The 72,089-nt window shown below is 39.1% G+C and overlaps 1 protein-coding gene and 1 long non-coding RNA gene across 3 annotated transcripts; both read left to right on the top strand.

Moving 5' to 3' along the window:
* Positions 1-28,356: 28,356 nt before the first annotated feature.
* Positions 28,357-32,515, top strand: atp5me.S. The gene is made up of 4 exons (XR_005964957.1): positions 28,357-28,511; positions 30,978-31,032; positions 31,849-31,947; positions 32,378-32,515. It is a non-coding gene; the product is annotated as an ATP synthase membrane subunit e S homeolog (long non-coding RNA).
* Positions 32,516-41,802: 9,287 nt separating this feature from the next.
* pigg.S (phosphatidylinositol glycan anchor biosynthesis class G S homeolog) lies at positions 41,803-65,253 on the top strand. 2 transcript variants are annotated; one of them, XM_018243593.2, is made up of 13 exons: positions 41,803-42,119; positions 44,906-45,111; positions 45,273-45,482; positions 47,020-47,208; positions 47,836-47,974; positions 48,621-48,833; positions 49,772-49,989; positions 52,891-53,172; positions 53,534-53,982; positions 58,148-58,339; positions 60,258-60,567; positions 61,934-62,097; positions 64,309-65,253. In XM_018243593.2, exons 1-13 carry the CDS (start codon positions 41,966-41,968, stop codon positions 64,532-64,534), a joined length of 2,952 nt encoding a protein of 983 aa, XP_018099082.1. In that variant the 5' UTR covers positions 41,803-41,965; the 3' UTR covers positions 64,535-65,253. The 2 variants fall into 2 exon arrangements, with proteins under 2 accessions (XP_018099082.1, XP_018099081.1); XM_018243592.2 differs by having other exon boundaries at positions 41,805-42,119; positions 47,836-47,977.
* Positions 65,254-72,089: the final 6,836 nt, after the last annotated feature.

The raw sequence follows: 72,089 nt of genomic DNA, 5'->3' as shown, positions 1-72,089 counted from the left end.
GCATAAAATGTGACGGCGCAATAGAAATAAGAAGAGGAAGCCAGAACAGATGGGATAATAATCACGATGGCACGTCTAAAGAACTTAAGGTAGGACTTTTTTTTAATGAATTCGGTACCTTGTAAGGTAAAACCCTTTAACAATGACAAGTCAGAAGCTAAGCTCTTCGCTACTGTCCCGTCTGATAGCCTCGCTCGACTGTAATGTGGGGAAGAAGGCATACCTCATTACGGAAGACAGACAGTAGTGCCTGTTCGCTCGGAGCATGAAGGATGAGGGGTATCACTGCTCTATTGAGGGGTAAAGCCAGGCTTTATCAATCAGGGTGTCCCTCCCAACATGCAAAGAGTTAAACACCTTAGCATTCTGTGCTTCTTCACTATTATGCAACTGAGTAGTTTATAAAAAAATTAATTTCATCATCCACATTGATTCCAATCACTCTTTTATACAACCCACATGCTACAACAGACCCTACTATGTATGAATGTGATAGGATTCTTAGATTGTAAGCTCTCCCCATTGGGCAGGGACTGATGTGAATGATGTAAACTCTCTGGAAACCACTGCGTAAAGTTTGTGTGTGGCTGAGCCATATGATTAACATATAACTGACCTTACTGTGAATGAACGTGATAGAAAGTTTAGATTGTAAGCTCCCGTGGGGCAGGGACAGATGTGAATGATGAATAATCTGTGTAATGCACTGCATAAAATGTGACGGCGCCATAGAAATAAGAAGAGGAAGCCAGAACAGATGGGAAAATAATCACGATGGCATGTCTAAAGAACTTAAGGTAGGACTTTTTTTAATGATTTCGTACCTTGTAAGGTAAAAACACTTTAACAATGACAAGCCAGAAGCTAAGCTCTTCGCTACTGTCCCGTCTGATAGCCTCGCTCGACTGTAATGTGGGGAAGAAGGCATACCTCATTACGGAAGACAGACAGTAGTGCCTGTTCGCTCGGAGCATGAAGGATGAGGGGTATCACTGCTCTATTGAGGGGTAAAGCCAGGCTTTATCAATCAGGGTGTCCCTCCCAACATGCAAAGAGTTAAACACCTTAGCATTCTGTGCTTCTTCACTATTATGCAACTGAGTAGTTTATAAAAAAATTAATTTCATCATCCACATTGATTCCAATCACTCTTTTATACAACCCATATGCTACAACAGACCCTACTATTTATGAATGTGATAGGATTCTTAGATTGTAAGCTCTCCCCATTGGGCAGGGACTGATGTGAATGATGTAAACTCTCTGGAAACCCCTGCGTAAAGTGTGTGTGTGGCTGAGCCATATGATTAACATATAACTGACCTTACTGTGAATGAACGTGATAGAAAGTTTAGACTGTAAGCTCCCGTGGGGCAGGGACAGATGTGAATGATGAATAATCTGTGTAATGCACTGCATAAAATGTGACGGCGCAATAGAAATAAGAAGAGGAAGCCAGAACAGATGGGAAAATAATCACTATGGCACGTCTAAAGAACTTAAGGTAGGACTTTTTTTTAATGATTTCGTACCTTGTAAGGTAAAAACCCTTTAACAATGACAAGCCAGAAGCTAAGCTCATCGCTACTGTCCCGTCTGATAGCCTCGCTCGACTGTAATGTGGGGAAGAAGGCATACCTCATTACGGAAGACAGACAGTAGTGCCTGTTCGCTCGGAGCATGAAGGATGAGGGGTATCACTGCTCTATTGAGGGGTAAAGCCAGGCTTTATCAATCAGGGTGTCCCTCCCAACATGCAAAGAGTTAAAACACCTTAGCATTCTGTGCTTCTTCACTATTATGCAACGCAGTAGCGCATAAAAAACATTAACTTCATCATCCACATTGATTCCAATCACTCTTTTATACAACCCACACGCTACAACAGACCCTACTATGTATGAATGTGATAGGATTCTTAGATTGTAAGCTCTCCCCATGGGGCAGGGACTGATGTGAATGATATAAACTCTCTGGAAACCACTGCGTACTGTGAATGAACGTGATAGGAAGTTTAGATTGTCAGCTCCCGTGGAGCAGGGACAGATGTGAATGGCGTATAATCTGTGTAATGCACTGCATAAAATGTGACGGCGCAATAGAAATAAGAAGAGGAAGCCAGAACAGATGGGATAATAATCACGATGGCACGTCTAAAGAACTTAAGGTAGGACTTTTTTTAATGAATTCGGTACCTTGTAAGGTAAAACCCTTTAACAATGACAAGTCAGAAGCTAAGCTCTTCGCTACTGTCCCGTCTGATAGCCTCGCTCGACTGTAATGTGGGGAAGAAGGCATACCTCATTACGGAAGACAGACAGTAGTGCCTGTTCGCTCGGAGCATGAAGGATGAGGGGTATCACTGCTCTATTGAGGGGTAAAGCCAGGCTTTATCAATCAGGGTGTCCCTCCCAACATGCAAAGAGTTAAACACCTTAGCATTCTGTGCTTCTTCACTATTATGCAACTGAGTAGTTTATAAAAAAATTAATTTCATCATCCACATTGATTCCAATCACTCTTTTATACAACCCACATGCTACAACAGACCCTACTATGTATGAATGTGATAGGATTCTTAGATTGTAAGCTCTCCCCATTGGGCAGGGACTGATGTGAATGATGTAAACTCTCTGGAAACCACTGCGTAAAGTTTGTGTGTGGCTGAGCCATATGATTAACATATAACTGACCTTACTGTGAATGAACGTGATAGAAAGTTTAGATTGTAAGCTCCCGTGGAGCAGGGACAGATGTGAATGATGAATAATCTGTGTAATGCACTGCATAAAATGTGACGGCGCAATAGAAATAAGAAGAGGAAGCTAGAACAGATGGGAAAATAATCACGATGGCACGTCTAAAGAACTTAAGGTAGGACTTTTTTTTAATGATTTCGTACCTTGTAAGGTAAAAACCCTTTAACAATGACAAGCCAGAAGCTAAGCTCTTCGCTACTGTCCCGTCTGATAGCCTCGCTCGACTGTAATGTGGGGAAGAAGGCATACCTCATTACGGAAGACAGACAGTAGTGCCTGTTCGCTCGGAGCATGAAGGATGAGGGTATCACTGCTCTATTGAGGGGTAAAGCCAGGCTTTATCAATCAGGGTGTCCCTCCCAACATGCAAAGAGTTAAAACACCTTAGCATTCTGTGCTTCTTCACTATTATGCAACGCAGTAGCGCATAAAAAACATTAACTTCATCATCCACATTGATTCCAATCACTCTTTTATACAACCCACACGCTACAACAGACCCTACTATGTATGAATGTGATAGGATTCTTAGATTGTAAGCTCTCCCCATGGGGCAGGGACTGATGTGAATGATATAAACTCTCTGGAAACCACTGCGTACTGTGAATGAACGTGATAGGAAGTTTAGATTGTCAGCTCCCGTGGAGCAGGGACAGATGTGAATGGCGTATAATCTGTGTAATGCACTGCATAAAATGTGACGGCGCAATAGAAATAAGAAGAGGAAGCCAGAACAGATGGGAAAATAATCACGATGGCACGTCTAAAGAACTTAAGGTAGGACTTTTTTTTAATGATTTCGTACCTTGTAAGGTAAAAACCCTTTAACAATGACAAGCCAGAAGCTAAGCTCTTCGCTACTGTCCCGTCTGATAGCCTCGCTCGACTGTAATGTGGGGAAGAAGGCATACCTCATTACGGAAGACAGACAGTAGTGCCTGTTCGCTCGGAGCATGAAGGATGAGGGGTATCACTGCTCTATTGAGGGGTAAAGCCAGGCTTTATCAATCAGGGTGTCCCTCACAACATGCAAAGAGTTAAACACCTTCGCATTCTGTGCTTCTTCACTATTATGCAACTGAGTAGTTTATAAAAAAATTAATTTCATCATCCACATTGATTCCAATCACTCTTTTATACAACCCATATGCTACAACAGACCCTACTATTTATGAATGTGATAGGATTCTTAGATTGTAAGCTCTCCCCATTGGGCAGGGACTGATGTGAATGATGTAAACTCTCTGGAAACCCCTGCGTAAAGTGTGTGTGTGGCTGAGCCATATGATTAACATATAACTGACCTTACTGTGAATGAACGTGATAGAAAGTTTAGACTGTAAGCTCCCGTGGGGCAGGGACAGATGTGAATGATGAATAATCTGTGTAATGCACTGCATAAAATGTGACGGCGCAATAGAAATAAGAAGAGGAAGCCAGAACAGATGGGAAAATAATCACTATGGCACGTCTAAAGAACTTAAGGTAGGACTTTTTTTTAATGATTTCGTACCTTGTAAGGTAAAAACCCTTTAACAATGACAAGCCAGAAGCTAAGCTCATCGCTACTGTCCCGTCTGATAGCCTCGCTCGACTGTAATGTGGGGAAGAAGGCATACCTCATTACGGAAGACAGACAGTAGTGCCTGTTCGCTCGGAGCATGAAGGATGAGGGGTATCACTGCTCTATTGAGGGGTAAAGCCAGGCTTTATCAATCAGGGTGTCCCTCCCAACATGCAAAGAGTTAAAACACCTTAGCATTCTGTGCTTCTTCACTATTATGCAACGCAGTAGCGCATAAAAAACATTAACTTCATCATCCACATTGATTCCAATCACTCTTTTATACAACCCACACGCTACAACAGACCCTACTATGTATGAATGTGATAGGATTCTTAGATTGTAAGCTCTCCCCATGGGGCAGGGACTGATGTGAATGATATAAACTCTCTGGAAACCACTGCGTACTGTGAATGAACGTGATAGGAAGTTTAGATTGTCAGCTCCCGTGGAGCAGGGACAGATGTGAATGGCGTATAATCTGTGTAATGCACTGCATAAAATGTGACGGCGCAATAGAAATAAGAAGAGGAAGCCAGAACAGATGGGATAATAATCACGATGGCACGTCTAAAGAACTTAAGGTAGGACTTTTTTTAATGAATTCGGTACCTTGTAAGGTAAAACCCTTTAACAATGACAAGTCAGAAGCTAAGCTCTTCGCTACTGTCCCGTCTGATAGCCTCGCTCGACTGTAATGTGGGGAAGAAGGCATACCTCATTACGGAAGACAGACAGTAGTGCCTGTTCGCTCGGAGCATGAAGGATGAGGGGTATCACTGCTCTATTGAGGGGTAAAGCCAGGCTTTATCAATCAGGGTGTCCCTCCCAACATGCAAAGAGTTAAACACCTTAGCATTCTGTGCTTCTTCACTATTATGCAACTGAGTAGTTTATAAAAAAATTAATTTCATCATCCACATTGATTCCAATCACTCTTTTATACAACCCACATGCTACAACAGACCCTACTATGTATGAATGTGATAGGATTCTTAGATTGTAAACTCTCCCCATTGGGCAGGGACTGATGTGAATGATGTAAACTCTCTGGAAACCACTGCGTAAAGTTTGTGTGTGGCTGAGCCATATGATTAACATATAACTGACCTTACTGTGAATGAATGTGATAGGAAGTTTAGATTGTAAGCTCCCGTGGGGCAGGAACAGATGTGAATGATGAATAATCTGTGTAATGCACTGCATAAAATGTGATGGCGCCATAGAAATAAGAAGAGGAAGCCAGAACAGATGGGAAAATAATCACGATGGCACGTCTAAAGAACTTAAGGTAGGACTTTTTTTAATGATTTCGTACCTTGTAAGGTAAAAACCCTTTAACAATGACAAGCCAGAAGCTAAGCTCTTCGCTACTGTCCCGTCTGATAGCCTCGCTCGACTGTAATGTGGGGAAGAAGGCATACCTCATTATGGAAGACAGACAGTAGTGCCTGTTGGCTCGGAGCATGAAGGATGAGGGGTATCACTGCTCTATTGAGGGGTAAAGCCAGGCTTTATCAATCAGGGTGTCCCTCCCAACATGCAAAGAGTTAAACACCTTAGCATTCTGTGCTTCTTCACTATTATGCAACTGAGTAGTTTATAAAAAAAATGAACTTCATCATCCACATTGATTCCAATCACTCTTTTATACAACCCACATGCTACAACAGACCCTACTATGTATGAATGTGATAGGATTCTTAGATTGTAAACTCTCCCCATGGGGCAGGGACTGATGTGAATAATGAAAACTCTCTGGAAACCCCTGCGTAAAGTGTGTGTGTGTGAGCCATATGATTAACATATAACTGACCTTACTGTGAATGAACGTGATAGGAAGTTTAGATTGTAAGCTCCCGTGGGGCAGGGACAGATGTGAATGATGAATAATCTGTGTAATGCACTGCATAAAATGTCACGGCGCCATAAAAATTAGAAGAGGAAGCCATAACAGATGGGAAAATAATCACAACGGCACGTCTAAAGAACTTAAGGTAGGACTTTTTTTTAATGATTTCGTACCTTGTAAGGTAAAAACCCTTTAACAATGACAAGCCAAAAGCTAAGCTCTTCGCTACTGTCCCGTCTGATAGCCTCGCTCGACTGTAATGTGGGGAAGAAGGCATACCTCATTACGGAAGACAGACAGTAGTGCCTGTTCGCTCGGAGCATGAAGGATGAGGGGTATCACTGCTCTATTGAGGGGTAAAGCCAGGCTTTATCAATCAGGGTGTCCCTCCCAACATGCAAAGAGTTAAACACCTTAGCATTCTGTGCTTCTTCACTATAATGCAACTGAGTAGTTTATAAAAAAATGAACTTCATCATCCACATTGATTCCAATCACTCTTTTATACAACCCACACGCTACAACAGACCCTACTATGTATGAATGTGATAGGATTCTTAGATTGTAAGCTCTCCCCATGGGGCAGGGACTGATGTGAATGATATAAACTCTCTGGAAACCACTGCGTACTGTGAATGAACGTGATAGGAAGTTTAGATTGTCAGCTCCCGTGGGGCAGGGACAGATGTGAATGGCGTATAATCTATGTAATGCACTGCATAAAATGTGACGGCGCAATAGAAATAAGAAGAGGAAGCCAGAACAGATGGGATAATAATCACGATGGCACGTCTAAAGAACTTAAGGTAGGACTTTTTTTAATGATTTCGTACCTTGTAAGGTAAAACCCTTTAACAATGACAAGTCAGAAGCTAAGCTCTTCGCTACTGTCCCGTCTGATAGCCTCGCTCGACTGTAATGTGGGGAAGAAGGCATACCTCATTACGGAAGACAGACAGTAGTGCCTGTTCGCTCGGAGCATGAAGGATGAGGGGTATCACTGCTCTATTGAGGGGTAAAGCCAGGCTTTATCAATCAGGGTGTCCCTCCCAACATGCAAAGAGTTAAACACCTTAGTATTCTGTGCTTCTTCACTATAATGCAACTGAGTAGTTTATAAAAAAATTTAACTTCATCATCCACATTGATTCCAATCACTCTTTTATACAACCCACACGCTACAACAGACCCTACTATGAATGAATGTGATAGGATTCTTAGATTGTAAGTTCTCCCCATGGGGCAGGGACTGATGTGAATGACGTAAACTCTCTAGAAACCACTGCGTAAAGTGTGTGTGTGAGCCATATGATTAACATATAACTGACCTTACTGTGAATGAATGTGATAGGAAGTTTAGATTGTAAGCTCCCGTGGGGCAGGAACAGATGTGAATGATGAATAATCTGTGTAATGCACTGCATAAAATGTGATGGCGCCATAGAAATAAGAAGAGGAAGCCAGAACAGATGGGAAAATAATCACAATGGCACGTCTAAAGAACTTAAGGTAGGACTTTTTTTAATGATTTCGTACCTTGTAAGGTAAAAACCCTTTAACAATGACAAGCCAGAAGCTAAGCTCTTCGCTACTGTCCCGTCTGATAGCCTCGCTCGACTGTAATGTGGGGAAGAAGGCATACCTCATTACGGAAGACAGACAGTAGTGCCTGTTCGCTCGGAGCATGAAGGATGAGAGGGATCACTGCTCTATTGAGGGGTAAAGCCAGGTTTTATCAAACAGGGTGTCCCTCCCAACATGCAATGAGTTAAACACCTTAGCATTCTGTGCTTCTTCACTATTATGCAACGCAGTAGTTCAAAAAAAAATTAACTCTATCATCCACATTGATTCCAATCACTCCTTTATTCACCCCACATGCTACAACTGACCCTACTATGGGGCAAATTCACTAACCTGCGGAGTTGCGATAGCGCAGGCTTCGCCACACTTCGCCAGGGCGCTGCTAATTCACTAAAATCCGAAGTTGCGCTCAGGGAGGCGAAAGGTAGCGAAGTTGTGCTAGCGTTAATTCGTCAAGGAAAGCGCAGTTACGCTAGCTAGCTAGCTAATTTGCATACGGCACCAAGTTAAAGTACAATGGACGTACATGTAGCAGCAAATACATTACACTACACAAGCCTGCGAAAAGTTTCATAAAATAAAATAGAGGTGTTATATTGCCCTACACATGTGGCCACTGTGTAGTTTAGGTGCCATATGTTAGGAAATGTAGGGGGGAAGGAGGGTACACCAAAAGGTACAATCTTTTTCATCTTATGACCCTATCTACTCTATTGCACTTCGCCTGGTCTGAGGTGGCGAAGGCAAGTCTGGCGTAAGAGGTAATGTTCAGTTACATGCGCAAGTTAGTGAATTACCGTAGTTACGTCCCTTCGTCATAGTGCAACTTCGCCTGGCGTAAGGGTGCGAAGTAGCGCTAGAGTAGGTCCACTTCGCTAGCGAATTCACGCCAGCACCCGTTAGTAAATTGGCGAAGTAACGAAATGACGTCACGCTGGTGAATTTGCGTTAGCGTTAGGCGCTTCGCACCTTAGTGAATATGCCCCTATGTATGAATGTGATTTGATCCTAAGATTGTAAGCTCCCCCCGTGGGGCAGGGACTGGTGTGAATGATGCGTCTGCGTAAAGTGTGTGTGTGAGCCATATGATTAACATATAACTGACCTTAATGTGAATGAATGTGATAGGAAATTTAGATTGTAAGCTCCCGTGGGGCAGGGACAGATGTGAATGACGTATAATCTGTGTAATGCACTGCGTCAAATGTGACAGTACTTTAAAAATAAGAAGAGGAAGCCAGAATACATGGGAAAATAATCACAATGACACATCTGAAGAACGGAAGGTAGGACTTTTTTTATGATTATATACCTTGTAAGGTAAAAATCCTTTCACACTCACAAGCCAGAAGCTAAACTCTTCCCTAATGTCCCATTTGATAGCGCTAGCTTGACTGTAATGTGGGGGAAATGGCTTACCCCTTCATGGAGGACAGACAATAGTGCCATTTAACCCTTTAAATGCTTAGAAGCTTATATGTACAAGAAAGCTGCACTATTGAAAGGGTGATACATTTTATGTAATGATTAGATTTATAGCAAAAATTGGTGTTCTGTTTTGTGCAAAATGTGTATATATATATATATATATATATATATATATATATATATATATATATATATATATATATATATTATATTCTGATGGTTTATGGGTGGGCAATAATAGAATTTTATGCTGTGTTTAGTTTGGGATTTTTACGCTGCACTTGGAGGTGTAGGCAATTGAGGTGTTAGGTGAAGGACAGGGCGCCTACAAATGTGTGGTGTGTGATGACTTCATGAGATAATTTCATCTTGCCTGCCGATGATTTCATCTCTCTCATGCCACAAATATTTTTTTTATCAACACCTCATAAGCTCCCCTTTCAGAGCAATTGCTACAGCTGTATTTCTGGGCAACATTTTCAAGATATTCTAGTATATCAGGTCTCCCTAGAATATTGGTTAGTAAGGACTTTTTTTGTACAGCGATCCTGGCACATTCAGGGTTTGGTAGTAGTGGTAAGAAAATTATGAATAACTAATAGATGGAGACTGTTTGCTTTTCAAATATTTAGTCTAGGTTGTGGATCAGCTTCCTCTATAGCCACTGTACGCTTTACATTACTCCTTTCTTACACCACTTTTGGGGGCAAATCCACTAAGATGCGAAGTTGCGACAGGCGCAACTTCGCCGCACTTCGCCAGGCGTAGTTTCGCCAGGGCTCCGCAAATTCACTAAAATCCGAAGTTGCGCACAGGGGTAGCGTAAGGTTGCAAAGTTGCGCTAGCGTTGATTCGCTATATAAAGCGAAGTTACGCTAGCGAAGGCTAATTTGCATACGGCGCGAAATTCAAATTTCAATGGAGGAACACGTATCTGCACTACAAATGCCTAGAAAACCTTCAAATCAGCAAATAAAAATTTTATTTTGCCCTACACATGTGCCCACTGTCTAGGTAAGTTGCCATGAGTCAGGAAATGTAGGGGAGAGGAAGGGGAGCCCCAAAAAATTTTTGATCTTTTTCAGCCTATCACCCATCATGTAGAAAACACGCCAGCGTTTTTTGGGACTTAGAAAAAAAATTTACTTTTTTTTAAACAATCCCTATCTACTCTATTGCGCTTCGCCAGGTCTGAGGTGGCGAAGGAAGTCTAGCGTAAAAAAAAGGTAGCGTTCAGTACACTGCGCAAGTTAGTGAATTTGCGTAGTTTCGTCGCTAGCGAAAACCGCCTGGCGTAAGGTTGCGAAGTAACACTAGCGAAACTACGCCAGCGTTCGTTAGTGAATTTGCGCAGTAGCAAAAATGACAAACGCTAGCGAATTAACGCTAGCGTTCGGCGCTTCGCGGCTTAGTGAATTTGCCCCTTGGAGAGAAACAGGATACTTAGTCTTAAAACTCAAAAGCTCAGCTTTCGGTGCAGTTACTGAGCCTCTCTCTATTTCTGGGCAATATATATTTTGTTAATAGTATAGGCATTTAGCTTTCTGTAGAACAAAGGCTGGCACAGCAATGGTTTTTGTGTGATCTAGACACAAATTCAATATTTATGCAGGTGGTATAGCCTACTGAGGTAGGTTAATTTGGGTTGACAGTATGTATATTTGGTGGCAAATATGTTTCCATAAATGTGCAGCATGGAGGTGAGGCTAGCGACCATCCGTGTTGGGGGTATAGGCACAGCCTAACCAAGCGGGGAGCCAATCCAAAATGCCACAGACGAATAGACCTTAGTATTATGTACTTGATTCCACTTCATTACTTCTCACCCTCAATTACACCTTCTAATACTACTACTTTTAGGATACAACACCTTAGCATTCAGTAATTCTTCTCTTCACTAGTATGAAATTCAATGGGTCATTCACTCCATCATACATATTGATTCCAATCACTTCTTTATACAACAATGATGTAAAATCTCTGGACAGTACTGTGTAAAATAAAGTAAAGCTTCACCAAACGGGGGGGGGGGGGGCAAAATGTCACTGGAGAAAAGTTCTTAGCATTATTTGCTTGATCTCACCTTGCAATACATCTTCTTTTAGACTGCAACACCTTACCATTCAGTGATTTTTCTCTTCACTAGAATGCAATATACTAATTTATTCACACCATTCACTCCATCATTCACATTTATTCTATTCACTCCTATTTACAAACCATAAACTACACCTGACCCTACCATGTATTAATGTGATAGGATCCTTAGATTGTAAGCTCCTGTGAGGCAGGGACGTGATGTGAATGATGAAAAACCTCTGGAAAGCACTGCATGAAGTGTGTGAGATATATAAATAACATATAACTGACCCTACTGTGAGTGAACATGAAAGGAAGCTTAGATTGTAAGCTCCCGTGGTGCAAAGACAGAAGTGAAATGTGACAGTGCTATAGAAATAAAAAAAGGAAGCCAGAAGTTACACTTTCTGCAGCTGTTCTGCAGCATTCAGCAGCACCAGGTGGACTTAATGTAAGAAAGAAAACATGGAAAAATTGATGGTACGTCTGAATAAAGATTATATTAATGATTATATACTCTGTAATGTAAAAGCCCTTTCACACTCACAAGCCAGAACCTAAGCTCTTCGCTACTGTACCATTTGCTAGTGCTACTCGGTTGTAATGTGGAAAAGAAGGCATACCTCATTACGGAAGACAGTAGTGCTGCAGAGGAGATATTCTCCGCTGCTTATCCTCTTGTTTCAATGTACTTTAAGCGGCAAGTGCTCATCTGTGCACATTAAAGAAAGGTAGAAAAAAATGGAAACACCAACAGACAATGTGCAATAATAAGTCTCTCCCACATGTCACGTCATGCAAAAACAGCTGAATTATAAACAGACAGTTGACCCAACTATTGAAAATTATGTATAGAAAGCAAAAGATAGGTTAGAGACTGACTGACCTTCTTCACAAAATGACTATTTCATAGATGGAAGACAGCATTTCTTTCATAGAAGATAACTCTTCCTCCACAAAAAATAAAGTGTTGTATCTGGGAGAAAAAAATTAAAGAGTTAGCAAGAAATGCTAAGTATTTGGAAAACAGATCCAGAAGCGAAAAGGATGATTTTAGTACTTACCGTTAAATCATTTTCTCTCATCCTACATTGAGGGACACAGGCACCATGGTGATAAAGATCCTGCAGCTTGGAGACTGGACACTAAGAGTTAAAGGTGACTCCTCCTCCTGCTCTGGGGTTCATCCCCTGCCTCTTCCTACCCTCTCAAGTTTCTCACCGAAGAAAGAGTAGTTCACCCAGATCACCCAAAACAGAGGAGTCTCCCCACCCCTTTAAACCAGAACATTTTTGAGAAAACCAGAAAAGAATGACTCCCAACGGGGAGAACTGTGACATACTTGGGCACCCAAGATTGCCACCCTCATACATATATTTTTACAGGGAGGGAAGGCCGTGTCCCCCTATGTAGGATGAGAAAAAAGGATTTAACAGTGTGTACTTAAATCTTCCTTTCTATTACCTAGATTGGGGGACACAGGAACCAGGACTGCCATCAGGGGGGGGGCAGTTGTTCAGGGTACGCAGGGTTTTGTGTCCAAGGGGGGGGGGGCCAGGCCATGCTTGATTTACTTGATTTGCCTGGCCCCCCTGCTTTCAGCTGCCAGTGGCACAAAATAGGACACAGCAGCTCTGTGCACGGAAGCTTTCCTCCTATTAAGATTTCCTGTAACCTTATTGGTCCTTTAAGAATAAGTCCTGGTAAATCTGCATTGGGATTGGATCCCCTTATCCAATCCCTGTACAGCTTTACCAGGACTTATTCTTAAAGGTCCAAATTTTCTAGATCCCTCCTCTGATGCCGTAATATCAGTTGTTGTAAGGGTCTTGTGTGAAGCGGAGTATAAGGGACTATTGGGAATGGTGCCACCATTGTTCTCAGAGCCTGCATGGCAGTTTGAAGGGTAACCGTATTGGCTCCCTTTAGGGTCTTGACTCTGTTCTGTAGGGTGTAAATCTTGTTCCTTGGGAGAAAAGCCCTCTCTGCTTTGGAATTCAGGATCAATCCTAGGTATTCCATGGTCTGTGCTCGGATTAAAGGGGTTGTTCACTTTTAGATAACTTTAAGTATGATTTAAAGTGTGATATTCTGAGACAATTTGCAATTGGTTTTCATTTTTTATTATTTAAGGTTTTTGAATTGTTTAGCTTTTATTCAGCAGCTCTCCAGTTTGCAGTTTCAGCAATCTGGTTGCTAGGGTCCAAATTACCCTAGCAACCATGCACTGATTTGAATAAGAGACTGGAATATGAATCAGAGTGGGCCTGAATAGAAAGACAAGTACTAAAAATGAGCAATAACAATAGCATTTGCTTTTTGGAAGGGGTCAGCGACGCCCATTTGAAAGCTGAAAAGAGTCAGAAGAAAAAGGCAAGTAACTATAAAAAATAAATAATGAAAACCAATTAAAACATTGCTTAGAATTGGCCATTCTAAAACATACTAAAATTTAATTCAAAGGTGAACTACCCCTTTAAGTTGGATTTGTTGTAGTTGATCAACCAACCCAAATGGGTCAATGTTTAAAGTACTTGCGAGATATAAGCATAAGCAAATTCTCAGGAGGGGGCCTTCACCAGATTCTTGATAATTCTGCCACCATCACCAAAGTCCTTGAAAGAGTTCCACGTAGACTCCTGCTTGTTGTGGTATCTCTGGCGAAAACCTGGAATTTGGATTTTTCTGTCTGTGGCCTTGAGCTCTGGCCCTGACGGAAGAGGCGAAAAAAAGGGACGTCTCTTGAAGGGGGATCTCTTGGGCTTGCTTTGTGGGAGCAGGGTGCTCTTACTCCCTGTGGCCTGTGATATTATCTTGGAGTTCCACCCGAATAGTTGTTTTCCCTGAAAGGGTAGACTCACTAACGACCTTTGATGTAAGGTCTGCTGACCAGGTCTTGAGCCATAAAAAATGACGAGCAGCTATGGATTGTGCTATGGAGCAGCTGGAGGATCGACTGTAGGAGGCGAGGACCACATGTCTATGCATTGCTGTGGGAAAGGATATGCCTGGGAGAAGCATTTGGAAACTTGTACCCTACGGTCAGGGGTCTTCCACTGAGACTGATGATCTCATTGCTCATACGCTGGAAAGACACTCTTCTTTTGTCTCTTTTTCCCAGTCTCCATAGTAGAGGGTTGTATCCTCAATATTAAGGGTTTTGAGGACTGCCTGTATTAACCTCTCCACTCAGGGGGCTTCAGGGTCTGGATCAGGATCCTGTTCAGAATCGTTGCCTGTTAGGACCTTTCATTCCTCATCGGAGGATGTGTTTAGACCCCCCTTGAGTCCCGGGGAAAAATCAGATGGCTTAGATGTAGCTGGATGTTTTTCTTGGGCCTCTGCTGGGTTTTACAGATGCTCTAGGACTTTGTCTCAGGGATGCGGGCCAGGTTTTGTAAGCTCGCAAGTGATAGAGAGCCAGTACCAGTTCAGTGTCAGAGCCCTTCTGTGATGTGGAGGCCGTGTGAGGATCAAGGGGGTTGTGGAGGAGCGAGTGTGGGACTGGGAAAGGTAATTATGCGTCTGCATGCTGCACACACAGGCTCAGGTGAAGCAGTGGGGAATTTGGTCTTGCATCCTGCACAGATAAAGTAAGACACCAGGGGTGTCATGCATGTAGATGTTGAGGATTTGGCTAACGCTGCCTCCTCTGTTTTGTCTGTCATAGCTGACTTCCCCTTATATATAGTTGGAAGCAGGGGATAAGTGGTGGGGGCTGGGAAGGATGCATGGTGCCTCTGGTGTGTCTGTAGGACAGACGAGCGGTACTTGTTAGGACGCTTTCCTGATAAGAAAAAGAACTTGCCTAGGATGTGAGTCCTTAGGGGCTCTGCTGATGCGCTTTGCCTTTTGTAGGTGCCACCCAGGTCCTGCCTGGGAAGAAGCCGCACGTTCCGCAAAATGGCATCAGTGCGATCACTGCAGGAGAAGGGATGCTGTGCGTCGCAGAAGGGTGCCAACGTTTCGCAAGACACTAAAAGAAACTGAAGAGGGTAGGAGGAGGCAGGTGATAAGGCCAAAGCAGGAGGAGGAGTCACCTTTAACTCTTAGTGTCCACTCTCCAAGCAGGAGGACCTTCATCCTCATGGTGCCTGTGTCCCCCAATTTAGGTGAGAGAAATGTACGTTGCAAAGGCATTCTTGAACTTTATAAACAAGACTCGCTTGCTTTATTTCTATCTCTATTCTGGTAACTCTGATTGCCTACCCAAGCTCAAAGATGATTATTCGATATTCAGGAAGCAGAGTTCTCATTTATTTTAAGAAAAGCCAGCCCTATCAAATAAATGAAAAAAATATCTATAGCTAATGATCCAGATCCTCTCTAACTAAGAGCATCTCCTCTTCACATCAATTAGCGATGGACACTAAGGGGAATATTTACTATGTTGTATAAAAATACAGCAAAGAGATGGCATTCAAATTCGCCACACATAAAAAGGCAAAAAAAAGGTGCACTTATCAAGCATTCTACTTTTCTAATGCCATCAAATGCAGAATTTGGAAGGTGTACAAACTTTGAGAAATGTGCTGTTTCTTTTACACTTTTTGGGTGAAAACACACAGAGACACTAGTAGCAGCTACTTTTTGTGGCTACAAAAAGCCAAAATACCCTGCCATAGACAATACTGAGATTTTCCTCTGCTAAAATGCATGTAGTTTGTGTGTGTGTGTGTCTTCACCCGTATCACCTTTTTTGGCAAGACTCCATTTACACAGCATAATAGATAGGCCCCTTAAGGTGACATCAGAGCTCACCACAGGAAAACCCATCCCCTTTCTAGTCATTCCAATGGGATTTTTAGAAGTGTATTTATCAAATGTTGAACTGTAACATTCACCCATTGATAAATATGCATCTTAAAAATCACATAGGAATTAATAGAAAGTGGGTGAGTTTTTTTGTGGTGAGCTCTGATCTCACATTTTGATAAATCTATCACTAAACCTTCTGCCATATTGGTGCATTAGATGATGCAGAACATGTTTCTTTTCGGTTTCTTTTGTACTGGCATTTATATATATTTTTTTCTTTTTCTATGGTTACATTAACTGAATATGATCTCTTTCATGATATAGTACATTTCAATTGTTTATATGGATAAAATGAAAGTCATTTTCTGGAACATAACTGAAATTAATTCTCTTGTGTAAAATCTTGCCAGCCAGTTGGGTCAAAGACATGCAAATTAAGCAGGAGAGGAAAGGAATGTGCAGTCCAGAACTTCCTCCTTGGGCTTTCTTCACGTCACAAAGGCAAAGGTGTCAGAGATCCCCTCCCTAGGAGGAGAACAGAAAAAAACTTAAGAGCTTCTTATGTGCAGCTAAAGTGGTCTATAATTTAAAAATAGTTTGTTCTAAATAATAAAGATGATTATGTAAAATGCTTTTAATGACACAGACTGTTTATATTTGGACAGATGTTCAAAGGTGAGAACCCCTGTTAACAAATATTTAAAGGAAAACTATACCCCCCAAACAATGTAGGTCTCTATTAAAAGATACTGAGTAAAACAGCTCATGTGTAAAACCCTGCTTCATGTAAATGAACCATTATCATAATAATATACTTTTTTAGTAGTATGTGCCATTGGGTAATCATAAATAGAAAATTGCCATTTTAAAAAATAAGGGCCGCCCCCTGAGATCGTACGATTCACTGATTCTTCCTGTTACAGTTAGTGTTGTAGTATTTCTGGTCAGGTGATCTCTGAGGCAGCACAGATAGAGTCACGAAATGGTGGTTCAAGACAAGAGATGTAAAAGGGCAATATTTATGTAAATATATATTACAGTTTGGTAAGATTCTTTAATATGTCATTCAATTTAATATAAATTTGCTCAATAATTTTACAGTTAATTTGGGGAAAAAAAACCAAAATTTTTCTTCAGAAACTAAAAAAGTGTTTAAAATTAATTAAAATGTAATGCAGTGTTGCCCTGCACTGGTAAAACTGGTGTGTTTGTTTCAGAAAGACTACTATAGTTTATACAGATAAGCTGCTGTGTAACCATGGGGACAGCCATTTAGTCTGAAAAAATGAGAAGAGGTACAGGTGACATAGTAGATAACAGATAGTAGATAACTGTAGAGTCCCATTGTATTCTACTGTTATCTGCTATGTAAACCCGTGCCTTTTCTCCTTTTTTCAGCTATGAATGGCTGGCCCATTGGCTACCCAGCAGCTTGATTATACGTATAAACTATAGTAGTGTTTCTAAAACAAGCACATCAGTGTTATCAGTGTAGGGCCACAGTACATTATATTTTAATTACTTTGATACATTTTAATTTTTTTATGTTACTGCCCAAAAATAAAAAATAGTCTTGGTGTACGGGGTTACAGAGATTTAACTAATCAGCATTAACAAGGTACATTTCAGTGTGGATCTAGGAAAATGAAAATTACTAATACACATCTAAAAATAACTACAGAATCTAAAGAAAACATATTAGAAATGCTTAACGTACCATTCAAAAAACAACCCTGAAATGAAAGATAACCCGGTTTATAGAAACACTTAGTATAGTAATAGTATAGTATAGTATGGTAAATACAACCGATACACCGATTATATAAATATGATTATCAGGCTACCCCTTACTTACCTTAAAAGGAGAAAGCAAGTCTTTTTTTTCTTGAGGCTGCCAAAAGTTAGGCAGCCCTAATTGATTGTATATACCTGATACCTAGAGTCGGTGCTCCTATCAGCAGAAAACTGCACCAGCCCAAAGTTCCAGTGAGCACCACAGAGGGATCCTCTTCATGCTTATTCTTTATTCACCCAGCTGTGCATACACAGTACAGTGAAAAGCCATACTTAAAAAAAAAAAAAAAAGCTATTTCACACCACTGTACATGTATGTGCATGTATTCCTAGGAAATTTGGAAGAAGTGGAGTGGAAGAAGAGAATCACTCTGTGGTGATCTCTGGAAGAACCCGGGCTGGTGCAGTTTTCTATTGACCAGAGCACCGGCCTGAGGTATCAGGTAAGTAAATAAAATCAATTAGGGCTGCCTAACTTTTGGCACCCCAAGTTAAAAAGAAGATTTTGTACAATTACCTTAAAATCTATTTCTCTTCAGTCGCTTGGGGGACACAGGGACAGTGGGGTATAGCTGGCACCACTAGGAGGTAGGACACAACATGAAGAAAAACTAAACCCCTCCTCCACTGGCTATACCCCCCCCAGCAGTAGGCGGAACCGTGTCAGTTTGTACCAAAGATCGAAGAGAGCTAACTTAACTCTAAAAAACTGTATAAGAACAATGTAACTATCCTGTAACACAGACTGGTGTACAGAATACCATGTCCAATGAATCGAGAAGGCCTCTATCCAGGGAGGAAAGCCCTGTGTCCCCCAAGCGACTGAAGAGAAAGAGATTGTATGGTAAATGTACAAAATCTCATTTTCTCCATTGTCTGCTTGGGGGATACAGGGACAGTGTTGTCTCCTAAAAGCAAGGGTGGGAATTGAGGCCCTTATGAAGAAGAAGCCACTGCCGCTTGCAGAACCTGCCTGCCGAAGCGTGTGATCTGCCACAAAAGTGTCGAAATGATATAATTTGGCAAAAGAGTGGATAGAAGTCCACATGGCGGCCTTGCAGAGTTGGTTAGCCGAAGCCTGGTTCCTAAATGCCTAGGATGTACTCATCCCCCTGGTAGAGTGAGCCCTTATTGTGACAGGAGGTTTTAGTCCCTGGCAGATGTAGGCCCATTGAATAGCCTGTTTTAACCAGCTGGAAATGGAGGACTTTGTGGCAGGTGTACCTCGTTGTGGACCAAAAGGAAGGACAAACAGTGCCCTCTGACTTGCGGATATCATGTACTCTGTGAAGGTAGAACTTTAGAGCTCTGACCAGGTCCAAGGAATGCAGCGATGTCTCCTTAGGATTGGTCAGTGAAGGACAGAACGTAGGGATGACTATCTCCTGGTTTAGGTGAAAAGTTGAAACTACCTTAGGCAGAAAGGAAGAAGAGCTGCCCTGTCATGATGGAAGGTGGGAAAAAGTGGCTTGCATGATAGAGCAGTAAGTAGGTAACAGTGCCCTGAACCTGGGGTTAATGTGAGCTACCCCTTGTATGAATGTTTTCACGTCTGGTAGGAGTGCCAGTCTCTTCTGGAATAGGATTGAAAGAGCTGATATTTGCGACTTGAGCGACCCAAGGGACAGGTCCATAGCTAGTCTGCTCTGTAGGAATTCAAGTAACCTTGGTACTGCAAAAACCTCGAAGTCCACGTCGTGGCGGAGGCACCAATCCTGGTAAATAGACCATGCCCTGTGGTATGATCATTGTAGTGTGTTCTCTGAGTAACCTCTTGATCGTTCTGGGAATCAGAGGAAGTGGAGGGAAGGCATAGGCTAGCCGGAAATTCCATGGAGCTGTGAGGGCATCTGCTGCTGCTGCTGCTGCCATTACCGAGCGAAGAAGGTCGGTACAATTCTGTTTTCTCAGGTTGCAATGAGATCCACTTCTGCCACTCCCCATCTTTGAGTTATTTCTAGAAATATCTTATTCTTTAGTAACCACTCGCTTGGGTCTAGTGCTTGACAGCTGAGAAAATCTTCTTTTCCAGTTTACGAGAACCTAGATGGCTGACAGTCGGACTTTGTGGTCTTCTGCCCAATTGGAGATCAGGTTCACTTAGTTTAGGGCTCCCCTGCTTCTTGTGCCTCTTTGGTGATTTATGTAGGCCACAGCCGTCGAATTGTCGGATAGAATCTTTACTGCTTGACCTGTCAGATGTTCCTGCCAGTGCATCAGACCGAGGCGTATTGCCCGGATCTCTAACAAATTTATTGAGAGAAGACTTTCCTGTTGAGACCACTGTCCTTGTGCTGTACATCACTCCATTACTGCTCCCCATCCAAATAGACTTGCGTCTGTCGCCAGTAGTCGCCACTGGGGCTCACCCGGTTGTCTGCCAGCAGATATGTTTGGCATCTGTAACCACCAGAGAAGGGAGTCTTGGTATGTGTAGATATGCGTCCTTTATGTCTAGGGATGTCAGGAACTGATCCGTATCCATTGCTGCGATGATGGATCTGAGGGATTCCATTTTGAACCTCGACGAATATCCATTTTGAACCTCGACGAATATCACCAAACAGGACTCCTCCTTCAGGCTGAAAAAATCTATACGAAAGGTAGCAACCCTATAGCCCCAGGGAAGAGAAACTGTTACTGTTCTGATTATTGCTGGTAAGTTGAGGAATGTGTGTAGGCCTACTCCAATTTATATATTGTGGTATAGTGACAAAAAGGTCCCCAGTTTCCTGGGGAAAAGTGATTGATGGTATGTATGTTGGGCCACGGATTCTCAGATATTGTTACTGAGGTGAGACCAGTAGTGCTCTTAGCAGAGAAAACACTATGTCTCTCTCTACAAGGTTTTTGTAATTGATGATCCGGGACTGGTCTTACTGGGAACCCGCAAGAGTAGGGTGGGGCGGATTCCCAAATCCGTAGGCCAGGTTTTCAAGAGGCCCTAGGCCTATTTAGTACACCTGATGCTGAGCAGCAGTGCTGAATGTGTGTGAGACAAACTGCTGGTATTGCTCAGCTTCAAGAGAGAAAGCAAAGCATTTATTTTGTGTTAGCCAGGAGGCTGGATATTTCTGTTAAACTGCTGGTTTTTCGGTTACCTTCCCCCTGTGAGGGGAAACTTTTGCTGCCACTGGAAAATAAACGCGGGCAGGAAGCCCTTAAACCGTTCCTGGTGTGTGAAGTCGCCTCTTTTGCAGCCTACCAGCGAGTGAACCCCCACAATATGTAATCCTATTCACGACTGTAATGGCATGTTTCATTCAATTTTGTATGTATTTTTTGGTGCAAATAAAGATGTAAAAAAAAAAAAACAACAAATACATGTCCTTTTAATCAGATATCAAAATTAGGTTGAGAGAAAAATTGCATTAAGGGTAAGTGCACTGTTGGTCTTACTACACAGTCACTGTTTGCTGGGGGCTTGATTTTAAATGCACTACATACTTATGCTAATGTATAGTGTAGGACTCCCGTACAATGAGGGGCCTTGATGTGGCATGTTAGCTTACATGTTTTGGCCAAAGTATGGTACTCAAACCTTATTTTTTATAATAATTGTTATTAAAGGCAAACTGTGCACTGGCAATTTTTCTCTTTCTCTTTGTGTACAGATATTGGCTTTTTATCGTTTATAGCAGCTGGTCAACTCCAGATTGTGGGTTAGACTGAGCGCTGGCACAAAGGTGCTTCTTGCAACTGGTCAAGCCACAGCGTGGGTTAGACTGAGCGCTGGTGATTTCTTTGTGTTTCGTTTACAATTTTCAGCCAAATATTACCTATAGCTGCCATTCAGCATTTAAAACAAGGAATTATTTACAGGTGTATATGAATGGGCTGGGGCTTAAAAGCTCTCTGCTTTCTCACTAGAGCTTCTGAGATAAGGGTACGTGTACTGTTGGTCTTACTTCTCAGTCACACGGTTTGCTGGGGTACTTGATTTTAAATGCGCTACATAATTAGAATGCTAATGGATAGTGTAGGACTCACGTACAAAGAGGGGCCTTGACGTGGCATGTGAGCCAAACTGTGCTATGGCAATTTTTCTCTTTCTGTACAAATGTTGGCTTTTTATTGTTTATAGCAGATGGGCATATCCAGATTGTGAGTTAGACCAAGCTCTGACACAAGGGTGCTTCTATTCCCAAGTAGACAGCACCACACGTCCAGTCAAATTCCTTAAAGGGATACTGTCATGGGAAAAATGTTTTTTTCAAAATGAATCAGTTAATAGTGCTGCTCCAGCAGAATTCTGCACTGAAATCCATTTCTCAAAAGAGCAAACAGATTTTTTTATATTCAATTTTGAAATCTGACATGGGGCTAGACATATTGTCAATTTCCCAGCTGCCCCTGGTCATGTGACTTGTGCTCTGATAAACTTCAATCACTCTTTACTGCTGTACTGCAAGTTGGAGTGATATCACCCCCCTCCCTTTTCCCCCCAGCAGCCAAACAAAAGAACAATGGGAAGGTAACCAGATAGCAGCTCCCTAACACAAGATAACAGCTGCCTGGTAGATCTAAGAACAACACTCAATAGTAAAAACCCATGTCCCACTGAGACACATTCAGTTACATTGAGAAGGAAAAACAGCAGCCTGCCATAAAGCATTTCTCTCCTGAAGTGCAGGCACAAGTCACATGACCAGGGGCAGCTGGGAAATTGACAAAATGTCTAGCCCCATGTCAGATTTCAAAATTGAATATAAAAAAAATCTGTTTGCTCTTTTGAGAAATGGATTTCAGTGCAGAAATCTGCTGAAGTAGCACTATTAACTGATTCATTTTGAAAAATTTTTTTTTTCCCATGACAGTATCCCTTTAAAAAGCCTTTATTGAAAAATTGGCTTTAACAAGACAGAAATACAGCGACGTTTCAGGCCGACATCAGCCTTTCCTCAAGCTACAAAATGCATAAAGTGAACACATTTATATACCATCCCGATACAGTGCCCTCTATTGGCTACTTAATTGTTACACAAACAGCTGAATTTCCTCACACTAATGAGCACATACAATGTTGCAAACAAATCATCAGGGTTAAGATACTTCTTGAGCAAATCTTCCTGCTCCATCCGTACAAGTATTGAAAATTTCACAGTGTTCTCCATGACACCACCCTACAAAATTAAAACCAATAAAAAACAATTTGCTATAAAACATTATTGAAAAATTTTTTGCAATTCATACTCCCTATTCAATCCCCCAGGTGCAAGAGTGCCCAATAAGCGAATCCACATTGCCTCTTTTTTAAGTAGTAATTTCAGTCTGTCCCCCCGGCGATGTAATTTGGGGACCCCATCTACTACTTGGTATTTTAGTTGATGGATACCATGCCCCTCCCCTATAAAATGACAAGCAACTGCTTGTTCCATTTTTTTCGTTCTGATCGCAGATTTATGCTCACGTATACGTTCTTTGACCATACGAGTAGTCTGCCCTACATACTGTAGTCCACATGGACACTTTATCACGTATATTACAAATGAAGAAGAACAAGTGAAAAAACCTTTAATCTTGATTGGGGAGCCTTTATGAGTATGGTAAATAAATTCCCCTTTCTGACAGTTCGAACAACAATTGCATGACAGACATGGGTGAGTCCCATTTTTCACTGGTCGAAGCAATTGTTGTGTTTCTTTAGAGGTCCCTATGTCAGATCTCACCAGGGCGGATCCAACAGTTTTTGTTTTTTTATAGGCCATCATGGGTACAGACTGAAATTCTCGTGAAGTGGGTATGCCATCTCTCAGCAGCCCCCAATGTTTACGTATGATTTTTGTTATATGCGTACTCAGTGGATTGTATTGGGAGACAAATGTTAACCGTCCCCCCTCTCTAGACCGCTTTGAAACCTGAGTAGGTTCGCTATTGTGCCTCTCAACTAGGGAACGTTGTTCCCTCAGCAGTGACAAGGGGTACCCTCTGTCCTTAAATTTAGTAGTCATTTCCTCCATTCTTCCTTGCAGGGCATCTTGGTCAGATACAATACGTTTAACACGGGTATATTGAGATTTAGGTAAAGATCGCTTCACGTGTGGTGGATGAAAAGATCCATAATGCAGTAAAGTGTTTTTGTCCGTGGGTTTCACGTAAAGATCTGACCATAATATCCCCTCCCTTAGATGTATCATGGTGTCTAGAAATGGAATGCACGCTGAACTAGCATTCATAGTAAATTTAATATGAGGTGATGCACAATTAATCTCGCCAAAGAATTCAACGAGGGTGCTTCTAGCAGCTGGTCAATGCCACAGTGTGGGTCGCTTTGGCGATTTCTTTCTGAGTTTCATATAAATTAGATTCATTCAATCACATCTACGGAAGAATATTCTCATTCCACAAAATCCACAGCAAAAAAAGCAACATAAGTCTCTGCAGAATCCTTGTTAAATTCTAATTTGAAACTAATACTTTCTGAAGTACTGATAGAACAAAATTACAGATTGATCTCTTTGCCATACAAAGGATTTAACTTTAATTCAAATAATAGTAAATACCTTAACAGCTCTCCCAAATGTGGTTTTTCTTTACCCAATTATTTACATCTACTCTGGGAATGTCCTCTAATTAAACATTTTGGAAAGATATGCAAGATCACATTCTCAATTTTCAGCATCCTTTCAATTTACTCTCATGGGTATTAATAATAAAATTGGTCTATTCTCTGTAATATGTCATTCTCGACATACACAAATCCGTAAAATTTCCTCTAACTGCAGCAAGAAAAACTGTATTTAAGAAATAGATTGAGGCCTCTTCTCCTTCCTTAAGCAAGACTTTATCTGAATTAAAAACACTTTCTACAAATATAGCTATCCCATTACAGGCTTCATAATATACAAAAGCGATTAAAATTGAAAATATTTTTACAAAACATGGCGAATGAGAAAGATAGGATAAATGGTATCCTTTACTGTTACATAGATATTTAATCTTATTAGAATCTAGCCAGTAAATATTTAAAGGAGAAGGAAAGCCAAAAAACTACTTAAGCTCTAAGTGTCGCCAAGGAATAGTATATATAATTACCAGCAACCAATCTCCCATTCGTTTTTCCATCAATGTTTTAGCTGCAATCGATTTTTTAAAAAGTGTAAGCATGATGATATAGCATACCTTTGCTGCTGTCCATAAATCCTTCTGAATAGGGCACACGCATGCGCAATCGTTTCAATCCGTGCCCTGCGCATGCGCACAAGAATAGTTTTTTCCCTTGTGCACCTCTCTGCCACTGCCTCATCTCTTCATTCACCAATCACGTACTCCCCCACTGCTAAGACATTAGGGTAAGCTTTGAAGCTCCTGCGCTCGCTCAGGATTTAATTTACAGTCTGTCAACGAGCCGAGCGCAGGAGCTGAGGAGGGGGAGATTAAAAACAGGCAGGCAGCGATCAGGTCTGTATTAACTTAAAGGACCAGTAACACTAAATTTTTTTTCCCCAAAATTAGTTAGTATAGAACGAAAAATAAACACCAAGGCAAATAAAACTTTTATATTGCAAAGCCTTTATTAAGAGATAACTTACCAAAACTCCACTTCCTGTCCTCTTCTAAAACGGCGAAAGGGCGACCATCCATGCAGCGGCGTTCAACTTCTCCTCCCTGGCTATTCTAGTGACAGTATGTGAAGAGGAGGCAGTGGTTCGCTCTGCAGCGATTCCCCTATTCCCAGCAGTCAGACTTTGACTCCAGCCTTTCCTCCTCCGACGAGGAAGAAGAAGAGGAGGAGGGCAGCCTCTGCCTCTCCAGCGGCAACCAGTCACTCGCTCACACGGGGGGTTGTAGGATGGGTCGGTACAAGAGGTCGGGAGCTGGGGGTGTACAATGTACTTCTCGAATCACATGGGACAAACTCCTCGCCTGCTGGAGCTCGATACAAGTGTGACCGACCTCATTCCCTCCAGTCTGCGCTAACTTGCGTCCGACCCCGACCCGGCGACCCCAGGAGGACGGACAGGAGCTGAGGGGGATTCAGTCGGGGAGATCAGATCTGCTGCATCAGATCTGCTGTAGTGCATCGACGGGTAGCAAGTGGTTCAGCGCGCCCACCTCATCCATGGATTCTGCAGCAACCGGAGTCTAAAATCGCCGGCTTCTTCTGCAGCACCTGGGACTGCCAGCCCCAGGCACACTCAGATGGGCACATCGACGGGGAACAAGTGGGGTCGCCGGGTCGGGGTCGGACGCAAGATAGCGCAGACTGGAGGGAATGAGGTCGGTCACACTTGTATCGAGCTCCAGCAGGCGAGGAGTTTGTCCCATGTGATTCGAGAAGTACATTGTACACCCCCAGCTCCCGACCTCTTGTACCGACCCATCCTACAACCCCCGTGTGAGCGAGTGACTGGTTGCCGCTGGAGAGGCAGAGGCTGCCCTCCTCCTCTTCTTCTTCCTCGTCGGAGGAGGAAAGGCTGGAGTCAAAGTCTGACTGCTGGGAATAGGGGAAGCGCTGCAGAGCGGACCACTGCCTCCTCTTCACATACTGTCACTAGAATAGCCAGGGAGGAGAAGTTGAACGCCGTTTTAGAAGAGGACAGGAAGTGGAGATTTGGTAAGTTATCTCTTAATAAAGGCTTTGCAATTTAAAAGTTTTATTTGCCTTGGTGTTTATTTTTCGTTCTATACTAACGAATTTTGGGGAAAAAAAATTTAGTGTTACTGGTCCTTTAAAAGGAAAAAAGACACATTGCCTCTGAATGCTGGAATGAATGCAAGTATGGTTATGTCAGGGGGGGGGTCACGAAGGAGGCGCATGCGCATTACAGAGAGAGCGCAGGGCGGAAGTGATGCGCCTATTTGAAAAAGCATGGTGCACAGAAGCAGGAATGATTTCAGATTTTTTGGTATGGCGTTTCAGGAGGGGGCCTGATGGAAAACACCTTGAAGGTAGTGTCGTTTTTTTTGTTTCCTTCTCCTTTAAGATATCCTACACAAGAAACTTTTATTAGGATGTTTACATTCAGTCATATTCCAGTTATATTATTCTTTAAAATGGCACATATACTGTCTATTGAAGCGCCATTTCTAGATATAATTAATCTACACTTTGTATTACGATATTTATATTTTTCACGTCTTGATCATTGTAGTTTGACAGTTATTCAGCTGTATTTATGTATTAGTGCAGGGGTCCCCAACCTTTTTTTACCCGTGAACCACATTCAAAAATAAAGAGTTGGAAAGCAACACAGGCATGCAAAAACTTCCTGTGGTGCCAAATATGGGCTGTAATTGGTTATTTGGTGGCGCCTACGCAGCCTACAGGAGGCTCTGTTTGGAAGTACACCTGGTTTTTATGCAACCAAGCCTGCCTCCTAGCTTGGAATTCGAAAATAAGCACCTGCTTTAGGGTTGCCACCTGTTCAGTTTTGACCCTAACAGTTCGGTTTTTGTACGGCCTGTTCGGGTCTGAAATTTCTGTTTGTTTTTCACCCTTATGAAACTCGAACAATAATCTGGCCAATACATGAAAAGCATTTAAATACGAAGATACTCACCTCAACATGGCTTAGTTACTATCAAGTACAATTCATTTATCATTACAGCTACAAAAAAAAAAGCAAATCAATCAAAAATAAGAATGTTTTTTTCTAAATTAGCATTGCTGTATTTCAGAGCTTTCGGGATAACTGATTTCTGTATAATAGATCTCATACTTGTAATTAAAGGATTGGGCTTAATCATCAAGCACAATGTAGCTAGAGAAAGGGTTGCCACCTGTGTGGTTTTGAACTGGGCATCAACACTTTAAAACATTGAGAATACTGAATAGAAATCCAGCCAGTTGCATATAAGTGATACAATAACCTTGCCCTGGTGTCATAACTCCACCAACATCATTCTGCCCAATCTGTCCACCATGTCATCATGTCTGTTCCTACATCACTGCCCCAGCCCCAAGGTTATCTGCCCCGTCCCCAAGTTAAGGTTTAGCCATAAGCAAAGGTGGCAACCCCTAGCTTTGAGGTCATTGGGAGCAGAATCGAAGGGTTTGGAGAGCAACATGTTGCTCACGAGCTACTGGTTGGGGATCACTGTATTAGTGTATAGGTTGCCTGGGTAACACCATACCCAGGTTTTATTCTTGTCCAACATGGCTACTAAAACACTTTTGTCATTTGGAGCAGATCATGCCTGAAGCAGCAGGCCCAATGTCCACTAAAAAATCAGGCTAATGTAACAGCTTGAGGGCCAGCAGGTGTGCGGCCTGTGTGGCTTCTGCTTATTCTGGGGCCCTCCGAGTTACCTCACAACAACATTATGTGTAAGCAGGCTCCAATAACCCCCCTAATATTAAGGGCACACGCCTTAAAGAAACCAGCAAATTCACAGTCTCGACTAAACAGTGAAAAGTACCACCGTATTTCACTAAAGAAAGAAATTACTATAATCCCCTCCAAAGAGGAAAAAAAACCTAATGCTGGCCAGCGCGAACCACTTTTCACTCATTGGAGCACTGTGGCAGCGTTTTACTCCAGGCAATCTCCGATTGGCCACCATTTTAAGAAGGCGCCGAATTCACGCCGAATGTCACGTGAAAGAGACGTTCCCCGAGACGTTCGCGTGATCGTGACGTCACTCGCGGCCTCTTATCAACTGGGAACTGGCAGCCAGCGCCTGCTTAGTGCCAGTGTCACTTGGAGGAGACAAGATGGTTCCACCGGTCCAAGTATCACCTCTTATTAAGGTGAGACTAATGCTCTTGCATTTGTTGCGCTTTGTCTTCGTCCTCAGTGGGTTCCCGTCTTCGGTGCTAAAGCTGGACCTATAGTGTGTGTGTGTGTGTGTATACCTTTTGGAGCTTGAAGGTGACACTATGGCTGCGGCCTGCCCTGGGCCCTTCATTTCCCTGCTCAGTAAAGGTGGAACATCTGTGTCTTATGTAGTGGCCAGGCTGCTCTGCTCAAGATATTCGCGTAGTTGACAACAAATTTACCAATCAAAGCTCAACATGTTAATGACCGGTTTTGATGGGTGATTAACTGATATCCGCGAAGTTGTGTAAATAACCATTTAGTATTTAATCCGCTGTTATCAAGTGGGTTAAGCCTATTTATATCGCTTACATACAACTATAGGAACTTCTGGCTGATGTACTAACTATTCATATAGCCATTGACACCAAGGTCACTACAAAGAGACTTGCCCTAAAATCAAAATGAGAGAAATGTAATGCAAGGTGTAAAGTTTGGCGCTGGTCTAATAACCTATAGTTCTCAAGCTTTTACTGTCAGGTGTTGAAAAGTAAACATCTTATTGGTTATTATGGGTTATGGCAGAAGACAAAATGCCTGTCCAGTTTTCATTCTATTGACAGAAGAGAGCCACAAATCGCATTTGTCCATGGTTAACTTCCTGTGTTTATATAAGATAAAACATATGTGTACCAATAAAATACTTTACTGTGATTTTTAGTACATGTATGAGAGAACCAATATCTGTCCGACCAAACCCATGTATTATAAGGCATTTTTAAAAATTCAATCTGCCCAACATTTGCCTTTGTATGGCACATATGTGAAATTGCAGCTACTTTTCACTTCTTGCTGTTCTTTTCATCTAGAAGGTCAATCCATGTCTGCAAAGGCACAATATTTACCCTTGGAGTGTAGTCATACTTTATATTTAAAGGAGAGGGAAAGGTTTCATCACTGGGGGGGGGGGGGGCTATATGTAAGTCATTCACCCAGTGTTTATAATCTTATATAATACACAAAAGCCATGAATATCTTGTAAATTATATCCTTATAAACGGTGAGTAGTGATGTCATCAGTTATAAACGGTGAGTAGTGATGCAATTTCTGTCACATGACTCACTAAAATTTGTGTATTATAATTAATAAAGTACCCCCAGTTGTAAAATATGAGGATATTAGAAGTTACCTCGGAGTTCCATGACCTGTATAAAAACACTCGGCCTTTTTTTGGACCTCTCTGAAATAAATCAATATTCCAAACCTTTTCAAAATGTAAGTTTTAGTCTGGTTTAGCAATGTTATTTTCCTTTTGTGATTTTGCTTGATTAATAGTAATATTATCTGAATATAAGTAGTTATAAGAACAAGTATTTCCATTGCTTTATAGACCTTTAAAAATAGAAGGAATGTAACACTAAAAATTATATTGTCTTCTGCTTTAATGAAAATTCCCCCAAAACCTAGAACCTGCTTCTCCCGACTGCTTTACTAGGTTGTGCAGCACTAAGCACTTTACACTGTAAGATGACAGACGTTCCACACATGGGGCACCTAGCAGTTTGGTGGACCTGGTAGGGAATTGCTTTTAATTTTTTCCTGTATGAACCCGTTATCTACTGTTCTTCTAGGGTAGGACACATTCATGCTTAACTCTCCTTTCTATAGGAGACATTGATCAGAGGAAATCTATGGGGAACACTAACAAAGGTTATCAAATCTATGGGCAGCACCAACAATCAGGAGGCAGATATTATTCATCACTGTCTTTGAGATGACGGTGATTATTATTTTTTTGTCATTGTAAAGAAAAATTTTATTTGCAGCACTTTATCTGTGTATAAGTTGGGTCCAGTCCCCAGACATGTAATTGATGTAACCACACACTTAGGGGCAGATTCACTAAGGGTCGAATTTCGAAGTTAAAAATACTTCGAAATTCGACCCTCGAATTGAAATCCTTCGACTTCGAATATCGAAGTCGAAGGATTTAGCGCTAATCCTGCGATCGATCGATCGAAGGATTTTTCGTTCGATCGAACGATTAAATCCTTCGAATCGAACGATTTTAATCCAACGATCGAAGGAAAATCCTTCGATCAAAAAAAGGTTAGCAAGCCTATGGGGACCTTCCCCATAGGCTAACATTGACTTCGGTAGCTTTTAGCTGCCGAAGTAGGGGGTCGAAGTTTTTTTTAAAGGGGAAGTACTTCGACTATCGAATAGTCGAACGATTTTTCGTTCGATTCGTTCGAATTCGAACGAATTTAACCAATTCGATGGTCGAAGTACCCAAAAAATACTTCGAAATTCGAATTTTTTTCATTCGAATCCTTCACTCGAGCTTAGTGAATCGGCCCCCCAGTGAATAAGTGCTATAGAATCCCTCTGTATAGTCCATGCATCCTGATTTTGTCATTTCTGTTTTTCTTTCTAATTTTTTTTCTTCCAAATACAGTTCGCCAGATATTCTGCATTGCTGGTTGGAATTATTTATGGCACAAAAAGATATGGTAAAGTTATTTTAAACTACCTGTTATATAGAAGGTGAATAAAATTAGCAGCAGTTAAGTGCAAAATAAGCATGTATACTTTGGGAATATTTATTATTTATCTCTCCAACTTTTAAAATATAAATGTATTATTGCTCTTAAAAAGCAGTTAAAAGTTTCATGTAGATTAATAGTTTTGTATTAGCAACTCAGCCTTATTTTAGAAGAAAGTCATATCCCAAAGCCTCTAAATCTAAATGTACCAGCCCTTCACTCTCTAATGTACACTGACCCTCCTATTATTAAGTTTACTAACCTATAAGTTGGAAACTGTAAACACAACCTCATAGGTTGCACATTCCAGCAACATATCACTGGGGGCAAGGCAAAGTACCGATAGGTTGGAGGACAAATGTAAATAGCGCCTCAGCTTATCGTAACTTTTCCCACTCCCAAAACCTGATGTCAGGCAAAACTTCTATTCTTGAAACTGTGTTGGTTTACATAGTTGAGTAGCTAGGGGCAATTCAAATGCAGGTCTAGTGCTAGCCACCTGTATATAGGCAAAGTGACATTTACTGTTAAAAGTGTAGTGCCATTGTCCCTTTAAATGAGCCTTTTAATGTGTGCCTTAGATCATGGGCAAACTAACTGTGGAGAAAATCACCTCAAATTAACTTTTAGTGTTCTCTAACTTGTTTTAGTGTGATGGAAGTTCCTACGTTTCTTCAGAGTTTTGGTGTTGGTTGGTTAGAGATCAGGTTTTGATGTTGGTTAAAGATTAGGTTCTTTACTTTTTTTGTGTAAATATACCTGTGTCAATTTTATGTATTCCAGACTATTTGAAACCAATTGCTGAAGAAGAAAGAAAGGTAGAAGCTGAAGAGAAAATAAAGCGAGAGGAAGCAGAGCGAATTGCTAAGGAATTAGCAGCAGGTGGGTTATTTGCCTATACATGAAATAGAATTAATGAAGACAATTACTTTTTGCAAGTATAATAAACAATTTTGTGTTCCTGTTTGCTTTATAGTATTGGCACCATGGTCTACCTGTCACTGCTTCTTATGTATTCAGTAAGGCATTCATCACTAATTTCTATCAGGAGTGGTTACAGGCAGAAAGGCCACTGCTATATTCAAAATATGTGTGTGTACCATAGTTTTTATACTGAAGTCTCATGCAAATCCCAAGTGTGATCCAAAATCTCTAGTTTTGTAGCCTGCTTCCAGTATGGTATGAAATTTGATTGCAAGCTTGGGGCTCTGAACAAGTGCAAACAAAAATTAAAAGACGCAGGCCTTAAACTATAATGCTCTCTGTCCTTGTAAACATAATATAACAGTTTCTGCCTTATCTTTTTTTCTAGCTAATGAAGATACCATTCTGAAATGAATTTCCATCCGTTAAAGGACGCTGTATCACCATCTTGTATTTCCTTGTTTATTGTTCTTGAATTGCTTATGTAAAAGAAATGTATGGTAATATAAACAGACAAAGATTAAAATTGCGTACTTTTTCTTTTTGGGGGGGGGGTTTATCATGCATACTTTGCCATCACTAAGGCCTAGAAGACAAAATTATTTATAGTGAAATGTTAATATCACTGAATAGGCTAATCCACTGGTCTCCAGACTTTTGGGTTAACTTCCTTGTTCAGCGCAATGAATAAGAAGGTGTGCCTAAAGTCAAAAGGGTGAATAAGAGGATTCAGTGCTTATTAGCTATTATGTCTGTCCCTGAACATTTGCACTTATCAAAAAATGTGTCATGAATTATATCTTTTAATGGCTATAATGAAAAAGTTGAGTGCCAGAATTCAGGGCACTTTAAAGACAAAACGGTTGTCTTTAGAAGAAACTAAACATAAATGCCAGAAGAAATTACCACAGTATTCAGAAAACTTGCAATATACTTCTGTATATTTTGCAATTAAAAAGGTTAGCTATGGTTAGAGGAAGTGGGTGGGGGGGCGGCAACAACAATTATTTCAGAAAACTAGGCGAATATCTGAAGATGAGCACTTCAAGTACTATCTGTGCCATGGACTGGACTGAACTTATTTTTCAGTTTGGTACAAGTAGGGGTAATTTACACCTTGGTGATGATGTAACAGTTGCTTTCAGGGATAAAATGACTATACTTAGGGCAAAGTTTTTAAATTTGATGTGGGACAGAGGGAGTAGTAGTTTGAAATACTGTGAAAGATCACTTCGATGAAAAACTTGGCATAGCACAGTAAAATGTGGGTGGAGAGGAGCATAATAATATGCCTATACATGACACGGAGGGATAGAAATTGAATCTACACAATACATAAATTTATACCAGTATTAAATGCATGCTTACTAATTTTGAACAGACTGAGAAATAGAAAAGATACCAGTGCATACCAGTGTACAACATGCATCATATATTTCTAGGAACCAATGGTATGTTTTGTTACAATGCCTACAGAACAAATATATGGTTTAATTATGTTACAGGTAAGGGTCACACAGACTAACATTGTGTTTAATGATGTAGCTCTCAACTACTTCAATGCATTTGTAGGCTTCTTGTCAAGGTTGACGGATATTGTGCATATAACTGGAACTGTAGGCATGTTACAGTATACTACCCATGTAACATTTAGGGAATTGTTCACTAAACATTATCGTATGGAAAAAAACTTAAACTTTTCACAATTTATTAAACCAATGATGTTAAAAGTCCAAATAAAAAAGTACTCTTTAACTCAAACGTGCCAAGGTCATGTAGAAGTCAATGGCAGATGTCCTGTTTATTGGAAGATATGATCTGTGTTGGGTTTTGTGCAATAATCAGAAAAAGTGAGTTTTCGGCTGTCAAATCCAAAAAAATAGTAATTCGGATTTTTTTTTTCATGATTTTGTCTTTTTTTCAGAACCAGATTTTGTACAGTAAATTTATTAATAAATAATGTTAAAAATATGCATACGAGTTTGGTTGCAGTGGTTTTAAGAAAATAGTGAGACATTTTTGGATTATAGTAAATAACCCTCATCTATTACTGACGAGAAATATACATCGCTGACCTGTTGTGCTGAACCGCTTTCTTCCTCAAAGCCACTGCTGTCTTCCTCTCCATCCATTGACTGCATTCGTCTGTGTTGACTCTTCACTTTGCTGCAATCCATGCTGCACCTCACAGGACCCAACTAAGTAATGGAACCTCTTCAGCCAGCGCTGAGGTAACCGCTAAACAACTATCATAAAAGAATTTAACCCCAATGTGGAATCCCAACAATTTATAACACTGTGAATGAATCAATCCAAACACCGTTCGAGGAATCCAAGGGGTTAAGAAGTTCGATGTAGTCAAGTCCAGGCAAAGGTCAGTTCCGTTATTCCAGTGGGCGCTCCTTACAGAAACGCAGTCTCGATATCACTTTTAGATAAAAGTGCACCCTTGCCACACTGTCTACTAAATCCACTGTATCATCAAAAGATGCATATGAAACTGAAGATAACTCTTAATTAAATAAATCTGTGGCCTGTCTCCAACCTAATTATTGGTGTGTTGTATTTATTGGGTTTGGTGTTCAGAATGATACAACTTACCTTAAAGGGATACTGTCATGGGAAAAAATGTTTTTTTCAAAATGAATCAGTTAATAGTGCTGCTCCAGCAGAATTCTGCACTGAAATCCATTTCTCAAAGAGCAAACAGATTTTTTTTTATATTCCATTTTGAAATATGACATGGGGCTAGACATATTGTCAATTTCCCAGCTGCCCCAAGTCATATGACTTGTGCTCTGATAAACTTCAATCACTCTTTATTGCTGTACTGCAAGTTAAGGTGATATCACCCACTCCCTTTTTCCCCCCAGCAGCCAAACAAAAGAACAATGGGAAGGTAACCAGATAGCCGCTCCCTAACACAAGATAACAGCTGCCCGGTAGATCTAAGAACAGCACTCAATAGTAAAAACCCATGTCCCACTGAGACACATTCAGTTACATTGAGAAGGAAAAACAGCAGCCTGCCAGAAAGCATTTCTCTCCTAAAGTGCAGGCACAAGTCACATGACTGGGGGCAGCTGGGAAATTTACAAAATGTCTAGCCCCATGTCAGATTTCAAAATTGAATATAAAAAAATCTGTTTGCTCTTTTGAGAATTGGATTTCAGTGCAGCATTCTGCTGGTGTAGCACTATTAACTGATGTGTTTTGAAAAAAACATGTTTTCCGATGACAGGATCCCTTTAACCATGAAGGGTGAAGGGACAATTTGGCCCTTTTAAAGAAATAGTAACACCAAAAAATTCAAGTGTTTCAAAGGAATAAATTGCTGTTGCCCTGCACTGTTAATACTGGTGTGTTTGCTTCGGAAACACTATTAAAGTTTATAAAAGCAGGTGCTGTGTAGCCACATGGTATGGGGGTTGTTATTGGGATATTATAGAGGGGTTAATGGTGTTGTTGTAAGTGGTATAATCCAAGGTATCTGATTGGCCAGGAAGTGGTGGAGAAAGTGAGTGGAGGGAAAATAGGCTATAAATAAAGGTGCGCAAACTGTCTGAGGGCTGGCTGATGAGCTGTTATTTAACAGAATTTGTGATCCATTTTCAGAGCCTCCTTTTCATGATATGAGAATTTCTACCTAAAAAAAAAGAAGGTTCATTTTGATTAATACATCACCTTTCCTATCACAAAGGCCTTTCAGTTTATGATGCTATAGCATATAGTTTCCTTCAGTTTTATATGCATCATTTGATTTGATGCATTTCGGCTATTTCCGATTCATCCATAGTGTTATAAATTGTTGGGATTCCACTTTGAGGGTCAATTCTTTCATGATACTTGCTTGCCAATGGTATGTGCACCCCATGCTTCCTGAGGTTCCAAATGCAACTCCATGGTGTTTATCTGTTGCTCTGAAAGGGGTGAAATGGAGTTACAAAATCAGAACTTCTTTTTTTTTTTTTTTTAAATCTCTTTATTGATTTTTTTCACTTTTGCATAAACAAAACAAGAAAACATAAAAAAATTAAAAAAATACATGAATATGTAACAGTTATCCAGAGAAGGTATAACACATAATAATTTTTCACATACTAAGTGATAAGTCATAGACATTGCAAATATCTCATTATCTTTGAGTAATCAAAGCAAGACTCGAATAGGAATATTTGAGACATTAATTTTCTATGAATGCTCAGTAGTGGCTGATGTGGTAGACAAAATAACACCTCTTCCAGGCTTGGCAAAATCATGATCCCAAATATTCGTGTTGCAATCTGGAACACTTGAGACCAGAATGTTTGCACTATGTTACAGTCCCACCATGTATGCATATAACCTCCCATGTGTTGGCATCCATGAAAGCACAACGGTGAGGTAGTGGGCATAATTGTATGTTTACAGAGTGGGGTAATATACCATCTGGAGATTACTTTATATGCCATCTCTTTAATGCCCACGTTATGTGAGAGCTTTTGAATGGAGGACCAAATTCTCGGCCACTTATCAGCCACATCTCGTGTGGTAACGTCCGTTTGCCAGAGGGCCATATATGAACATTCCATTTCAGGCGGCACTTAAGTAAATGATAAATTATGGAAATATTACCGGTAGTAATAATTGGATTTAAGCATCGCCTTTCAAAAACAGAACCTTCCAACGTAGGTGAGTTTGGTGCTTGAGAGTAAAAAAAATGAGATATCTGTTGGTATCTGAAGATTTCTAACGTGGGAAAATTTTCCACCTCTTGCAAGTATTGTAATGTTTTAAGTCCTCTTGGAGAGAGCAATTTGTAAATAGTTTGAAGGCCTTTGTCCAACCACCATGAGAATAAATAACGTGTTAGTCCTGGAGGAAAATCTGGGTTACCCAATAAGGGTTGCATATAACTCCGTGTTTGACGAGGCATTAAAGTTGAGGAAGTCCCTGTCCACAAATGTAGGTGAAAGTTTATGATTGGATTTTGCATTTTATACTGTTTACTTTCAGTGGGGTTGCCCATAATAGTGCTGCAGTGGACAGTGGAGCAATAGATGCATTTTCAAAATCTACCCAGCGATGGACAGCTGGATTAATATGCCATTGAATCAATTGGGCCAGTCGGGCCGCTTTATAATAATTATATAAGCACAGACCCTTTAAACCTCCTTGATAAGTATAGGTATAGTGTTGACTTATTGACTCTATGGTACTTATTATTCCAAATAAAATTAAACATTTTGCTCTGTAGCAGATCAATATCCTTCTTAAATATCGGGGATGGCAAGGCTCTAAATGCGGCAATCAGTCCAAACCATGAAATCGACAATTTGTCCCATTCAGTCAACAAGTCAAACAACTTTTGATACATTGGTTTATAATTACATTTGTATAATAAGGAATAGGTTTTAGTAAGTTTAATACCCAGATAATCAACTGATTCCTTTCTCCATTGGAACGGGAAATTAATCAGAACTTCTTTTAAAAGGGTTGTTCACCTTTCAAACAACTTTCAGTTCATGTCTTTTCAAAAAGTACTTGTGAAATAATGGAAAATCTAATTTACTATTTAATGTCTCTAATTCTGGTGGCCTGTTACAAATTGCTACAATAGTTAATTGTGAGTGTTAGCAGTAAGGAGTGAGTTTTGTGAGTTGTTATTGTCTCAATTATCCAACAATGAAAGTAGCCGATACCTTTTTATGCATCAAACGGGGTGATCCCAAACTTTATTCCATGGTGCTCTCCACACTGTTCACAAGATCAAACGTTTCGGGACCGCATGGCCCTTCATCAGTGATGAAGTTATTGTCTCAATTATACCAGGTACCTGTAATGAAACTTATGCTATAAGGGTCAGAGATAAGAAATGCTCTGCAGGGCCAGAGATAAGAAATGTATTATCTAATGTAGGAAATTAGAACAGTTTACAGAGTTGGTTCTCACCTTGCCTTGTGGCAAGAGTGACTCTATGGCAAGTTATGATAAAAGTCAGTAGTGTATACCTGCCCTTATACAGGGGTGCACTGCGAAATATGTTGGCTCTAAAAATACATGTTAATAGTAGTAATTTGTTGATTGTGTTCTCATTATATAAAGCAGCAATAAATGCAATTTAGTCCATTTTATTATAGAGTACATTATGGTACATAGTTTTACTAATAAGAAACACGCTGGATGTGTCTATTGCTAAACAGCTGGTTGCCCCAAGGGGTCCTTAACAACTAGGTCTACTGTGTCCCATTGTCAACGTGTTCAGTCGTAGGGAAGCTATGCGCAACTGGGTGGATTGCAGCTGTTGTAGTTTAGGAATATCAAAGCCAGCAAACATGGGGACATATTTATGAAAAAGTTAAAATAGAGGTTGCCATAGTGCAATTCTACCCAGTGGAATAATTACAGATCCAACTGCCCTGGGTACAAACCCAGCAAATTAGTACCTACAATTCCAGATATAACATTATACTATGGGAAAAACACACTTTTCCTGTAGCGCAATATGTAACCTCAAGGTATAAACTGGTTGTGACAACACAGATTACAGCCTTTAATTATATTGTCACTTTCAGTGGCATTTCAGGTACCATTTGCATTATCTATTTTCCCCAAAACAGTTTTTTTAAAACACCTGGGGGCCGATTCACTAACTTCGAGTGAAGGATTCGAAGTAAAAAAACTTCGAATTTCGAAGTGTTTTTTGGGCTACTTCGACCATCGAATGGGCTACTTCGACCTTCGACTACGACTTCGAGTTCGAATCGAAGGATTCGAACTAAAAATCGTTCGACCATTCGATAGTCGAAGTACTGTCTCTTTAAAAAAAATTTGACCCCCTAGTTTGCCATCTAAAACCTACCAAACTCAATGTTAGCCTATGGGGAAGGTCCCCATAGCCTTTCCTAAGTTTTTTTGATCGAAGGATATTTCTTCGATCGTTGGATTAAAATCCTTCGATTCGAAGGATTTAAACGTTCGATCGTTCGATCATACTATCTGCGCTAAATCCTTCAACTTCGATATTCGAAGTCGAAGGATTTTAATTCCCAGTCGAATATCGAGGGTTAATTAACCCTCGATATTCGACCCTTGGTGAATCGGCGCCATAGTGTCAGACCAAAGCAAACACATGCCCAAGGCAAGCCCTTGCAGTCACCTGCCCCCTTCCCCTGTAGTTGCGGCCCTGCATTTCACCATCTCTAACCTGTGTTGCATTTCCTTATTACTCTTAGAGGCAGATTTATCAAGGGTCGAATTTTAAATTCACGTGAGTTTTTAAAAACTCCCATGAACTGGAAATACTGGCAATCGACATTTATTAATAAAAATCTATTTTTTTTGGGTGAATAGGATTAATGCGTAAACTCGAATTGAATGTAATTCGATTCAATTTTCTCCGAAAAAACCTCGAATATTAGAATTGATCCCTGGACGTCTCCCATTGACTTTTACAGCAATTCGGCAGGTTTTAGGTGGTGAATAGTCGAATTCGAGTTCTTAAAGGGCCAGAGTATGATAAATCTCGAAAATCGAATTTGGACAACTCCCTAGTCAAATGTGCCAGTTTTGACCATAAAAAAACAAAAAAAATTTAATTTTCAATTCGACCCTGGATTAATCTGCCCCTTAATGAAGGGATGGAAAATAAACTAGTTAAACCATCTCTGCAGAACCAGTTTATCTTGATAAGCACCACTAATCTATCTACCTATCAATGTACCTGATTTAAAATGTTGAATGGCACAGCTTGGTTGGCATGCTCCATCTTACACCACTTTGTATCTTCTTCTGAGCAATTGATGAAACAGAGCATGTGCAGTTGAAGCCAGTCTGGAATAGCTGCCAAGTTTGCACAGATGAGAACCTGACGCCAAACAAGATGGTGCCAGCCAAACCTACTTCAAAACTCTGTATAATTTTAAAAATGTTTACACTTGCAAGCGTAATGGATGATGTGGGCTGTCCTTGCCTGTTCCTGATTATTCCTGCTATAGCCCCTTTATTAGATGTTCTCTGGCCCCTGTCCGTGTTTCATGAGGGGTGGGCGTGTCCTAATGGTCCCTGCCAGAAGCACAGTAGGAGGGGGACAGCCAATCACTGTCTTGCAGTCACACAAGCAAAGACAGGCTTCAGTTCCCTAGCAGGTCCTGCTAACTGCTGATTGGTTCCTATCCTACAGTGCAGTGAGCTAAGTGCTGCCCGCTCCCCTGCATGCCTGGGAATTCAGAGAGCAGGAAGTGAAAGAGAAGGGAGGGATTATTAGGGTTTTTGCAGAAATAAAGTTTTTAAAACTGTGCACACAAGTTTAAAATGTTCGCACAAAAGATTTTTTAGACATGGCTGAGAAGGAATTAGAGGGAACATTGCAATGTTATGCCTAGGGTCCTAGCACCCCCTTCCCAGGGTTGGGTCCCAGACACATGCCTCTTCTGCCTTCCCCTAGTTTTGGCCCTAAGTAAAAGTAAACTAGTTGTTCCTGTTAAAATACAGTATTAGTGTAGCATGCATTCAAGCTATTGAAACCACTGCATATATATTTAACTTGCATTTTAAAAGACAAAATACACCCTTCCCCAATAAATAAATATGCCAACTGTTATAAACCTGTTATAAATTGGTGCCATGGAGCAAAATTGGAAGACCTTAACGAATTTAGGTGATAAGAAACAAACCATGCTTAAGACAAGACCTTTTGTAGGCACACTTAACTGCCAGTAAACCACATGTAATTACAATGTAATATTAAATAAGAAAAGAGGATGAATTTTAAAAATTTTACTCAACAGTTATTGCAAACTATTTTATATTTATTTTAGAGATTCTCTTGGCTGATGTAAATCCAACAATAACATTTTACATAATAAAAGAAATTGTCATTCTAAGAAAAACTTTATAATAGACATTCTTCTGTAGTTTTAGGGCAGAGACATACGCTCAGATTCGGGCGATTAGTCGTCCAGTGACAAATCTCCTCTTCTTGGGGGGGGGACTAATCTCCCCAAACTGCCTCACGCCGGATAGAGTATAAATTCTGCAATAGGTGCGCTATGTTTTCCGAAGTCACCCGAAGTTGCCTTGCGAGGAAACTTCGGGCGACTTCGGAAAACGAATTGCTCCGAGTGCCATCTCACCGGTGATTTAGATTCCAGCCGGCGGGAGGCAGTTGGGGGAAATTAGTCGCCCCGAAGATAGGGTTGCCACCTTTTTATCTTTATTTTTATATTTATCTTTTTTCCCTATTACTAACATTAGGATCAACCATCATTTTTACAGGCCAAGTGGCAACCCTACCCAAAGAAGAGGCGATTTATTGCCGGGCGACTAAATCCCCTTCGAATCTGAGCATGTGTCTCTGCCCTAAATCTCTCCGAATCTGAGCATGTGTCTGCCCTTATTGTCTGTTTGTCTCCATCTGTACTCTGTATCAGACATTTATATCCAGTCATATATATATATATATATATATATATATATATATATATATATATATATATATATATATATATATATATATATATATATATATATATATATATATATATATATATATATATATATATATATATATATATATATTATATATATATATATATCAACCAGCTCATAATCTTCTGACAGAGTAAAATTGTCACTCTATTCACTTGAAAAATGTTTGGACAGTGAAAGTAACAAGTTACAAATTACTTGAACATTTACAGTTAATGTAATTGAAAAGTTGATTATAAGGACTTCATTTATACATTTTAATTGAATGTGGCTTTACATTTTTGCACGGTACAATTCTGAAAGGGTGGTTACGAAGAAATAGATAAGATCTTTAGCAAATCACAGCTCTGGTTGGACTAAAGAAGAAAGGTTGTTCGCAATACGAGGATGTTTGCATTCAGTGAGCTTCCGTACAGCTCTGTTACCAGGAAGTGTCATTGATACTGTACCTTCCAGCGCTCTGGCTTAGATGCTCTGGTGCTGACAAGTTGCTTCGGAGACGGTAAAAATGAAGGTCAGTTCTTCGGTGCTGGCATGTTGCTGCCTGCTGATTCAAGTTTTTGGAATGATGCTTTTTATTCGTGGCTTCTTTCCTGCTCCGGTGCGATCTCAGTCACGTAAGAGCACTAGCGCACAGATCCCACCAGAGCCAGCGACAGCAGGTGAGTAACAAACACCGGCGCTCCAGTCAGCCATATAACTTATCTATAGCACCCGTACTACCTCTATGACATTTGTGTTAGTAGCTAGTTGGGTGCAAACTGGTTCATGAATGGAATGTGGTTGTGCAGATTTTTCCCTGTGTAGTGTTGCATTCCTATATGCCTATGCCTGTACTACCATTATATTTCCCTTTACCTGTTGTTTTCCGGGCCCTGGAGTTTCCCCCTTCAGGGTTTTTTACCTAAGTTGTGACACCATACGTTAAGTCTACTAAATGATTGTTTAAACATAAAATAAACTCAATAGGATTGCCTTGTCTCAGATAAAAATGAATTATACTACCATTACAGCAAAAAAATAATTGTGACTGTAATTTGATTACAATTAAGTCAATTGGAGATGTCCTTCCCGTAATTTGGAGTTTCTGGATAATGGGATTCCAGATAACTGATCCCATATAATATATGTAGAGACATAGGCATCTGTTAAGAACAAGAAGCATGAAGGGATAAATTAATTAAAAATAAAAGCATATATATTTGTACCCGTTTCATAGTGTATTAAGGATACCCTGCCATGAGTAGAACTGAAATTGTGCTTTCTTAAAGGAGTTGTTCACCCTTTAGCTTGATGTAAAGAGTGATATTCTCAGACAATTTGCAACTGGTTTTTGAGTTATTTAGCTTTTCATTCAGCAGCTCTCCAGTTTGCAATTTCAGCAATCTATTTGCTAAACTGCCCTAGCATTGATTTGAATAAGAGACTGGAATATGAATAGAAGAGGGTCTGAATAGAAAGATGAGTAACACAAATTAGCAATAACAATTTATGTGTAGCGTTATAGAGCATTTGTTTTTTGGAAAGGGTCAGTGACCCCCATTTGAAAGCAGAAGGCAAATCGTTCAAAAACTATAAAAATAAATAAATAATGAAGACAAACTGTAAAGTTACTTAGAATTAGCCAATCTATAACATACTAACAGTTAGTTTAAAGGTGAGTCACCTCTTTAACTAATTAGGAAAATGGAACCTTTGTTCTCGTGGGCATAGTCAGGCCCTAGACAACCCGGCCGGCAATGGCGCTCCACCTACGCCCTCCTGCGTGAGCGCAGACATGTTATGACAGTGGGGGCAGAGAGATAATGAAGCGGAGGAGATCGGGCGGAACCGGGACCTCAAGGGCAAGAACTAGGGGTATGCAGGCAAGAGGTACATGCCCAGCAACCCCCAACATTGTGCCCTAGGCACGTGCCTCTTCTGCCTACCCCTAGCCCTGGGCATAGTCATTTGGGAAAAGAAATGCCAGATAAAGTAATAAAATGCTTTAAAATATCAAAATAACCTTTGCCTCATTAACTCCTTGGTTTGGCACTTGGGCTGTAAAATATTGAATCAAAATATCCTTTGATTTTGGGCTAAACGTATGGCAGATCAAAGCTCAGCGCCTTTGAAAAGCACTCACTGCATAAATTGCTGTTCTACCCTATGGAAGGCCTACATCTGAATGGTCAGAAATAGCTGTACAGAGGTTACTTGTGAATATAATTGAAGCAGAAAGCACTATTTGTATGTCCCTTTTTGTGCTGTTGGGTTGTGAATTTTAAGACAATCTATTAGGTTAAAAACTTTAGATAGAAAGAGGTATAATTAATTAATTTATACCCAATACCGCGCCACTGCACTATTGACAAAAAAAAGGGAGGGGGGCTGCTTCCTTGAATATCACCGTTCACACCAGGTTAAAACGACACAGGAAATTTGAAATAAAATGCAAAAGGAAGTGTAAACATAGAGTAGTACTATCTCAATTAAGATAAGTAATTAAGCCCATAGAGCCACATTTAAAAATGGTGCCTGGAGCGCTATATTGCAGAAGATCCACCAGTGTGATATTCTTCAAGATTCCCCCTTTCGGGTATATACTCACAAGATTTGTTGGATTTTTGATGCATATAGTAATGTTCGTTCTTTGCCTTATACGTTTTCTCCAGTCATCCACCAGTATAATAAAGATATAAAGCAAAATATAGTACAATATTGCTTTAATAAATGTTAAAAATCACCATAAAACAAACATTACTATATGCATCAAACATCCAACAAATCTTGTTTTTAAACACTCTGTGGTTCTATGGGCTTAATTACTTATCTTAATTGAGACAGTACTACTCTATGTGTGCACTTCCTTTTGCAATCTATTAGGTTAGTTCTCCTTCAGCCAGTTATTTTTGGGTTTATGTCACCTTTAGCATCTAATGTAAATATGTGGAAAAACTACAGAAATCTGGCAAGCAAGGCAAAACGACTAAATCTAGTAGTTAAAAAACATGCATTTAAAATCAGTACATTTGGGCTTATTTATCAAAAATTGTATTTGTGAGTTTTTTTTCTATTTCGAATAAACTCACAATTTAAAACAACTCAAATGTTTGCTTATTTATGAAAAAATCTGAATGCAAAAACTCGATTGAATACAATCATGAAAGAAACTCAAATATCTCAAACTTAAATTAAAACTCGAATTAAAAAATAGCTTGAATTTTTCCTAGGACAACTCCCGTTGACTTCTACATGAACTCGACAGCTTTTAGATGCCAATTTTTTTACATTCGCGTTTTCTTTGCTTCACACATACCAGGCATTAGAGTTTTTTGAAAATGTAATCCGAATGTGTATGTTTTTGTATAAATTAATGGCAAAAATTCAAATTCGAACCTTGATAAATAATCCCCATAAGTGATTTTTACATCTACAGTAAATAAGTATATGTAACATTCATTTGTAGGGGCATCCTCAAACTGGACAACACATCCTCCACCTCTCTTCAAGAAGGTTGTCATCTTCCTAATCGATGCTTTAAGACAGGACTTTGTGTATGGTCCAAAGGGGAAGGAACATATGCCTTACCTTACACAACTTTTGGAAAAAGGAACAACACATAGCTTCATAGCAAAAGCCACAGCACCAACTGTCACTATGCCTCGTATCAAGGTACCAGAGAAAACATTTAAATCTTATGTAAACATTAGACTGTTTTTTGTCATGTCAAAAACATCAGTTGGTATTCAATTCACCACAACTTAGTGTTCTTAAATTGCGATGTATTGATGCAGTAAAGATTAAAAAATATGACATTTTCTTACTTTTTTCAGGCCCTAATGACAGGTAGCATCCCAGGATTCATGGATGTTGTAATGAATCTAAATTCACACGAATTACTGGATGACAATGTGATATGGCAAGCAAAGCAAGCTGGAAAACGTATAGTATTTTATGGAGATGATACTTGGATAAGACTTTTCCCCAAACATTTTTCTGAATATGATGGAACTACATCATTTTTTGTTTCTGATTATACAGAGGTACAAAAACTCTCTCTCTCTCTCTCTCTCTCTCTTTCTCTCTCTCTCTCTCTCTCTCTCTCTCTCTCTCTACCTCTCTACCTCTATACACTGCAATCACTCAGCAGTCACACAACTTGTTTGTTTTGGTCACACATTCAGACCTTTATCAAGAAGGTCTGAATTTGTGACTGAAACTTTGACTTTGCACAATAAGAAGATTTTTTTAGCAAGTCCTGTGAGTGCATAGTCATTGCTGTGGATGTGCTTGTTGAGCTACCATTCTGTACCCGCTATATATATATATATAGTACCTGTTCACTTCCAGTGAAATACATAAAAAGCAGGGTTGTGGGAGCATTCCAAGGCTAAGTAAAATATAAGTACATAGGAAGTACAACTGATCCCCCGTTTCATTGATATCTGTGCAAGTATATATTGTCAAAAACATGGTCACAAAAAGAATGATAATAAAATTGTCAAGCTACCGTTTGGTGATCCTAATTATTAACTCCGATTGACAAATGCAGCATTGGTCTCTGTGGAGCTCCACTGATTGGATTTTGGTGCAAGAATGCTATTTTTTGCATTTCCATGGCAAAATCCATTCACTTTTCCCCACTTTCGTATAAAACACAGGCCAAGAAAATTGGATGATATGCTCCGTGCGACTCTGCCCTTATACAACTATTTATCCTTGCTTAAGTGAGATCCCCTGCCATGCAGTCTCCATTCCCCTTTTAAAATAGTTATACTCCTTAAGAAAAAAACATTTCTTATAATCTCAGCTCAATTTCTGAACTATCGATTCCTAATTTGGGTCTGATCTAGGAAGTCTCCCATTGTTCAAAAAGATATCTGTGTAGTACATCATGTTAAGATTATTTGTAATTTATTTTACTAATGATGCTTCCAACAAGAGACTACAGATTTCTTTGTACAAAAAAATTAGACCCTGGCAAATTGAATGACTTTTAGTAGCAGCTCTCTACTGATGTGTTATGTAACTCTGCTCTTTAATTATAATACATTTCTAAACCTTTATATTGTATAGCATACCTACATAACCGTGAGATCTACAACCTGTCCAGGCTATTTAGCGCATACTGCAGTGCTGCAACACTCTGGTGTCTTACTTTTACTGAAGCGGATGCATAGTGAAAGTATTTAAAACTTTTACCTGATCTCACTTGTGTCCGTGAATTTTTAATCAATATCAAGGCACAGATAGTTTCCACTCCTAAAAAAAGATTTTTAGATCTCATAGTCAGAGGATGCCTCAGGAACAGCATGGGCTGCTTTTTATGCTGTAGCCATTTTTGCTAGGCTGCAGTTCCAGTTCTGATGTGTTATATTTTGTAATCCTCATCTAGCTTCCTTTTCTTTTTTTGCATTTAAACGTACAGGTGCGGGTAGGTATCTTATACAAATGTGATTAATGCATATGCAGCTTTATTTTTGTATTTTTCAAGGTTACTGTACATAGAATTAGCATCCCAGCAACAGTCATAGGTTGAACATTCTTTTATTTGAATCCTTTTTACTGTATGTTTTTAAGGTTGATAATAATGTTACAAGGCACTTGGATGACATATTAAGGAGAAATGACTGGGATATGCTTATCCTCCACTATCTTGGATTAGATCACATAGGACATTTAACAGGACCACATAGTCATTTAGTCGGTCCAAAACTTCTTGAAATGGACACTGTCCTAAGAAAAATCTCCATTGCTCTAATGTCACAGGTAAGACAATATTCTCACTTTTAACAGGAAAGTCATGTAGGTCTTATAACATAGTAATATTGTAGATGAAGTTGAAGGTACGTGCCCATCACACCTGCTTAACTACTGTTTGATGTAGAGGAAGGGTAAACATTCTAATTCGTTCCAGAGGGAGTCAAAATTCATTTCTGACTCAGACCAGTCCCTGGATCAACTTTGTACTATGAGCTATGAGCTTTAGTTTTCTCACTAAAAAGACATACAACCCTCAGTTATTCAATAACCTATGTAAAGCATGTTTTACTGCAAAATGCACACTGTGTGTGAATATGTAAACAAACCTGTATTTTATGTTTATACCCAAGGGCCTACAGCAACACTGTGCTTAATGAATCTTTGAGAACAGTCCTCCAAAGATTTTGGGGACTTTGACACTTCCCAATTTTTAATTAATCAAATGTACACCGTCTGCTACCTCATCTATATCAGTGAATTAAACCAGAAGTCCTCCCTGATCCTCCCTGTTCACCTATCCCTCTTTTGATCAAATGATGTGCTTCTTAGATTAACAATATGCATTATTATTTAGATATATATAAGAATATATATAAGAATCTGTTATAATCTATGTTTTTACCTTGATCAAAGGAAGAAGATATATCTGTTCCTAGTTTAATTGTTTTATGTGGTGACCATGGAATGTCAGAAACAGGCAGTCATGGTGGCTCATCTGAAGAGGAGGTGCAGACACCACTCGTTTTAATTAGCTCAGCATTTGAAAAGAAAGGTGGTAAGAATACATATACTTGTACTGTCCTGTAATTTCAAACATTTAATTATAAAGTGTGTATTTATGCTATACTTTTTTTTATTACATACACTGTACTATGTGATAGAATACATTTAGTATATAGCTAAAAATTGTTGTCCTATTTTGCTTTTTAACAGATATTTCTATTAGGCCTAAGAGTACCAAAAACCATTCTATGGGCAACATTGTTACAGGTTTAAAAACAATTCTTTCATTAAACCAAGAGAATTTTAGTAGGCATCCCTATCTACAGCAATTACATTATTGGTAGTGTTTCCAGGTATACAGGCAAAATAAAATTGTACAGATATTGCCTTACAGTGAACTCACTCATAAAGTACCGTAAACTAGCATCTTATATAATCTTGAAGTATAGTCCACTTACCAGTTTTAGTAACATTTGCATTTCTCTGTTAGCTTTTCTTGGACACTTGGTAAATCTAGGCAAAACTGGACCATCAGTTTTTCAAGATTCTGTTTCCTGCAAACCTTTAAAAATCAGATATAATAAAGTGAAGAAACATTTAAATTTATATTTAATCATTGATCAGCATGGCATTGCTTTTCACATTTATAGTTTAATGTGTGGGGATGCTAAACATTTTTTGTTTGGTATTATTAGGAACCTCTAAATTGCCTGAAATCGTACAACAGACCGACATAGCCCCGACTTTAGCAATAAGCCTTGGCCTTCCAATTTCCCAAAACAGTCTGGGAATGCTTTTGCCTCAGACCGTTGAACACAAGTCAATGAGGGAGCAGCTGCGTTTCTTTCATTTAAATGGACATCAGCTCTGTATGCTTTTGAAGCAAAACCTGGAAGCATATGAAAAAGGTAAGTGCATACATGCCAAATAAAAAGAAATAATGCAATAAACCTTTAGTTTTGAAGACTGTGCTCTCATTTTTCCTTGTGTCTATTTTGGTGCACCATTTATAAATTGAACAGTGAATGGAAACCCTTACATACCAACTTTCCTAAAACAGTAGAACTTTTATTTGGCTAAAGTTTTAGTTCAACAAATGGCTAAGAAAATGCGCAAGCATTACACATTTTTTATTTTAGAAGAATCCAGTTTTGCAGTCCTAGGTCTCTATAGGCATATAGGGAATTGTTTCCATTTGTTCTCAGTCCTGCTTTCCAAAAAAGTCAGTTAATAAAATATGAGGAAAGCAGAGAATAAAAAAGCTCTGTAATGTGGGGTATGCAAAGAAGAGGGGAGACAGAGAGTTTATTAAAGGGATATTCACACAGTCCTGATAAATATAAAAAGTGTAAATTTCTGTTTAGGAATAGGGATCTAAATTGTGACTGCACCTTCAATAATTGCACCCAACTGATGATTTTGTAAATTCTCCCCAACTAATAGTTGCAAAATTTGGATACACTATGGGCGGACTATTAAATGCCACATGACAGTGGTGAATGGATACTAGTTTCTAATGTTCAATTGGCAGCATTTAGATCATATTTACCATACAAGTGCTTCTCCAGCTATAAATGGATGAAAATTGCCAGTGTGCGTAAGAGGACTGAAAGTGTAAACACATAGTGCAGTAACATTTCCTAATCAAAAGTTACAGAATCTTCTTTTTTAAACCAGTTATGCGCCTTGTTTTTTCAATTGCAGGATAACATTTCACATTATAAAAAGTATTATGAAGACGTCTTGTTCCCAACCCTTAGGTTAACAACCCCTAATTTATACCAAGTATGCCAGCTTCCTCAATAAACTATATTGATCTGTTTGTATTTTATTCCATTTTGCTAAGATGATGGAGTAGAACTATTCAGGAAGGCTGAAAAATCTCATGGAAACTGGATAAAACTTTATTTGGAAGGAAATACCTCTGAGACCCTTACCAACCTTGGCAAGAAAGTTCTAAAACAGTATTTGGAAGCACTGAAGAATCTGAGCTCCTCATTAGGGAAACAAATAGCTGAATATGACATCTATTCAATGAGTATAGGGGCAGTAATAGCACTGGAGGTAAGAATGTTATTTTCCAATCACTGACTTGGCTGGTTTTTATTGGGTGTCCATAGCCTCTTTAGTTGTAATTGGTTCAGAAGGAATTAAAGTGCTTGTATGCCATTAAATAATCTTTTAGTATGACGTAGAGAGCAGTAGTCTAAAACAATTTGGAATTTGTCTGAAAAAGGAACTATGGTGAAAATTAAAATTGAATATTAGCTTCAGCATACTGAAATAAGGAACTTTCTAAATACAGTCAATTAACAATTCTGTACCGTTTCTGAAATAATAAAGTTTATCTTCACTATTCCTCTCTCAGCATCTGTTCCTCCTCATGTTGTCTTCATTCAGGAGTTGGGTGTCAGATGAATGATCCAATATACCTTATAGCGGGCTCCTTTTACCTAGGAGATGTATTAGAGCTCACTCTATTAATATCACCGGAAATACTACATCCTACAATTTCTCTAAATGCAGAATTTGTGCAAAAGGCAGTTATTTTGTTAGATTTTGTTTGTACTGGAATCAGTTATTTGAGTGAGCTCTAATACATCTGCTAGGAAAGGAAGCCCCCCTATAAGATATATTGGATCATTCATCTGACACCCAAATGCTGCATAAAGACAGAATAAAGAAAACAGATGTTGAGAGAGGAATAGTGAAGATAAACTTGATTATTTCAGAAACTATACAGATTTTTGAATTGATTGTATTTAGAAAGTTTCCTCAGTATGAGGAAGCGTATATTACATTTTTATTTTTGCGATAGTTCCCATTTAATTTTTTTTTAACTATCTTTTTCATCACTTCTGTCCAGTGTAGAATTTCAGCATCTATCTGGTCGCTAGGGTTCAAATTAGCTTAATGTCAGGCTGTATCTCTCAAAGGCACTCCACACTAGCTGGATTCTTGACTGAGGATTGGAACAAGAAGCATAGCAGTGGAGAGAGGAAGAAGGGCTAAGTATCAGTGTACAAAGACAGTTAGTCAAAAGCATAGTCGTCAGATCCAGGGTAGGGCAGGCAGCAAGCTTCATATAAAATAAGTACAGTTAAAAACAGGAAGCTCAAGTAATCAGGAAATGCTAGTAAACAAGACTGAAGTTGATAATGAAGCGATTTGCAAAAAGTGTTTTGACCCTTGGGGGTTTTTGAATTACTTAACTTGTTGTTCAGCTGCTCTTTAGTTCAGCTGTTATCTGATTGCTAGGGTCCACATTTCCCTAGCAACCAACATTTGAAAACTGCAAAGAATCAGAAGAAGATGGCAAATAATTAAAAAACGATAAAAAATTACTAACTGAAAGGTTGCTAAGAGTGGCTAATTTTATAACATTATAAAAGTTTAAGATGAACAACCCCTGTCATGCATTACATTATGTCTGAGCTGCCCAATTGCTCTGGAGAAAATGAACACTTCTCTGATTGAGATCATATATACACTGTATATTCTTTTATTTTATGGGATAAACACTGAGGAACAGATGATTTTCCTAGAATCTGCAAATAATTGTTGCACTCTGTAAAACTGTACTTGTCAGACTGGGATGTCAGGGGCCCACCAGAAAACCTTTAAACCAAGGGCCAAATTTTCAAACAATTATTCCTCCTCTCATCACTTAACCTCATTATTCTCATAGTCTCTTTTCCCTACATACTATACTATATTCTTGCATTATTACGCCTTTTTGTTGCCATAAATAAATAGGAAATGACCATGAAATAGGCTAAATGGTGGGCCCACGGACACCTGGGCCAACGGGAGTTTTCCTGGTATCCTGGTGGGCTAGTCCAACACTGTGTCTGACTTGTTAATAGGTAGCTATTTTTTACCTAGTGTATTTTAGTTTAAAATATTGGTGAAACTGATCTATGATTACACTCATATTTTTATACTTGTATCTATGCATTCTAAAGGATGTTTTGACTAGGATTTGATGCACTTGCGAAACACGTGCATGTATCTTTAGTTTATGTATATTATGTAAAATAACAATGTTATAATAATAATAATAATAATAATGGAGCTAATACACCATTAACACTATACTGAAACTGGCATTATCTTCTTTTAAATACCTATATATGACCCAGTGTTACCTCTGCCTTCCAGAACTACAACATAAGCTCATGATATTTTGGTCATGCTAGGCTAGGGTTACTGTGATCTTTCAGTTGACTGTCAACTCAGGCTCATTACATTAGTATTCCAGCCTTTTAAGGATAGCATACCTTCAGATCCAGCTATCTTGCAAAGTGTGTTGGAAGAAAAAGTAGAGGGTAACCACGAACTGAGTGGTGGGTAAGGATGCTATTTAAAAAAAAAATTTAGAGGGTCTTTCCAAATTATACATACATGATTCTTATCATTGATGGAAACATGTCAGTATCACTCATTCAGCCCAAAACAACAATCCAAATGCTTCAAAATGCTGTCAGTTATAGTGGAACTCCTTGGCTTAAACAAGTTTTAGTCATGATACTACAACTGTGTCTAACTAACTAAAGGTGACCATACACAGGCAGATTTAAGATGACGATTTGGGTCCCTTCAGACCGAGTTGGCAGCTTATCTGCCTGTGTATGGGGCCCTATGATTGGCCTGCCCAAACGATATCTGGCCCAAAATCAGCAGGTTTAAAAATGCTGTAGGGTCCAGGACCACATCAATATTCACTCTGGTAGCGTGCATTTACTGTTATGAATGAATCGTCCACCTCAAGGTCCTCACCAAGTAAGCAGATCTTTTAATGTATGACCAGTTTAAGACCATTTCATGGTATGGTTGGCCTAACTATAATGATTCTACAAATATTTAAATGAACCAATAGTAAAATGACTGTAACATGTTTGTTCAAAGAATTTACATTTTGCTGTTCTTAAAACATTTCTGAACTAATTGTTTTTTTCCCTTCAGATTTTGTTCCTGCTTCTGCTCAGTATTCCCAGTGCTTTAAGCAGCCAGGCACATTTTGACGTTCCCCTGTCTTCCCCACTGTTCTCCCTGTTATTTTACATGATGTGCCTGGTACTCTCAGCCATTCATGTCATTGTCTGCACATCTTCTGAGAAAGTGTGCTTTTTCTGTAGCATCTCTTGGGCATTGGCACTTGGAATCATGATGTTCATCTCTGCGCTTTCCTGTATTGTTTTATCTACTTTGGGCAAAATGTTGGCAAAATCTCAGTGTCATAACAAGGTGCGTTAGTACCAGAATAACATTGTTTATTTACTTTTATACTGTACGGAGGATGCAGGATTGTCAATGTTCAAATCTCTTGTACCTTAGCAGGATGTTTTGGGAAACATTAGAGACATAATTGCAATTCTGGCATCCACTGTGCCATATGCCTTATATTCTGCTAGTTATCAGAAATATATTTTAATAAACATTATTTTCCTCCTTTCCTTTCTCCTCTGTAATTTCATGTAGCTTTCCTGTATTTTAGTTTAATGATTTAGTTTAATAATTCATGTTTTATTTATATAATGTTCATATGTAATGTTTCATATTTTGAAATTTTTTTTGGAATAATTATTGTTAACATTTTATTTTTCAGAAACAAGATTCCACTTTTTCAGGCTGGTCAGAATTAGATCTTCTATTGTTAATAGGAACACTAGGCCATGTCTTAAGTATGGGTGCAAGTAGCTTCATTGAAGAGGAACATCAGACTTGGTATTTTCTTACCAATACACTTTGTCTGGCTTTGGCCCAGGAAATGTGCAGAAAATACTTTCTTGTGAAAAAAGTAAATTTGCTGGACTCTGCGCAAGATGAAGAGTCCAAAAATGAAGGTCTGTACATGGATAAGATTTATGATACACACAAGAAAGAGATGAAAGAGCAGACCATACCACTTCTGTTGCAGTTTGCTAAACACTATGAAAAATGGATTGCGTTATTGAGTCCCTGGGCTATACTTATTATTTGTCGACTTTTACGTACTCTGAATCAGACTGGAATCCAGTGGATCCATCGTCCGGATTTTGGACACTGGTTGACAAGGTAATCAGTGTTTTAACAGATAAAATGTGTTGAGGAAACAAAACATAAGTCTGCCTTTCACATGCCTTTTCACATGCCTTTGGCGTATGCCAAATAATATACATACATACAATCCCCAGGGCGTCTTCCAAATGCTAGACAACCACAAGGTTAGCACCCTGCTACTTGCAGTTCAGAAATAACTTCTGTCTATAAGCCAGGCCTAGGGTCGTAACTAGGGCTAGGCAGAAGAGGCACATGCCTAGGGCGCAAAGGTGGGGTGTGCGAGGCACATACTGTACCTCTTCCATCGCTTACCACTAGTCCTGACCCATGTCGCATTGCAGTAGCTGCCTGCTCCTCAGGTAGCGAGGTCATGTATGCGAATGTATGCGTGCACTCGCACATGAGAGAGCTAAGGTGCCAAGTTGCTGGCCTGGTTGCCGAGGGGTGCCCAGCTTATTTCTGTCAGCTTCACTGCTGCATTTTCACCATACACTGAGCTTCTCTTCAGGTATAGTCACAGGTTGCTAGGAACTCACTTTCTTGCGCAGACAGGCTTTATGGGCCCCTTGGTCCTCTCTCAGGCTTCCTCCCACACACTTGGTATAACCAGGAACTCTCCTCAAGACACACAGGAGAGACTTGTCTTCTCCAGACATCCAAAGAAGAGCCCATAGGTGTGGGAGAAAAACCATTTTGCATGTAGTAGCAGCTCTGCTCTCAGCTGCCACCTGATTACTTGACTGGTAGGAAATATTAACCCTGCACTAGGTATTCCCCCTTCAGTCTATATCACACACGTTAAACGCACACTTCCCTATAGATATTAAGCAAACACACGGTCACTATATATATATCTATATATACATATACATACAATCGCAAAAAGGGGATCAGTACTACTCGGGTCTTAAAAATTAAACAGAATTTATTTAGTAAAATAGCAGCAGACTGATGTTTCGGCTTTGAGAAAGGCTCAGTAGTCAGCCAAAACGTCAGTCTGCTGCTATTTTACGAAATAAATTCTGTTTAATTTTTAAGACCTGAGTAGTGCTGATCCCCTTTTTGCGATTGTATGGAGATGTTTGTTGATCGTGCACCCAGGCAACTTATTGCATCTTATCTTATATATATATATATATATATATATATATATTATTTTTTTTCCCGGTAATATCTTTCACCAGGGCCAGTGCTATAATTTGTCTTTCGCCATGCCTGCTGCAGGGCAGTGCGGCTGTTAGAATACACAAGCACTAGTTGTGAGAGAGACCGGAGTGCTGGAACACACCAGACAGTGTAAAGCTAAGTTTGCAAGTGACGTGAAGCGTGATGGCTTTTACCCATTGATCGCTTGCACACAGACAATGTATAGGGGTGTCTTGGCGATTGGCTTACCATAGGTTTTGCTCCTCTATACGTCTTCTTCCGTACCTGTTTGGTGGTGACACGCCACAGACACATATAAGCTGAACAACTTTCCTGGTGGAGTGAGATGAAGATACCTCCCCCGTTCACACAGTTAGACACATTGGGGGTCTTTTGTTCTTAACCCTTACCTCTGCAATGTATCTGTCCCTGTATTCACTCATGTATTCACTCATGCACTTTACCTATGTTTTTATATTTTTATTATTATTATGTTGGCTTTGAAGAAGCCAACATACTGTTCTACTAGTTCAGCTCGTTCTTATTATGTTGGCTTTGAAGAAGCCAACATCTTGATCTACTAGTTCAGCTCGTTCTTATTCTTCTTCTTCTTCTTATTATTAGCGCCCCCCGGTTTTCTAAACGCTACTCCTCCTACAGTTTTAGGGGTACAAGCACCAAACTTTCCACACCTATTCGCCTTATAGCAAAGTACGTTGCTTGTGCTTTAGTAAGCGATCCCACCCACTGCGCCCGTGCGGCGGACCACCGAAGACGCCGTTTTTCGTATTGACTTTGACAGGGAAAATTTTCAAATCGATGCCGCTCGTACAGTTTTGAAGCGACACTCCCCAAACTCGGACCGCATATTGTTGGTGCCACCCCGAATAAAAATATGTATTTTGGGGGGGCACCCCAAAGTGGGCGGAGCTACCAACAGCCAATGAAATTTTAGCAATTTTCTAAACGCTACTCCTCCCAGAGTTTTAGGAGTACAATTATGAAACTTTGCACACTTGTTCGGCTCATACCCGAATAGGTTGCTTGTGCTCTGTTAAGCAATCCCACCCTCCGTGGCCCTGTGGCGGCCCCCCAAAGACCCCATTTTTTCCCATAGACTTTCATTGGGAAATTTGAAACTTTTGCCACTCGTACAGCATTAAAGTTACACTCACCAAACTTGGGTCACTTAGTCATGGGGTCAACCTGAAAAGTTCTGTCACATTTTGGGGACTCCAAAAAGTGGGCGGAGCAACAAACAGCCAATCAGATTTTCCCTATTGACTTCAATGAGAAAATGTCAAACACTGTCATTCCCACAGTGTTAAAGCCAGAGACCCAAAACTTGGCACTATGGGTCACTGGGGTTAAAATTTTGAAAAGTGGGCGGAGTCTACCACAGCCAATCAAATATTAGCCATTTGTTTCAATGGGAAAAGTTAAAACTGTCGCCGCTCTTAGATTGTTCATGGGAGGGTCCTCAAACTTGGCACAGTTGGTCCCTGGAGGATCAGGATCAAAATCTGGAAAAGTGGGTGGAGCCAAAAACAACCAATCAGATTTCTTTGATGATTTCAATGGGAAAAATTAAAATTGCTGCCATTTGCACGTTATTGCACGTTATTGATGTCATGGACCTCGAATATCACAAATGTGCTCACTGGGTGTTTGCACTTCAAAGTTAGGAAAAGTGGGTGGAGCCACCAACAACCAATCAAATGTCATTCATTGATTTTCAAGAGAAAAACATAAAACTGCTGCCATTTTTACAGGTTAAATGTCATGATTCCGAAACCTTAAAGTGTTAGTCACTTGGTGACTCTGGTTCAGAATTAGGAAAAAAAGGGGGCGGGGCAACAGCAGCCAATTGGACTTCAGCCATTGACCTTAATGAAAAACGCCAAATTGCTGCTATTATTATGGCGTCCATGCCAAGTGTCCCAAACTCAGCACAATTACTCACTGGGTGACTGTGGTCAAAATTTAGGAAAAGTGGGCGGAGCCAATAACAGCCAATCAGATTTTACCTATTGACTTCAATGTAAAAGTTTCAAATACTGCCATTCTCACAGTTTTAAAGCCAGAGGCCCCAAACTTGGTACAGACCATGACTGGGTGACTGGGGTTAAAATTCGGAAAACTGGGTGGAGCTTAAAACAGCCAATCAAATGTTACCTATTGCTAATCAATGTCAATATATAAGTTGCTGCCATTCTTTCACAGTTAATGGCAGGGACATCAAACTTGGCACAGTCGGTCACAGGGGGACTGGGGTTCAAATTTTAAAAGTGGGTGGAGCCAAAAACAGCCAATCAGGTTTTTTGGATTGATTTTAATGGTACAATTTGATCTGCTTAAATTTTCACAGTTTTAAACCAGATTCTACCAACTTTGTGTACTCTCTATGCACCAGGGGCGACTGGCCCCAACACCTCTTGCGTTTCAAAGCCAACATCTTGTGGTTTCTTCAGAAACGACACCATCTAGTTTTGTTTATTGTTTATTCATGGGGTATATTATTTAATATTTTTCCCATTGGGTGATCACCACCTTGAGCCTCTGTGTTACTCTTTGAATTAAAGAATACAAAACTTTTACAAAACTGTAAACAATGTGTGGTTTTTAGTGTATGCGACTACATTGTTTACCAGGACTGCATCTTCAGGAACCCCCAGCTCCTGCTGAAAGCAAATCTTTAGAAATAGATACCTCAGTGAGTGCATTACAAGGTTAAACATATTTTAGAGCAGTTTTAGCTATATTCATTAGCATTTCTCCCTGTTTTTCACATGATTTTATAGCTTAAATATGTTTAAGATGCCTTTGTGGTCTTGTATGTTTAAGACTGACTTATGTAATTGGCTTAGTTATAGTAATGTTTAGGATTTCAAATATCTGCACCACATGTTATTTTGTATTTACCCCCAATATAATAATATTTTATATGTAATATGTTCTCTGGAAATTACACTTTGACGTTATAACATAATCTCATGCAAGCAAAGTATAACATTATGTTATTGTGTTTTTACAGCTCAGAACACAAGGCAGAACTCTCATTTTTGGTAGCTGTCTGCCTCATAATGATATTCATTCTAATTCAAGGTAGATGCTCGTTTATATCAAAAGTTGCCTTGGCATTCGGACTCTTGGGAGTCTACTGCTACAGAGCTGCCATTGGCCACGTTTTGTACCCATGGTCGAAAAATAGTAACAGCTTATCACAGTAAGTAGATTTATTGTATCATTAGTTATCATATGGTTAGTTGGTTAAATAAATGACTGAAGTGTAAAGCGGAAAAGATTTAGAAGTATGCCTTCTCTTCAATATACAGTAGTATGCTCTGAAAAAAATATTCAAAATTTAATAAACAGGGCCTGCTTTTAGACAAACAAGTACTTTAGTCAGCATGCTCCATGAGCTTTAGCTTCAATTTGGTGCAAGCCATACAATGTCCACTTCACACTGTTCTCTTGAATCAGTATACTCACAGACAGCACCAGCCACAGGATTCTTTTAAAATGCCTTTATTGGAACATGGGCTCTGGCTGAATTTTTGGGTCAGAGCCCATGTTCCAATAAAGGCGTTTTAAAAGAATCCTGTGGCTGGTGCTGTCTGTGAGTATACTGCTTTTAGACAAATCCTGTTCGCCAGCGAAATTACGCTCAGCAGTTTGAAGTTACGCTAGCGTTGGCTAATTTGCATACCGCATGCAGTTAAAGTACAATGGCTGTATATGCTGCAGCAAATACTTTACACTACACAAGGCCAGGTAACCTTAATAAAATTATATAGAGGTGTTATATTGTCCTACACATGTGCCCACAGTTTAGTTTAAGTGCCATATGTTATGAAATGTTGGGGGGAAGGAGGGTACCCTCCAAAAAAATTCAATCTTTTTCAGCCTATCACCCTGTAAAAAGGAAAAGACGCCTCAGCTTTTTTTGAGGAAGTCCTATCTACTCTATTGCACTTCGCCTAGCCTGAGGTGGCGAAGGCAAGTCTGGCGATAGAGGTAACGGTCAGTAAAATCAAAAACTCAAAAAATGATTACCTTTTTCTCTGTAGTATTAAGAGAATACCTTGTACCAAACGAATATATAATTAATCCTTATTGGAAGCAGAACCAGCCTATTGGGTTTATTTAATGTTTACATGATTTTCAAGTAGACTCAATGTATGAAGATCCAAATTACAGAAAGATATGTTATCCAGAAAACCCCAGGTCCTGAGCATTTAGGATAACAGTTCCCATAACTGTAAATGTATATTTAAGGTAATACATAATTTTTAATAACACAGAAGTTTCATAAAGTCTGGTGGCACAAATTAAATCATTAAGGGGGAACATTTACTAAGGGTCGAAGTGAATTTTCAAATTCAAAAACTTCGAATTCCGAAGTAATTTTTGGGTACTTCGACCATCGAATAGGTCAAATTCTACTTCGACTTCAATTCGACTTCACAAATTCGACCATTCAAAAATCGAAGTACTGTCTCTTTAAAAAACTTCGACTTTGCCCCCTTAATCCTACGAATCAAATGATTCGAAGGATTTCATCGTACGATTTCAATTTAGCGGAAAAAAACTTCGACTATCGTACTACAGCTATTCGATGGTCGAATTTCGACGTTTTTTCCACTTCGAAATTCGACTCTTGATAAATCTGCCCCTAAGTGTTGATTGTAACTGTGACCACAAATTAGAAATATATTTACCTTTCCCCTTATATCTACATGATGCAATTATTTTACCTCAAAAAGGCCATTGAGTCCATATTAAAACTAGATAGATGCCACATCCTATAAATAAATACTAATAATTACTATGTTGCTAACAACTGTCAAGGCATATTTTAATATTTTATATGGGTCCTCGACCTAAAAACACACTGATGTAATACCTATAACATGGTTTCAGAATTTAGAATCAATTTTGAATACTGACCATCATTTTAATATACGTTCATTAAACATTTGAATTGGTTTTGTAAATGTAAATAATGTTAAAAGCATCATCTAACTGTCTATTTCTATCCTTTACATTATTGGCTCTGACTCCTGAATCAATGCTGTACGCATAAAGTAGTGGTATAAACGTGTCTACATGTATATTGAATAAATTGTGTCTTTTGCTTACAGGGGAATTACAGAAGCCCGCTTTGTTTATATATTTGTGCTTGGTATTCTTTTTACGGGAACAAAAGACCTGTTGAAGTCACAGGTTATTTATACAGATCCCAGGACAAAGAGTGTGGGACTGTGGGAAGTATATAGTGGATTCATCCTTCTGGCAGCTCTTTTATATCGTCCACACAACCTTGTAGTTTTGGTGTTCTGCCTCCTAATGCAGACAACCTTAAGTATGTTCATTTGGAATTTACTGAAGCATGATGCCGCTCAGATCACCATAATGCACTACTGGTTTGGACAAGCATTTTTCTTTTTTCAGGTATGGTTTTTATCTTTTGTTGCTCACTTAATTTATTATGATCAGGGTCATGCAAATTGTTTCATTATGTTCCAGTGGTCAACTACAATGCCTTAAAATCCAAACACAATAATTTAATTTGCATTAGAGTGTTCTATGCCTCTAATAATTATTGCAACTGGTGATACCCTATGAGGTCTATTAAGCTTACTGAATCTAGTGTAGTTAAACAAACCAATACCCATGTTCATGTACTCTTTTACTGTATTCGCTGGACCATAATACAGTTGTTTCCCTAAATAATATTTAAAATAGAAACGTGTTGCTAGCTGATAAAGCATGTGTTTGGCTCAGGGTCCATTGCCTGCACTACTTGTGTCTGAAAGTTTCTGTATCACTGCTAGTGGAGAGTAGGGTTGCAGAGAAAAACAAAGCTGGCAAACAGGAGTATAAAATGTGTTGTCAATAAATTGGGTAAAGAGAAAACTAAGTGAGAAAGTTGCAGGAGATTAGAATAAAATACTGGGGGGGGGAAACAAGCTGTACAAAGGGTGATAAAAATGAAAGAGGGGCAAGAAAAGGGAATTGACGGAGAGTAAAAACGCTCACAGTTGTGCTGGAGGAATTGGTCTTAATGCAGAATGTATAAAGCTTTAGAACAAGCATTTGTCATTCTTTGGACTAATCTAAATATCACATTTCAAGCAACATTTGTTTAAATATATACGCTTTTACTTGCCTTTATTTCCACTTTTAATAAAGTAGATCATTTATAGCCAGGTACGTCATGAATCAATGCAGAAAACCTCCGTACACTATAGTCTAGAGATTCTCTTGTCCTCAGGCCACTTTATTTGTTAATGTAATATGAACATCAGACAGCTGCCTGGGTGAATTTGTCAGAATGACCCATCTTTTAAGTAATCCATCTGTGATGCTAGGAGGCTGTGTGCCAAATATGCACTGTATGTGAGCTTTGATCTGCATTATAAGGTTCCACCTATTTAATTACTTATATAATTAACTTCGTTAAAAAAATGGCTAACTCTTTTTAGTTTAATGCTATCTTTAGAGTATGATTTCTTATATTTTTCCAATAAAATGTATAGCTAAGTCTATTTATAGTTGAGTAACACATTGAGTATACAATTCAGCCTTGCATCTTCAGTATACTAACTCTGTAACAGTTATGAATGTGCTGTAAATGGCTCAAGTACAGTAACAAATCAAAAGCAATTTGACTTAAAGCAATGAAAGAAAATGTTCTGTACATTTTATGAATTACTGCTCTGCTTTATATGTATGAATGTGGGCTTGTTTCATAATACTTGTTAATATACATTGACTTCAATTCATTCTTTTTAAATATTATGTGTTTTTTTCCCAGGGAAATTCCAATACAATATCTACTGTGGATATTTCAGCTGGCTTTGTTGGCTTGGAAAGCTATGTAGAGCTACCAGCCATCTTTCTTACAATGTTTGCTACATACAGTGGACCTCTCCTTTGGGCTATACACTTGCTTTGGTATCTGAGTTCAGAAACAAACAGGTAATATAAAGTGTAATGGCATATATACACTGGCTTGCAAAATTATTTAGAAGCTCGGCTAATTGTCCGATTTTACTGGATAACGGTTCCTATACTGTACTACTCTGTACTATTGTTCTGTGATACAGTAAATATAGTAAAGCTAACATTTAACTGAAATATGTAGTTGCACAACTATGCAATCCCCAATATTAAATATTTGCAGTAATATCCGCTTTTAGTCTTTTAGGGGTAAGCATGAACCAGCATTGTACACTGTTTGGGATTGATTTAGGCCACTTTTCAAGATGACTCAATTTGCCCTTTTTATTCCACTATTAATTTTTCCTTTTTTTGCCCAGTCTGATGACATGTGTGAATATCAACCTGAGTTACAATCCAAAAATATATTCCAAATCAATTCTCTCAAAGTTAAAAAGTCACTCTTTATTCAGCATAAATATTAAGTGAATAAGTGCCTGTGGGTGCGAAACGCGTAAGGCGGAGTATCAATTGGTCTGTATGCCTACTTTTTAATATTTATGCTGAATAAAGAGTGACTTTTTAACTTTGAGAGAATTGATTTGGAATATATTTTTGGATTTTTACTTGGGTGCCCTTTTGAGTTGGGGGCTATATTCCAGTATCTTTTGGCCCTTTTTTGACAGGCCTTTATAGACTGCAGCAGTTGAGCAAGAATTGTTGTTTTTGAATATCAACCTGTCCTACATAATGTGCCTTATTTGCAAATCTGTTATTATGGGTAGGGCATGTTGAATAAAAGCCAGAGATTTGACTGGCACTTTGGTTGTTATCAAGCTTGTGCGTATAAGCGAAACATAGTCTTCATTTTTATTTTTCAAGGGAATGGGAAGGTAAGCAAAATCTATTCTATTTATACAGCAATAAAAAATTTTATGCACATAAGGGGAAGTTACCAATGTATAGCATATATGCTCCCAACATTTTAGAATTATAAAGAGGGACAAAATGCCCATTTTTGTGGCAACACCCCCTAATTACAGTGTCCATTTTACAAAATTTGGCAAGTTATGAAAGTTTGAACACATTTCTGTGGTTTTTACGTGTTATTACAATTTTGCTATTGTATGAGCGTTTTTACCTGCGCTCCCCTGCGTTCCGCTTTTCGGCGTTCAGCCGCAGGGGAGCGCAGGAATAGACGCATTTAATTATTTCAAATGGGGCTGTACTCACACAGGCGCATGTAGGCGCCGAACGCAGGAAAAATGCAGCATGTTGCGTCTCAACCTGCGTTCGGCGCCTACATGCGCCTGTGTGAGTACAGCCCCATTTGAAATAATTAAATGCGTCTATTCCTGCGCTCCCCTGCGGCTGAACGCCGAAAAGCGGAACGCAGGGGAGCGCAGGTAAAAACGCTCATGTGTAAGAGCCCTTAAGCTTTGAGTCTAAGTTCTCCCAAGAGACCTGCGTATCTTAAATTGTTACAAAAGTATCTATTCTGGGCTTTCTGCCAAAAGCCAATTAAGTTATAAACATTGTATCTTTTTCTGGCTGTTCAGTGCAGAAGATCAAATCGAAAGTTGGGACAGTGGGTTGAGCTGTCAAAATCAGGGCTGTCCCGCGAAAAACGGGACAGTTGGGAGGTATGATATAGTTGCAGTAGTAGGTACCTATCATGATGGCAGGGCTGGTCCTATCAAATGTGGGGCCCAACAATGTTACTGGCCACTGACACACCAAGTATATTGAAAAATAAGGGCATACAGGCATGAGGTAGAAAGGATAGGAGCACACAGGAGAAGAGAGGGAGGGAGAAAACAGGCGTACATGGTACACAAAAGAGAGAGAGAGGAGATATGGCACACAAATCCTGCATGTAGAGACATGATGTCTAATACATCTTCTAGGCAAAAGAAGCCCCCCCTATAAGATATATTGGATCATTTATCTGACACCCAACTCCTAAATGAAGACAGAATGAGGAGAAACAGATGCTGAGAGAGGAATATAAACTTGATTATTTCAAAAACAGTACAGAATTTTTAATAGATTGTATTTAGAAAGTTGCTTATTTTAGTATGCTGAAGCTTATATAAAATTCACATTTTCGCAATAGTTCCCTTTTAAGGAGTTTTGAAAGAGTAGGGGAGTGAAATGAGTCAGTGAAAGAATGAATAGTGGGGACAAGGTAGGAATCACTTGCAGAATATGCTTAACTACCAATGACCATTTTCCTTTTGTTTATTTCAGGTTCTCAACGACTGTAGCGCATGGCTGTTATTGCTACGCCGTTATTCGATCCATACCAGTCACAGTGTACATCATTCTAGTGACTGCTTTTCGTTACCACCTTTTTATATGGAGTGTATTTTCCCCAAAGCTGCTCTATGAAGCAATTCACCTATTTATTTCAGCAGGTGTATGCGTCATGTTTACTGCTGTGGATAAAAATCAAATATCTAAATCTGAGAACTGACTCATTTTACAATGACCTACAAGAGCGCTATACATCTCTCTAAAGGATTGAAACATCTCTTTTTATTTTGAAGAACTTTTTATGGTGGTGTGTAAATAAGTTGGGATATTCTATTTTTCTAAGAAAAATACGTATGCAAATAATTGTTATACAACGTAGCTGTTTTTGCAAGAAGCAGACAATCTCTGTCATTTAACTATCCAAATGGGTGACTGCATGTGATATGCAGAAAAAAAAGAGACTGGCATCTACAAAAGTTTTTGCTTTTTGCATTCCCTAAATTATCACCTGGCATTATGAAAAAAGAGGTAGAGTGTCGCTTTTCTTTGCCACTGATATGTGCACTTTAATCTTTCTGAGAAGGCTTCATTATTTGTTGATTGGTTTTGAAGTTTACTGTTTCCATGATTTTCATAAATGAACAATAGTAAATTTTTTAATTGCTTGTATGTATCTATATGGCTAAACTGTGGACCTTTGAATATTCAGATCTTGCATCTTGTAAGTTATTGATAGTTGTAATTCAGATACATAGAATGCAGCAAGGTTAAAGTAACTGCTGTAAAATTAGGCAATTTTTTAAGGTAGGGTATTTGAAGCATTATGACATGAACTGTGAGGCTATCCCAATAAACAATGCATTGTTTCCTCTATATCCTGCCTGCATATATGCATAGCAAAGTTTGTAACATATAACTAGTCCAAGTGATACCTGGCAACTTCTAAAAAGCTATATCCAGCTATATATGAGTCCATTCTAAAAAAAAACAAAAAAAAAAAGTAAAAACTGAAAACAACATAAAATTAACTATATCAAGCTGCTGTGTAGCCATGGGTGCAGCCATTCAAGCTGGAAAAAGGTAAAGCCTATATAGCAGATAACAGATAACCTCTGTAGAATAGTGTTTTACCAGGCTTTTCTTTTTTTTCCAGCTGTAATGCCAGCCCTGTGGCTACACAGCAGCTTGTTTATATACACTATATTAGTCTATGAAGCAAACACAACTTTTAACAATGCAGAACAGTACATTATATTGTAATTACTTTGACTTTGATATACTTTCATTTTTGAGTTACTGTTCCTTTAAAGAATATTTTGAAGTTGAACTGGTACAATTTATAAATTAGTTCAATTGATATTGTTAAGAAATATATCAATTATGCAGCAAATTGCAACTTTAGTGAGTCTTCACCTGGATTAAGGAGTTGCTAGCCTGAGAATTTATTAAACTTAAGGGCAGGACTCCACGGACGATTCCGACACGATGCACAAAAACGCAGGTGTCACGTCGGATGCAACGGAAATAAGTAAGTAATGCTATTATCAGATCATGTCGCAGCGTTGATGCAACGCAACACGTCACGACTGTCTGATGCAGACGCATTAACGCTGCGACACGATCCGACAATAGAATTACTTACCTTATTTCCGACGTGACGCCTGCGTTTTTGCGCAGCACGGCGGAATCGTCCGTGTAGTCCTGCCCTAAATTGTAGAAACACTAAAAAAAAACAGAAAGGAATGCTACTTCTTTAATCACATTTATAAAACTGAGCTTCCCTTTGGTGTAGATTCTGTGTGTCTGCTGTTCATAAAAGTGCACAATCATAGTTTTTCCAGCATTTACACCAAAATGTTACACTACAATAGACATGTCAAACACATCTAATAAACCTGCACAGAAGCTGGCTTAGTGAGTAAAAATGCTAAGAAGAAATGCAGTTGTACTAACCACAGTGAGGGGCGTGGCAATGTTTGACCACACCCATTTTGTGTCCACACCCCCTAATTACTATGTTCATTGGGCAGGTTATGAAAGTTTGAACACATTTTTGTATTTTTTATGTGTTATTACACTTTTGCTAATGAAGATGAATTGCTCTTTAAGCTGCAAGTCCGTTTTCCCAAGAGACCTGCTTATCTTAAATTGGTACAATTGCATTTTTGCTCATCTTAAATTGTTACAAAAGTATCCAAGTGCATCTGCCACATATTCTCCACATATAGCTTGGTCAGTTGCTATTGGCTGCAGCATCACATTTTTGCCACGGATAGCTTTAGAACTAGACATACAGCATTATTTTTTTTAAAAAAAGTAAAAATTAGTAGTACAGGTATGGGATCCGTTATCTGCAAACCAATTATCCAGAAAGCCCCAAATTACAGAGAGGCCATATCCCATAGACTCAATTTTTTTCTGTAAAATCAAACATGATTTTCTAGTAGATTTAAGATATAAAGCTCCAATATGAAGCCCATTATCCGTAAAACCCCAGGTCCCGAGCATTTTGGATAACAGGTCCCATACCTGTAGTTGGATACCTCAGATTTAACCTAGATATTTTTTTTACTTATATGCCATAACCCCATCCCCACATTGGAACCTCTGTTTTCTTGTTTTGTGTTGAAACTTTCGTATTTAGGTAGGATATTCAGGATTGGTTTTTTTTTTAAATTATTCCTTTTCTTTCATTTCTGTACTCGGCATTATGTTTTATACCTCCCTGTATAAATCCTTATTGCCCATACTATGGGTTGAAGGACACTATCATCAATATTAAAGGTATTTGTTTTTGTGTGAAAAATAACGTGTGGTTTTGTAAATTAGGTAATTTAGGAACAATCACATTTATTTTAATTTCTTTTACTTTTGTGTTTTTTTCCCATTTTTTTTTTCACTTCACTAGTTAGTATTTGCTTTTATTGTGTACTGTATAACAGCCCATAATGTATTAAATGTTTATTAATCTAAATGATACAGGTATGGGACCTGTTATCCAGAACTGGGGTTTTTCATAATTTGGATCTCCATCGAATATCGAAGTCGAAGGATTTAGCGCTATTCGTTTGATCGAACGAAAAACCATTCGATCAAACGATTAAATCCTTCGAATCGTTCCATTCAAAGGATTTTAATCCATCGATCGAACGATTTTTGTTCGACCAAAAAATGCTTACGAAGCCTATGGGGACCTTCCCTATAGGCTAACATTGACCTCGGTAGCTTTTAGGTGGCGAACTAGGGGGTCGAAGCTTTTTCTTAAAGAGACAGTACTTCGACTATCGAATGGTGGAATAGTCGAACGATTTTTAGTTCGAATTGTTCGATTCAAAGTCGTGGTCGAAGTAGCCCATTTGATGGTCGAAGTAGCCAAAAAAAACATTTGAAATTCAAAGTTTTTTTTCCTCTATTCCTTCACTCGAGCTAAGTAAATGGGCCCCTAAGTCTACTAAAAATGTTTTAAACATTAATGAAACCCAAGAGGATTGTTTTGCCTCCTATAAGGATGTATTATATTTTAGTCTGGGTCAAGTACAAGGTACTGTTTTATTATTACACAGAAAAAGGAAGTCATTTTTAAAAATTAGAATTATTTCATTGAAATGGAGTCTATGGTAGATGTCCATCCCATAATTTGGAGCTTTATGAATAACGGGTTTCTGGATAACAAATCCTTTACCTGTAGTACCCTGGTTCTGATTCAATCCATAATTCCCTCAATAATTAAAGGGGCAGTATACACCTACTGTATGTACAAATTTGTTCTTGTACTTGTATTCTTTTAATTAAAAAAAAAACTTTATTGTTTTCCTCCTATAATCCACTGAAGGATCATCTTCCACTGTTTGTTAAGGGCAATGGTACATGTAGTTTGGGTGTTTCTGTTGTCTTGGCATTTAATTGCTCATTGGGTGGTCAACTAAACTGTCCTGGAAATACAGTTCCACTTGCAGGTAGGCAGTTATTACTTGTGTATAATAAATATGCAATTTCTCTTGCATAAAAAAGGGAAAAAATGAATTGATATAAACGTACCTAGAACACTACTCCAAGCTCTTTGGAAATTTACATATATTTTTTATTTTAAGTGGTTTTTGGATATTTGCCATTTTAGACTGCTAATATCAGGCTTTCACAGTGTCAATGACCTTAGAGTAACTAAGTCGTCTTGGAAGATGACTGTGGGCAGGTTTGTTGGCCTCACTACAGCTCAAAACTTTTGAAGAGTCCCAGGCTCCCCACCCAGCTTACTTCTGTAACTGCAGGGAGATGGGGGAGAAGCATGGGTTGTTAATTGACTGTGTGGGTGATGCATAGTCAGCCAGTTTGAATCAACTATTTGGTTTTTGCCCAACTTTCCAGATAGCTTTCTAGCTGAGGATCAGGGCAGCATAGTCCCATTCCTTGTTCAATAAACTGCTAACTGTCTGAGGTGGCCAAATCAGCAGCGTCAATTAGACCATGTATAGCCAGCGGAACTGGAAAAAGAGATTGAGAAAGATCACCAATGAACCATTTATGTCTTACCAAAGGAGTGCCCATACTTTACTAATGTGGGGTCTACTTTTAGTCATGTTTTACCATTATCTAAATCCATAAAAGCATTGTTAGCACTCTGATCCTTGAAAAATATTACTTCAATGTTGATTTATGAGAAAATGTATATTGCTATATTTAACAAACAACTATTTCTTATGTGACCTTAAAGGAGTGGTTCACCTTTAAGGTACCTTTTAGTATGTTATAGAATGGCCAGTTATAAGCAACTTTTCAACTGGTCTTCATTATTTATTTTTTATAGTTGTATAATTATTTGTCTTTCTCTTCTGACTCTTTGCAGTTTTCAAATGGGCATTGCTGACCCTGTCTAAAAAGCAAATGCTCTCTAAGGCTACAAATGTATTGTTATTGCTACTTTTTATTACTCATCTTTCTATTCAGGCCTTACCTACTCATATTCCAGTCTTTTATTCAAATAAGTGCATGGTTGCTAGGGTAATTTGGGCCCTAGTTACCAGATTGCTTAAAATGCAAATTGAAGAGCTGCTGAATAAAAAGCTAAATAACTCAAAAACCTTCAATAATAAAAAAAAAAATGAAAACAAATTGCAATTTGTCTCAGAATATCACCCTCTACATCATACTAAAAGTTATCTCAAAGGTGAACAACCCTTTAACATAATAATTATCATGAAACAGGAGGGTGATATAGACAGTGTCTTGAGGTCTACTGATCACCAGCTAAAGGTCTACTGGTAGAGCCTTAACAACAAAGATAAAAACAATAAACTTTAAAAATGAATGATTAAGTACACATTACAATGCTTGGTTATAGGTGCATGTTTAGAGCAATGGCTATTACCCTTTAACTTTTAGGGGTGGTTTATCAAGAGGCGAATTGAAAATTTCTAAATTTGAATTTTCAAGTTTTTTTAATGGTAAAAACTGGCAAATTCTACTAGGGAGTTATTCAAATTCAATTCAAGTTTTTCAAAAAATTTGAATTAGATTTTTGCGATTTATCATACTCTGGCCCTTTAAGAACTCGAATTCGACTATTCGCCACATTAAACCTGCCGAATTTCTGTTTAAGTCAATGAGAGTCCAGGGATCAATTTGGAGTTGTTTGCAGCCTTCCTGACATTTGAGTTTTTTCCAGAGAAAAAACTCAAATCGAGTTTGTAAAATTCAAATCGAATTCGATTTGAATTTGATTTGAGTTTTCAGGTCGATTCAATTCACCTGAGTTGGGAAAAATGTGATTTTATTAATACATTTCGATTGGTCGAATTTCAAGTTTATGGGAGTTTTTGAAAACGCACATGAATTTGAAATTCAACCGTTGATAAATGGGCCTCTTAATGTATGTATTTACTTTATGTAGCAGGGCTCAGCACTGGTTGCCAAACTGTGGGACCTGCCTTTATAGGGTGAAACTTGTGGCAAATGCCTCCTAGAAATTTATAGAAACTCAGCCTGAACCCTGTTATCCAATTCGCTCCAAAATATACATCAATGCTTTTTCCTGTTCTGTCTTATATGATGAATGACTCTACATTTTCAACTGATATGCTGTTCCTATGTCATATCTGACTAAGTGATCCAATGTGGCCATACAGAGAGTGACAATTCCATTGGTAAAAATCGAAAAATAGCTGCAACTGACCAGAACATGCAACGTGGCAGTAGATCTGTCCAAATTGAAAATGTAGGACAGTAGAATGATCTATAGAAACAGCCTACCTGGTGCTATAAACTGTTGCTAGTATGGTTGCATTCTGGGCATGTATGGCCAGCAGCTTTATATAAAAACAGACAATACATGATATGCAACAGTGCACCAGGTATATGTAACTATGGAATGCAGTCAGTACAGAAATGTGTTCATTCAGTAAACACACACACTATCAAATATGTATTTGAATTTGTTTTACTTTGAGCGATAGGTGTGTTTACTGCATGAAAGCATTTGTGTACTGATTGTGTTTTATCTGCATTTCATGACCACATATATCTGGTGCACTGAAACACATTCATTTTTATGCTGGGTAGGGCAGGAGCATATGGGCAAGGGCACATATACAGCATGAAATACTCTTTGTATATTATCAACTATAATATGGAGTAATACAGTGGAGCTGCTTGCCATCGTTTAAAACTTTTATGTAAGGAAGGATGTAATAGTAATTGAACTAGGGATGCACCGAATCCACTATTTTGGATTCGGCCGAATCCCCGAATCCATCTTGGAAGATTCGGCAGAATACCGAACCGAATCCGAACCCTACTTTGCATATGCAAATTAGGGGCGGGAAAGGAAAAAGTGGAAAAAAATTGATTTGCTTTCTTGTTTTGTAACACAAAGTTGCATGAAATCCTGCCCACCCCACAATTTGCATATGCAAATTCGGTTCGGCCAGGCACAAGGATCCGAATCCTGCTGAAAAAGGCCGAATCTTGGCCGAATCCCGAACCGAATCCTGGATTCGGTGCATCCCTAAATTGAACTTAAACTGTCAATTAAATTAAGCAATATAGTAATTTCAGCAGTTGAGGTTTGCATGCATAATACAATTTACAGTTAATTACATGAATGCATTGGATAATAATGCATGAAACCAGATATAGGAGGAAAACACTTCACTACGAAGCAATATGAAGCAAAAAAAATAAATAAATAGTGCTTTTCCTTTTTTTAGTTGACTGTTTTTCAAATACAAACATTCTCTACATTTATAACATTACTAGGATATTTCAGGACATTTCAGGATGTAGGATGATTAATGTATAAATTTGCAATGCCTTATTATGCTTTATTTAAACTTAATATTTGCAACTATGGTAACAGTTATAACAGCTGCCTTTAAAGGAAAACTATACCCCCAAAATTAATACTTACGCAACAGATAGTTTATATCAAATTGAATGACATATAAAAGAATCTTACCAAACTGGAATATATATTTACATAAATATTGCCCTTTTACATCTCTTGCCTTGAACCACCATTTCGTGACTCTATCTGTGCTGCCTCAGAGATCACCTGACCAGAAATACTACAACTCTAACTGTAACAGGAAGAAGTGTTGAAGCAAAAGGCAGAACTCTGTCTGTTAATTGGCTCATGTGACCTAACATGTGGTTTGTATGTGTACACAGTGAATCTTACGATCTCAGGGGGCGGCCCTTATTTTTTAAAATGGCAATTTTCTATTTATGATTACCCAATGGCACATACTACTAAAAAAGTATATTATTATGATAATGGTTCA

This window comes from Xenopus laevis, chromosome 1S, assembly GCF_017654675.1.
Source record: "Xenopus laevis strain J_2021 chromosome 1S, Xenopus_laevis_v10.1, whole genome shotgun sequence".
Lineage (NCBI taxonomy): Eukaryota > Metazoa > Chordata > Amphibia > Anura > Pipidae > Xenopus > Xenopus laevis.
Note: the sequence above shows the minus strand (reverse complement) of the source record. Positions and strands in the feature narration are given on the sequence as shown.

What these genes read in the sequence shown, in the direction of transcription:
- pigg.S (XM_018243592.2), top strand. Translation starts at nt 41,966, where the DNA reads ATGAAGGTCAGTTCTTCGGTGCTGGCATGTTGCTGCCTGCTGATTCAA. An exon ending in TTTGGACACTGGTTGACAAG is followed by an intron (nt 53,983 to 58,147) that starts GTAATCAGTGTT and finishes GTGTTTTTACAG; the next exon opens with CTCAGAACACAAGGCAGAAC. An exon ending in AATAGTAACAGCTTATCACA is followed by an intron (nt 58,340 to 60,257) that starts GTAAGTAGATTT and finishes TTTTGCTTACAG; the next exon opens with GGGAATTACAGAAGCCCGCT.